We start from the raw sequence: 72,089 nt of genomic DNA on the forward strand, positions 1-72,089 counted from the left end.
ATCATGAGCTTGCTAGAATTTTTGTGGCTCACTTGCATAACTATGAAGTGACACTGGCTGGAGTAACTTTCACAATATCACCATCTATTATTTTAGAGGGCCAACAGAGATAACCAAATGATGAGGCACATGGCCTATCACTACAGGACACGGAACAAAATTTGCAACATGAGAATGAAGAGGATGAAAGCTAGGTTGAGGAGAGCCTTAGAGGGCAAGAAAGAGCAAGATAGACTCAAAATGTTGGCTGAAGCCTCTTTGGCCAACCAAAGCACTTGATGGTGGTGCTCTGTTCCAAATTTGGGCAAATTTTGAGAATTTTTTGTATTTTTGAAATTTTGAAATTCACAACATAGAAAATTTGTCCGGAAGTGGCACTGCGCTTTTTCAGAATGATGAGGACATGCACCCTGGAAATTTTTAGAAGTTTTGGAGTAGATATGGTTCACCAAAAGGTCCAAAAACTACCAAAAAATGACCTTTCTACCTCTTTTTGGACACACAGAATAAGTCTTAGGAGATTCAAGTTTTGAGGAGGAAAATGACCTCCAAATTCAAAAATTCTAGGTGTTCGAGAAACTATACTTGAAGACCTTTCCAATGAGCTATCGTGGGCTCAATTTTGCTAAGGGGAAGGCCTCCAAAATCAAGTGGAAAGCGGTGCTGCACTTAGGACCAGTGGCGCTGCGCTTGGGGCCATTTTGCTCAAGGAACTAAAATTCGCCTGTTTTGACTGTGATTTGACTTCTCTCTCCTCATGGATGATTTCACTGATGTAATTTATGACATGTCATGTAAATGTAATGGTAAAATAGTGTTAGAGGGTAGATTCATTAGTTAGAGGTGGTTTTGAGGCAAATGAATCAGCTTCCCCTCTTTTAGAGGCAAGTTGTTTGACTGCCTATATTCTGGTTCTTTGTTGGGAAATGGTTGAAACAGCCCCTATTCTCATGGATTCGACCCCTGAAGGTCAATATGAGTAGTTTATATGTCTATGTTATGTGTTTTTTTGGTCATTTTGTGGGGTTGGATTCAGCTGGATGCTCATGTACTGAACACTTATCATTTTGTAGCAGTTTTGGCAAGAAACTAATAAAGTTGCAACTATTTTTATGGGATTCTTGTGGTATGGCCTTTAGCATGTGTTTCTTCTTCTGTTAATATGTTCTCATGTTATTTATGTATGCCTCTTTCATATAATTTCTTCTAATTGGTTGTTTTCAAGTCAAATAGGTGGAATACATTAGGTTTTAATGCTATGCCTTGGGAAAGCACCAGTATTTCATGTTTTCATCTATTTAGGAAGGATTCTTGACTTGCTCATGCCCTTCTTATCTCCTCACTAGTCTATCCTTTCACCCCATCAAGCTTAAGGTGTTGAATATCATACCTACCTTACCCCATAGAATCCCCTGCAATTTTGACTTAGTTTCCCAGACCCAAATTGCCCGGCTCCTCATGATCTGGCAAAAATACCAACAAATTCAATCAAAACCCTTGAGCTACTATACCTAGCATAAAATATTGTTCTTGATCCAGTGATCTTGACCGAGATTCATAAGGAGAGGGCCCTCTCCCGGCCTGGTAGGGCTAGCTACCAGGTTAAGCTTGGTTTGTGGTTACCCTAGAATTGCCTCCATTCAGCCTGAGGTCAATCTAGGTGATAACAGTTGTAGCAACTTCTTAACACAGAAAAAACTTGCTCTATTTGGATCAACAACCCTGTCCATTGATCAAATAGGTGAACATGGCTCATCAGATCATGCATGCTTAATTAAATAACATAATGCAACTACAAAGGATGGAATCACGGCTCCTTTCCCTTCAGCCAATAATGTAACAATTAACATGCAATAAGTCTGCCAGTACTTATACAATAATTTAAACATGCAATAAAACACTAGATTTCAAATCATTTCACACTATCCATTAACATTGTTGAGCGCTCATTTATACCAGTGCAACCCAACATCATCATATTGAAATAACCCCTGCATTCAAAATGTCAATGTAAGACGATGCATCTCATGCATTTCACATCCTCATGTAGCTTGCAATTTACACATAGTAAACATGCACAATCTTGTAATTAGATAAAATATTATCATTGCAGTAAGAAAGATTCCATGCTAACAATTGCATGAACATAACCATTACATCCACATGTTGTTCCAACACCTTGTATATATTGACAACAATACATTGGTCACTCAAATAGACAATGAAATCATAACCATGCCATCAATATCAACATTTTCAGACCATCAATGTGAATAGGCACACACACACACACACATTTTTTATTTCATGAGAACATCAAAAATACTTATCTCAAATAATTGGTAACTGAGTGTGGGACTATGACTCTCCACCCAACCATAAGAAAATATAGCCAACTCTCACTTGCAGTTGTCACCCCCGAGCCGGATTACAAAGGTTGAGGGATCATTTTGCTTCAGGGATTAAACACATCCATTAGTTTAACCAAGGACTCTATAGATTCAACCACTTCAACCCACCAACTAAGTTGAAAAAAAAAAATGCACAGGGATTCTAGAGACCAATTGTCTCCACCCTTCAAAACACAACATTGTGGTTCCACCCAATCCAAGGATTCTAGAACTTACAGTAAAATCAAAATACAACAAGGAAACATCTAGAAATCCTCCGGGAATTTTTCAAGACTAATTCCTCCACCCCAACCCATAGGGATTTCCTTAAAATCACCATCTCCACCCTCCTATCCAACATGGAATAGAGAGGAAATTAATTCCTCACCTGGTGATTTCTTGTTGCTCCTTTTCCAACCAAAAATCTCATTCCTTTTCTATGTTCAACCTTCTCTTGGCATTCATTTCTTTTTCTCTTTCTTGTTTCTACCTGCGCTCTCTTCTTTCTCTTCTCTATCTTTATTATTTTCCTCTGCCTTTTTCTTCCTCTTGTTTCTCCCACTTTTTCCAACAATTTCCACTTCTTCTTCTCTCTGTTGTGTTATCCCCTTGGCTATTTGAATTCTCTGTTGAGCTGCCCTCTTTCCACCATTTAAATTTCTCTTTATCTTGCCTTCTCTCTCTTGGCAGTAACTCCTCCCAGCAAGACCTTATCAGCCAAAGAAAATATGATACCTGTCTAGTTGTTCCCCAAGTGATTTAAATGCATTTTTTGTTTTTTTAATGTAATAATTGGCTAGCATTTATTGCCAACCGGTAACCTGCCATTCTTCATTTTAAATTTTTTGCACATTAATATTATTTCTAGAAAATAATCACCCCAACAAGTAATCACCCCCTCACTCTGGAATTTGTGTCCCATTACTCAGCCAATTTTTTCTTTAAAAATTAAACATTGCAAAATGTAACTAATTAGGGTTGTCATAGCAGTAGCTAACAATTCCTTAATCAAACACACAATCTCACTTTTCTATTCCTATGGACACCTGGAAGGCCTAGTGTTAGGTGGTACACTTCCAGGTTACAAATGAACAATATGATCATGATCTCAAGTAGGTGGAAGACTTTTTGGCCAATTTAATGTCCTTAAATTGTCAATCGTAAATTATCGATCAGGGCAGGTATACTAATGAAGCACAAGTGCACTATATGTGCTAGAAGTTATTTTATGTCGTTATGTTCCTATTAGGATCTAAACTTAAGATTAGTATGGAGGTGGTAGTGTTAATTATATTAGTGTCTTGATACCTAAAGTTGTTAGCTAATTTTCTTAGGAATTATTCTCTATTGAATCAGTTTATGGATGCTATGAGAGTGATTCTAGACTTTACTTGTGTTAGACTATTTTTAATTTGTGTCTTGAATTTTTATGTTGCAACCAAATCTAATTTATTGTGCAGGAGAGATCTATTCTATCAAACTGTAAATGAATAATGTCTGAATTTAATTGATAAGGAGAAGACTCTCACTCTTTTACTTATTCAATTTCATCCAAATAAGACATTCTGAACAACAGCTATGCTATGAAATAAAACAGTTGAACTATACTAAAAAAAACAAATGAAAATGTCCACACCATACTAGATAAAAAGAAAATCAAATGGCAGAGTTAAGCTAGGTATAAACCAAAAGAAATTTCTTATGCATAAAATGATTCAATGGTGAACACGTCATAATGCATTTCTTCACACAAAACAGAATATCTATGATTAAGTAACGAAAGAAATCTAAGTGCAATCGGTTAAAGACTTGTACTGGTCGTAGGGGCCCTCCACAAATCAGTTGACAATCTCCAATCAACGCAGCGTATAGCAAACATAAAACCAAGTCTATTACTTGCAAACGAGTCTTAAAAAATTGTGCTCAAAAATTACAAAAATCTGCGTGCACCCAAAACACAGAGTTGCCATAGTTTTTATAATACTTCTCGACATAATAATATAAGCATTTCAAGCCTAAATTTCCTTATTTCGATCAAATTATATCGCTAAACAATCATATTTAGAAAACCAAATCGATAAGATTTCGTGAAAATTCGGATTTTATCCCAGTGATAATCTTGCAGTTGACTTTGGGGTTGACCGTGTTATCATGCGACCTTCTTGATGAATTGGTTTGAGGGAATAGGAAGGAATCCATGAGGGGACTATTCCTTATCCATCCGTATCTTTCTTCGCTGAGCTGGAGCTTCTGAACCCTGTGAACAATGGAGGCAGCTGCGGAAATCCGAATTAGTTGTAGAAACAGGCCAATTCTGTAGCTGAATGCATACTTTAACAAAACAATAAGGTATATAGACAAATATGAAGAAGAAGACATGTAAATTCTTACCTTTGACAAAACCTTGTGTCTATTGCATTATTTAGGTGATAGGTATAGGAAAAAGGGAAGAAATATAGGCAAAAAGGATGTCAAGGTAAGACAGTCCTTGGACTCTACATTCCCCCATGCTGGAGGTTTTGTATGTCCTCATACACTTCATCATTGTCAGTCACTTGTGCCTTCTGATCATCACCTCCAAGATTCACTTTCTTCTTCTTTCTGGCAACTACTGGCATCCTTGGTTTTCTCATGAGAATTTTATATTTTAAGTTGATAATTTCTCTTTGCATTGCCCTGTTTTCCTTCTTCAGCTTTTTGTTCTTTTTGTACCACAAACTCAAATGAAGGATGAGGTTGTCACTTTTTGCAATTTGGATCTCACTTTGTGCCTTCAATGCCTAATTTTCATTCTTGAAATATCTATTCAATGTCTCCAGCTCAAAAATCTCTTGCTTTAAAACATTTGATGTTGAAGGTTCTTGTGGTTCATTGAACTGATTTCTCCCTTCTCTGGGACTTTGAATTGTTTCTTTAGTTGTTGTCTCTTTCTTTCTAATGACTCTATGTAGTCATAAATCTCTTGTTGAACATGGTCAACACCTGAACTATGCATTGGGCTCCTTAGAGGTGAACTGCAAGGTGATGGTGACACTCTCGGTGATAATTTTGGTGATCCTCTTGGGGAACCTTCAGGGTTTTCAGTTGGCTCGTTTTCCTCGAGATCAATGTATTTCGTAGCTTTTGAGACTGCTTGTTGCACTATGCTCAACCTTGTACTCCTCCTTAGTCCTGAGATCTGTAATCCCTGTGCTTTCCTTCTTTTGGTTTTTGGCTTTTCTTCTTGAGGAAGGGTCCTAGTTTGTGGTAAATCCTTTGTTCTTTTGCTAGATTTATTTCTTCTAAGATTTCCCTTTTTCATTTTTTGCAAAATATCCACTATGGGTAGTTCATCTTCTGATAATTTTGGTTGAGTCTGGGGTTCTTGTTCTTTTATTACTTCCATTTTTCCCTTTCTTCCCCTAAGGGTCCTACTGCTACTGTCTTGTTCAGAAGATCTTTCTTCAAAATGGTTTCTCACCAGAAAACTTTCCCAGTTATCCCCTACACTCCGAAGGTGGAACTCAACCAAGATCTTTATCAAGCCATGATGATACATGGTTTTTTTTATACATTGAATTTTCTTTTGAACGTTCATGGACATTTTCTTGAGACTATGCAAGAGATAATAAGGAAGATTCATCTAGTGATCTTCAAGAAAATGCATCATTATCCTAACATGGTAAAAATACATATATCTGAACCGACCCTCACAAGTGACAAACTTTTGAAGTATAAGTAGTAAATTCCTCCATTTACTTTTAAGGGTAGTACTAGGAATACCTTTCTTGAAGATAGTGTTGTCGATATCTGGATTTTTCAAGAAGACCTTCTAATCTTCTCCATTGATTCCCCTATTTTTGAACCATTTCTCTCCGCTCCTAGGAAATTCAGTAGCTTCTGCGATCATGGACTCCGTTATGGTGATCTTAATGTCTCCTATTTCAGCCTCTATTCCATCAAATGAGTGGGCAAAAGTCTTTGTCACTTCCCTATGAAAACTGTCGAGTTTTTCTATGAACTGCAACCATTGTTTCTTTTGCAACAGCTCCCCAGTCTGAGGATATCCCTCCAAGAATTTCTTTCCTACTAGCTCAGTTTGGACAATGACACCCATTATGGAGGATGCTTTGCCTCAAAGACTCATTACCTTGACAAGAAAATGGTGTTCGTAGGGTTTTGTTTAGTGGTGGAGGGACAGAGTGGCTATGAGAGTTCGAAGAAATGTAAGAACAGGTGGGTTATAATGAGGGTTTTGGAGATGAATTTGACTTTTGGGGTGCATTTAAAATGATGATTCGGTGATTACTTCAGCGGATTCAAAATGAGTATGTGACAGGGTTTTTAAGTGGTGGATTATGGTTTTTTTGATAATCGACCATCACCCTTAAATTGTAATGATTTCGTTTAAATTTTCTTTTGGTGGTACTATGTATTCTTAGTCATATATGCAATATATTGATACCCTATTGCTAACTTAAAGTAGCACATACCTGTGATTCATTTTGCTAACCTTATTTGTTGTTCTGAGATCTCCTATAGGTACTTTGCTCTGTCAATTGTCCTTCAATTCAAATCACCAAGTGTCCCTATAGGCTTCAAAAATTTTATTGGACTTCAGAAACTTGTCTTAGCTACAGAAACTTGTCCGAGCTACAGAAAGTTGTTGATTATATAGCTAAGAAAAAAAACTTTAATAAGGAACTTTGTAATTTTCTTTTTGAAAAGAGAATTTTAAGTGCCAACAAAAATTGGTTTTCCCTTTAAATTTTTTGTATAAACATGCCAACAGAATGTTGGTTTTCATGCTTCTTCTTCTTCTTCTTCTTCTTCTTCTGCTTCTTCTTCTTCTTCTTTTTTTAAGTAAAACTGAGTAAAATTTCTAAGGTGGAAAAGAAGAATAATTCTTCTTGACCATCTTCAGTTCTGAATTATCTTGGAACATTTTAACAAATTCTTCTTTTGTCAATGGCTTCTGAAAAATTCCGAGTCGATGTCCATTAACTAAAAGAGGAATTTTGTCTTCATCAATAGTCCTTATTCTAACTGCACCATTGTCAAAGACACTTTCAACTATATAAGGTCCAAGCCAATGGGTTTGGAATTTTCCTTGAAAAATTTTGAACTTCGAACCAAAGAGTAATGCCCAATCTCCTGGATGAAATTTTCTTTCTTTAATGTACTTATCATGCCATTTGGATCTTTGTTTTTGAACTAGGCTAGCTCTCTGGAGGGCTTCTTGTATGATTTCATCAAGCTCATTAAGTTGTCTCATCATTTGCTTCTGTACTTCTAATAAGTCAAGTTCTAACTGGACTGTTGTATTATAGGTCTGGATCTAGAACTCTATCGGAAGTAAGACTTGCTTCCCGTAAACAAGTTCATAGGGAGTATGACCTATAGTATTTCTCCATGTAGTTCTATAGGCCCATAAAGCTTCTGGAAGCTCTTCTACCCAGTCCTTTCTGTGTAAATGTACAGTCTTGGTAAGGATTGCTTCAATCACCTTATTTGTGGACTCATCTTGTCCATTGGCTTGTGGATGGTATGGAGTGGATTTCCGATGTTTGATCTTGTACTGCTCCACAATTTTCTGCACCAATCTGGATTTAAACTGTGTTCCTTGATCTGTTAAAATTTCTCTTGGAACACCAAAACGAGTGAAAATATCCTCAAAAAGGAATGAAACTACCACATTTTCAGTAGCAAAAGGAAGTGCTTTAGCTTCTACCCATTTAGTGACATAATCAGTACATACCAGAATATACCTCTTTTTCTTTGAAGGTGGGTTGATTGATCCAACAAAATCTAGTGCCCACTTTTCAAATGGTTCGATGAGTACCTGTGGTTGTAGTGGAATTTCATTTGGAAGAGTGGGTTTTCCCATTCTCTAATAGCTATCGCATCTCTTAACATATTCCTTGGTGTCACTGAAAATGGAAGGCCAATAATATCCTAAAAGTAAGATTTTATAAGCAGTTTTCTGTCAGGAAAATGTCCTCCACATGGCTCATCATGGCAAGATTTAAGTATTTTTGGTATTTCATCCTCTAGAACACATCTTCTGATGATGAAATCTGGTCCTATCTTGTATAACTCTTCATTTATCCATGAATAAGATGTGCTATTGTGGACTTGTTGGAAATAATACTGAGAGGGGGGGTGAATCAGTATTATCAAATTCTTTTCAATATATCTTCCAGATTTATACTTTGATTTATTCTTCAGATATTGATCATTAGATTGTATGTCAGTACCATATAATAATGAGCAAGAACAAGAAAAACAGATAATCACACCAAAGAACACCAGATATAAGGTGGAAAACCAATGTGGGTGAAAACCACCTGCTGCAATATGTCTCTATCTTCTTTCAATTAGAAACTTCTTTTACAATGATTTTGTACTGGTGTAGTCCTTTACCAGTATGCAGGCTGCAACCTGCTGAGAGCTACAACCCTCTCTCGTTTTCCAATCTCTCTTGGAAGGGAGCTACAACCCCCTTAGCTCTTGTACTAGCTAATCTACTAGTACGTAGGTGTTGACCTACTTCTTTTCTTCCAAGGACCACTTTTCATAAATTTTCAAACTGGATCCATGAACATCAAATAATCATCAATTACATGTGAATCAACCAATCACCTTTTTCAATCAACCAATGAATCAACCAATAACTTCTCAGAATGCAGTAACCAGATCAGCAATACCAGTAATCTAAACCTAGAACTCTTCAGTAATAGATAAAAGATAGCCAACAAATATTTTAAGAAAAGTCAGCAACTTCACCAATAGAAACCTACGAATATCCACAGCTCTTCTGTGTCTAAACTGCGCAAATCCGCACTTGGTCCTTCTTCTGCTCTATGTCCCTCCGCACCTACTCCTTCTGCTGCACTGCGTACCTCTGCTCAGATCTGCACCTGCACTGTCTGCCTGACAGCGTACCTCCGCACCTACTCCTTCTTCTGCACTGCGTACCTCTGCTTAGATCTGCACCTGCACTGTCTGCCTGACAGCGTACCTCCGCACTTGGTCCTTCTGTTCCTCTGTGTACCTCCGCATTGCGCCTTCTATTGCGCTGTGTACCTCGTACCATGCCTTTTTCTTCGTTGCGGACCCCCGAACCTGCACCTTCTGCTGCGCTGCGGACCCCCGCACATACACTGTGGATCACCTACGGACCTCTGAATAGAGCCAAATTAACTGTCCTCCAATGTGCCACAGACATTCAGATCCACAGATCTGATCATGCGCCCGAGAGATCACAACCTATCAATAGATTCACCTTAAATTTCACCTTGATTTAGATCTATCTTTTAAAACCGATCACCCAAAATTTCAGATCTTAAGATATTCAAATTTCACAAGTGACTAGCCAAGTGATCTCCTTTCCTTTTTATAGGCAAGCCCTTATTCACACCATGGGACAAAACCATCGAAAACCAATACAAGGGATCCAAACCGGGGTTCAATAATTTAGATCCTATACCACGGGCCAAAACCATAGGATCATGAACGTCGGGCTAAATACCATGGGCCAGACATAAGAATTCCCACGTGTGCGCGCTTTCTCTGCATTGGAGTGAGTGGACTGGGGTCTGCACCTTCTGATCGGATAACATGCAGACATGACCGCACTTGGTGAACGGCGTGCCTGCGGGTCCATACTTTTTGAACGGTGTACCTGCGAACCCCTTATTTTTCATCATTTTGAGAGCTAGAACAGGGTTTTGCCACTTGAGTGAGTTGCCATCAAGTACAACACCTATGCCATAGCGCCAAACCTGAATCATAATGCCAACAATCTCCCCCTTTGGACTTGATGGTAACCCCAAGATCCTATGGCAACCCCAAGATCCTCAAAGTCATTCTCCCCCTTTGACATCAAGGGCAAAGGGCATACCAATATATTCTCTTCCTTTGTTGTCCATACTCCCCCTGAGTGCCTGCTGAAATTTTTGAATGAGCTCCCCCTGACTATAGACCAAATCTGCAAAAGAAAAATTCTTCAAGAAGAACCATAATCTACTATACACCATACATGACCTTGACAAGAGAGATAGAGACATATTAGCAGCAATATTCAGATCAGCATCCATGTTCTCCTTCTGAACTTTCTCCTCCAAGATCTTCTACCATAATGCCAACAATGCATTATTAGAAGAATATATGCTCCCCCTGAACCTGTGCCATTCAATCTTCGAGCAATCCATAACCCAGCAAATGTACGCGTATACCCCATATGAAACTCGTGTACAACCAACAATCTTTGAAACAGATGAGATTCAACAACAAGATGATGCATCAACTACCCCCAGCTTTTGCCTGAGGTATTCAAAAGTCTCCCTGGGCAATGGTTTGGTGAGTATATCAGCAACTTGTTCCTTAGAAGGAACATACTCTAGCTTGACCTTTTGTTCAAGCACTTGTTCCCGAAGAAAATGATATTTGATAGGTATATGCTTGGTCTTTGAATGCATGACTGGGTTCTTTGAAATGCTGATAGCACTTGTATTATCACATAATATGGAGATAGGTGGTGTACAAGTGATTTGAAAATCCTGCAAGGTCTGCATCATCCAAAGGAGTTGAGTGCAACAAGATGCAGCAGCTACATATTCTGCTTCAGTTGTAGATAAAGCAATCAAACTCTGTTTCTTGCTGAACCAAGATACTAATCTGGAACCCATAAATAATGCACCACCACTTGTGCTCTTCCTGTCATCCACGCTTCCGGCCCAATCTGCATCTGTATAAGCATGAAGTGTGAGATATGTATCTCCAGGATACAATAAGCCATAGTTTTGAGTTCCTTGAAGGTACTTGAAGATTCTCTTAACTGCCTGAAGATGAGTTTCCTTGGGATTTGCTTGAAATCTTCCAACTATTCCCACTGCATGCATGATGTTTGGTCGGGTACCTGTCAAATAAAGTAGACTTCCAATCATGGATCTATAGCTTGGTTGATGTACTGTTGTTGATTCATCATTTGCACTAAGGTTGCATCGTGTAACCATAGGGGTACATACTGGTTTTGAATCTTCCATGCCATACTTCTTCAAAATCTGCTTGAGGTACTTGGTTTGAGACAAAAAGATACCGCCTTCATTTTGTGGATTTGTAGACCAATAAAATATGTCAGCTCTCCAAGTAATGACATTTCGAATTCTTTCTGCATCACCAAGGCAAAGTTTTGACTCATAGTTTCTTCATTGCTGCCAAAGATAATATCATCTACATACACAACAAGTATTAGCAATTTGTCATTTTCATTTTTTATATAGAGATTGCTATCTGGCGATCCTTTTGAAAAGCCTTGATGATGAAGATATTTGTCCAAACAATAGTACCAAGCCCTTGGAGCCTGTTTAAGACCATAAAGAGCCTTTTTTAGTCTGCATACAAGATTTGGATCATTCCCAAGAATGAAACCATCTAGTTGCTCAATGTACACCTCTTCTTCTAAGTCTCCATTCAGAAAGGCTAATTTCACATCCATTTGAAATACTTTGAACTTCTGAAAGCTTGAGAGAGCAAGGAACATTCGGATGGCCTAAAGTCTAGCAACGGGAGAAAAAGTTTCTTCAAAGTCTATTCCTTCTTGTTGAGCATACCCTTTACAAACAAGTCTGGACTTGTTTCTAATTACTTCCCCATTTTCATTCAACTTATTTTTCAAGATCCATTTTGTCCCTATGACATTCTTATCTTTTGGTCTAGGAACCAACTCCCAAGTGTTGTTCTTTTCGATCTGCTCAAGTTCTTCATCCATTGCCTTGACCCATCATTCATCTTTGCATGCCTCTCTTACATTTTGTGGCTCAGTGGAGGAGAGTAATGCCAAATAGCTTGAAGTTTCTGCAATTGTTCTTCTTGTTTGTATGTCTGCCTCCTTTTGCCCCAAGATTTGAGATCTGGATGATTCTTTTGAACATACCTGGATGGAATATTCTCTTCTATCCTTATCTATTCTTCTGGTGCCTCTTGAGGTTCTTCTTCATCATCAGTCTGATTTGAAGGATGATCTTCATCCTCTTCGATATTTTCATAATTTACTTCCCTAGGAATGTTTCCTTCTTCATCAACCACTACATCAATATACAAAACATTTCCAGCCTTGACTTTCTCTTTCAACTGTACAGTGCCTTTTCCTTTTATGACTGCAGGGGTATCATTTCCAAAAGAAACTTTCTTTCCCTTTTCTAAAGCACTATATGATTGAAGTTTTTCTTTATCACCTGTCATATGCTTCGAACATCCACTATCGATGTAGCATTGATTTTCTTGTCCTTCTACATATAAAGCTATCCCACATCTTTCTGGTTGTGGTTCCTTCATTCTCCATGTTCTGGCATTTGAGGTTTGTTCCTTCTGAGTTGTCTTCTGAAACCTGCTCCTTCATTCAGACTCTTCATGACCGAAGTTATTACAAATAGAACATTCAATTTCACTTTCAAGGGCGGAAAAGTTTTTATAGGTTCTTTTCGTGATTCCAGTCATACTTCTTTGTTTTTGAGCTTCTCTAGTCATGATTGTCTTATAGGCAACACATTGAGCTGCTTTGAGACCAAATTTATGGCAAGAGAAACATTGGCCATTGAAGAAACTCTTGCGATTATCCAACCGATTGTAGTTTCTACTAACATCCATTCTTGAGGCAACTTGAGAAGATTTTAACTGTGGTTGGTTGTAGCTTTTGTTTGTCCTTAAGGTAGCTTGCCCCCTATTTTCTTGGTAGTATTTGTTCGTTCTTGAGGTAAATTGTCCCTGATTTACCTTATGATTTCTATTAGACCTTTGCTCGCTCCTCCTTGCTGCATCAAGATAACTTTTGGAGGTGGATGCTTCAGATGCTTCTCCATTATATCTCAGGCCTGTCTTGATTAGTGGAGAACACTGCACATTGATAATCTCATCCAGAGTTTCAGATCCTTTAACAAATTTAAGATTAAGAGCTTTTGTTTTCTCAATCTCTTTTCTAAGACTAACAATTTCACATTCCAAATTTTCTTGATGTTTTTCCCTTTCAGCCAGTTGACATTGCAGAGAATCAATAATCACATTTTTCTCTTCTAAACAAATTTTGAGATTAGAAATCTCTTCATAAAGACCTTCTTCATCTACAGCATATTTTGTCATGCGGAAAGAGTAAATTTTGTGGACAAAACCGACCTCCCTAGAAGCTAAGGCTTTCTAGTGACAAACAAGACAATCAAGCACTATCTTTCCCTAAATATGCATTTAAAATACAAGCAACCAGGTGTTTAAAGCATACCTTTAGTCCAACGCTGTTTGTAGCAGCCAAGCCTCTCCGATCCAGATGAGCTCCTCCTTCTCTTTGAAACCTGCATTCACTAACAAGAAAACGATTACATAGCACCTGAATAACTCATATAATAAAACATATTCATCATAAAGACCAAGGAGTATATGAAACAAATTATATATAACAACTTGTTGAGAAAAATGAACTTAATTGTATTAATTGGAAACAAAAGAAACCATTACAACCAGTGCCTTGGTGTTGTGCAGGTCCCTCCCAGGGTCCAGCAAGAGTTCTCCTTTACTTTGATCAGCTCACCCACTTCCAAATGAAGCTAAGAAAGGATGGGAATCTCTCCTCTCAAGCTCTATAAGGGAGTCCTAATTTCAGCAGCATCTACCCTTAGGAATGTTCAGCTTTAAATCTCCCCTCCCTCTGGCCCAATGCTTGTATTTATAATGCTTTAGAGGAAGTTAATCAGGTCCACCATCAATGGGATAAGCCCCTCTTTCAATGGGATAGCTCCCCTCTTGATGGGATAAGTTCCTCTTTCATAGGGATGCATGAACCATCTGGAGGCGCTCAATACACGTCAAACCATCTTCTAGAATGCTCTAGATTCGACCACAAGTAACTTTTTTGAAGTAAAACTTGCGCCTTTTGACCTTTACAGGAGTACGCACCCACCCCTTTACAGACAGAGCGTACAAGTATGCAGGTATTGTGAACTTGAGATGCGTACACGCAGGTAAGGTTAAGAGAAACTGCGTAACCAGAGTTAATTGACTTTTTAAGGACTTTCTCTCTTTCTTGGAGTTTGACATGAGGAGCAGAGGTATAAGGCTTGCCAAGGAGGACAGTATGACAGTTGATGGAGCCATACTGACTGCAAATAGTCATGGTGACAAATTTTAGTGTAACAGATTGCCCCCTAAAGTGCGAAGCCTGTAGTAGATTAGGGTTTCATATCATCTAGGAAGGGTGAAGTACTTTATCATTTGAAGGATTATCTTGTGGAGAGCCCAGTCTGAACCTGCAAATATTCAACACAAAATACATATATAAGATCATATCATCACTGAGGTAGGCATTCCCATACTCAGATTGAAAACTTTAACTAACAAACTAACTACTGCTCTGATATAGGAATGATTTCGCAGTACATCATAATCATAGACTCATGTAGACACAGTATGGACGCAGCCATCTGTTTATAATTAGTCTACTATATAATGAATACAAAACTCCTCGCAGCCTGGATGGTGGAAACTAGATCCAGGGTCTTCATTTCTACTTCCCGAAATAGTACGATTCTATCCATGCGAATAAATGAGTTGATGTCGAACATGGTAGAAACCACTTGATTACCAGTCGATGATGTAAACTGTTAACAAGTGTGAGAGAGACCACCAGTGATGTCAATGGTTCTCAAAGTACCCAGTACAATCCATGAGATGTGAATGAATGTGTTGATGTCGAACATATCACGGAATCCTTCGATCGAAAGTCAATGATGTAAATCATCGTCAAAGGCGAGAAACCTGCCATTGATGCATGCAGATTTCAAGGTACTGACGATTTCTAGGTCATCTTTCTAGATAATGTGCTGATGTCGATAGAAAGTAACCCGTTGCAGGCAAGCCCACAACACGAAATCATAGATCAAGTTGAAGAAATGTAGCTGTAAGGACTGACTCAGGGATGGTCAAAATCGATGACAGGTATTTTGCAGATGAATGGTTTATTTGCAGTGACCTCTTGAACACATAACGACACAACAGATGGCTTGGTGACAATTGACCCAACGTTAATACCCGGAACCGGCTGAAAATTTTCAATGTGGTTTGATCAACTGTTAGGCAAAGGATTTCCCAACCCAGGTGAATGAAAAAGTGTCATGTTCAAGAGTGGTGATAAGGTTTTTCTGAGACAAGGGATAACAAATAGGCTCATTTTTCTCTCTTTTCCCCCACCATTTCTAGCAAGTACCTCTTTATTTTTTACAAGCTTGAGGAGGATAACATATGCTTGATTATAAGCTCATCCTTCGGATGAGTCCAACTTAGTTTAGATTTGAACCCTAAGAAGGAGTGGTCCGTTCCTATTTGTAATCGAACAGGTCCTTTACTGTGAAATTTTAACGAGTCCAGTATAGGAGAAACTCGGCGTTTTTCAATTTTAGAGAGTCTGGAAAACTTAAGAAGACTCCAGGGTTGACCTTTTTCGTAAATTTGTGTCTCCCAAGCCCGAAAAAGTATAAAATAATACTTGAGAGAACCGCTTGATCTTTACGACCAAAGAGTACTTTCATGATTAGTGTCTTTGACCTGAAAAGTAAAAAGCGATCAAGGACATGTCATTTTATTTCCAATATCGAATTTGAAACGACAAAAATCCGGCAATCTTTTCATGTTTTTTACGGTCAGAAAAGGGCTATAAGAGGACCGTCTTTTAATTCCATTTTAATGAGTGTAAAAGAAACGCTCGGCAATATTTTCATGTCTTAGGAGTCAGAAAAGGGCTTAAAGATGACTCTGATGTTTTTGTTTGTAAAAAATGACAATTTTCCCTGAAAATCCTTTTATCCTGCACAAAAACCAACATATTACTCATACCTGTTTAAGATAGATAAAAATACTTTGAAAAATACCTTTTCATGGTGAAAAATAAACAAATTTACCATTTATTTACCCAAAAAACCTATAAAAAGGGCTTTTACCAATTCATTTTTACCGTTTTACTGTTGAGGAGAGGAAAAGGGCTTTTGGGAAGAAACTTCCCGTGGACATTGCGAAGAATCCGACCGTCGAAATCAAACGTCGTCTCTTTCAGGTATTCTACAACATCCTCCTCTTCATTTTCATCCATTTAGAATTTGTTTTTAGGCCCTAGATGTCATTTTTTGGAGGCTTTGGAGTTTCAAGATCCGCCTTTCGGGGTACGCAGGTGCCACACTAGGGACCTGCGTACCCTGACATTTTCTCAGTTGGGAAAATGCCGGGCGTACACACCTTGCCTTAAGGGAACCTGCGTACGCACGCTCTGTTCCTAAAGGCGGGGTGCGTACTCCGCGCAAAGGGTTTACAAACCCCAAATTCTCCAAATTGGACCAATAATTTTTTATTTCATGGATTCTAATGGATGTTTTCTGGTGTGTAGATTTCCCACCATGCTTGATTGGCGCGAGAGAGAGCACGAAGATGTTGATTTGGCCGCCATTAGTCATCAACCGTCCATTGATGCTTTGAAGGCATGCGGCCTTTACAAATACTGGGCCATACCTGGCATGAGGGCCCAGGTGCACTTTCTAGAGTGGCTGGTAGAGAGATGGAACGTTCAGGACTAGTGTTTTTACATTGGAGGGCACCAGCTCGAGATAGAGCCCTCAGATATCTACTTCCTCACTGGTTTTCCCAAGAGAGGTGAACACTTGACTCTGTTCGGGACTAGGCCGGGTGGCCAGTCCATCACTAGTCTCCGACTAGAGTGGTGTAGCACTCAGTCTCAGGAGAAGGGGATAGAGATCAAAACTATATCCCGACCTGAACTTATGGTGATTGCTTTTACAGTTACCAGACTTTGCGGGGCTACCGCTTTACACATTGCCACTGGATCCCAGATGCGGATGGCAATTGATTGCTATCGAGGCACCATTTTCAACTGGTGTGATGCTGTGTTGGCCAATTTAAAGGGCCAACTGACTAGAGTAAAAAATGGACAGCTAAAGACCTTTGGTTATGGTCCTTTAGTTGTGAGTTTTGCCTTAGAGAGGGTTCCGATGTTGATCCCACAGCAGCTCACTGTTGAGGCTGGGCTTCCCCGAGAGCCCAAATTGATGCGATGGGTTGCGGTTATGGCCCGTCATCCTGATGAGGGCACAGAGATTGTCCGATTTACTACGGAGTACTTTCACTGGTTAGAGGACTAGGTCTTTTCTATACAGGATTTTCCTTATGCCAGAGTTGATTTTCGTGGAGATCCGGACATGGTTCTTCCACCGGGAGAACAATGGGATGACACAGGTAATTCATTTTTCACAAGTTTTTAAATTATCTATTTTTTTGTTTTTTTATATCGTCTCAAAACTGACAGTAATAATTTTCAAAATGCAGATGTAGGCCCACGTCGTCCAGCCAATCTTCGGCCTTTCGAGAGGAGACTACCAGTTGCAGCGGCACCGGCCCCATGGGACGAGGCCACAAAGAACTTAGCTGAGTTGGAACAAGACCTAGAGCGTCTAACGGCAGATATACCAGAGACTACTATAGATGATATTCCTATCAGGCTTCAGCGCTATGTAGTCGCAATCCCAGGACCTTTTAGAAGGTTCTTGTGTAGGGTAGCCCGTGCAGTGGTGTCATATAGAAAGCATCACCAGTGATTGGATGGTCGTTTTTGTAGACACATATGACATTTTGGTTTTTTGTACTTATCATTTTTGCCGATCATAAGGTGTTTTTCAACCTATGATCGAAGACGATGTATTTTTTGACACACTCCTATCTATATATATCATTATTACGGGCTTATCTTGTTAAACATGTGTGATGAAATGTTTTTAAATTTACATGTATGATTATTGCAAATGTCTATTTAACATTCAAGAAGCAATTGCATCTGCTAATGTATTTAAAGACCTTGGAATATGCTAATATTCAATGTAATCAAATTCACATTCCAAGAGACGCACTCTCAAAAATAACCTTAATAACACTGGATTTCTAATGGCATACACTCTATTAAGCTGTAATACAACGAGTTCAGAATCTAACCTCACTATCAAACTCCGAATCCCAAATGAAATAGATTCAGACAATAACTCAATCACTCCACTGTACTCGGCAATGTTGTTTGTTGTTTGACCGAGGCTCACCCCATGCATAGAAACTAACTCGTCGGAGGGTGAATAGATAACCCAAGCTGCGGAAGAGATATTTTGTGTACTACGACAAGCACCATCAGCAAATCCAATGTATGTTTGGAGAGGCATCGACATCTGCAAACATCAAGGGTAAAACCAAGATAAGCAGAATAACGACGAAAAACACACTCTCTAAGCTAAGCACACTGTCTAAACTAACAAACACACTAGCTAGAAAGAAAAACTAACCTAACTAAAAATTCTCCATACCCATCATTTAAGCATAATACCTCTTTAGGTAAAGTCCATTTCTGGGTTTACCCAAAGAGTCCCCGTCAAAGTCTACCAACTCATAGGCCCCTTTTGCTAGCTTTCGCTTGAAAATATAGGGCCCATGCCACATAGGAATGAATTTTCCAGCACCTAATTTATCATTAGCTTGATCATATAATAGCACTAGGTCTCCTTCCGAAAAATTTCGAGGGGTCACATTTCGATCATACTGAGCTTTCATACGTTTTGCGTGAGTCTCGATCACCAATGCAGCATCACGTCGAGTCTCATCTAATTGAGCTAAGTATAATAAACGCTTCTCCTCTTCAGAAGTCGCTGGAAGTAATTCGATGGCCATTTGCAGTGACGGGATTTCGCATTCAATGGGAAGCACAGCTTCCAAACCATAAACTAGTTGGAAAGGAGTGAACCCTGTTGATGTTTTCACTGAGGTTCGGTATGCCCAAAGCGCTGAAAATAACATGTTGTGCCAATTCGATCGATGAATACCAATGATTCGTCGGATCATGATAACTAAAACTTTGTTGATGGACTCAACCAGACCATTCGCCTGTGGATAATAAGGAGTTGAACTATCGTGACGCAAACCAAGCTGGCCTGTAAGTTCTGTCATCATAATGTTTCAAAAATGGCGCCCATGGTCAGTGATTATCACTTGTGGGACACCAAACCTAGCAATTATGTGATTGAATACGAAAATTGCAGTTGTCTTGCCATCTGCCTCGAATGTAGGCATCGCCTTGGCCCACTTAGTAAAATAATCTACCGGAAGGATGATATACGCATGCCCCCCGGCCGAGTGAGGGTTACATGTAATAAAATCGATACCCCATTTGGCAAAAGGACCAACGACAATTATAGGGTGGAGAGGATCAGGTGGAGCGCGCATCTTGCGATCAAACACTTGACAGTTGTGGCATTTCCGGACCGCAGTAATACAGTCTTTAAACAAGGACGGCCAGAAGTAGCCAGCGCGCAATATCTTTTGGGCTGTGGTATACCCAGACATATGACCGCCACACGCTCCAGAGTGACAGTCATTCAGAACCCTTTCATCTTCCTCGTGAGTTAAACAACGTCGAAAACCAAGTCCGCCCCACGGCGATAAAGAGTATCTCCAATAATTTTGTACTGTTGGGACTGCAATCGAATCTTCCGACGTTCCGACTTTGAAACTTCGGGCCGAAAGGATTGGGTCTGGAGATAGACGATGATATCCCCATACCACGGATCTAAAGTGCTGATGAGAAACAAAGATTCGTCCGCAATGGGTTCCTCTGCCACAGTTTCCGTGTCAGCACGCGGGAAGTCACACATTAACTCTGCAAAAACTAAAGATTTCTTAGACTTAGATTTTTCAAACTCCAAGTCAAACTCTTGCAGGATAACGATCCATTTAGAGTACTTGCCCCCTAGCAATTGTTTAGTCAAAAAGTAGATCATAGGGTTGCAATCCGAAATAACTGTAGTTTTACGGAGTAGAATGTAGTGACGAAAACCTTGGACAGCTTGAACGGCTGCCAATGCCAATTTCTCCACATGTGAATATTTGAGTTCAGTTGGATTTAATGTCCGACTAAGGTAATATATCACATGTTCCATTCCGAATTCATCTTCCTGTACTAAGACCATTCCAATGGTGGAATGAGCGGCGGCAAGGTACAAAAAGTAATCCTGGTTGTAGTTGGGAGGATGCAGCAACGGTGCATGGGTCAACGCGTGCTTGAGTGCATCAAAAGATTTCTGAGCTATCTCATCCCAAGAGAATTGAGCGTTCTGTTTCAACAACCGGGTAAAACCCTTTGTAACCTCGGTGTAGTTAGGAATGAATCGTCGTAAAAAGTTTGCTTTCCCCTGCAAACTTTGGAGTTGGCGAAGATTCGAAGGAGGAGGCAATTTTATGATAGCTTCTACCTTCGAGGGATCGACGCGAATGCTGGCTTTTGAAACTACAAATCCTAGCAATCGTCCCACTTCTATACAGAAGACACATTTGTGTGGGTTCAACCGAATACGATAATGCCTACACCTCATGAAGATTGCTCGTAAATGGACAAGGTGATCAGCTCGATGTAATGAATGAGCGGGCAAATCATCGAGATACGGTTGCACAATGTGTTTGATGTCATGAAACGCATAAGACATCGCCCTTTGAAAAGTTTCTCCGGCATTCTTAAGCCCAAAAGGCAATTTGCAATAAGCAAATGTCCCCCATGGACAAATGAAAGCCGTTTTTGGTTGGTCGGCAAGTAGAATATTGATTTGGTTGTAACCGGAAAAACCGTCCATAAAGGAAAATATTTCACTGCCGGCACAATCATCAATTATTTGATCGATATAGGGTGTTGGGTAGTTGTCCTTTGGACAAGCTCTATTAATGTCCCTATAGTTGATGCATATTCTTATTGTTCCCTATTTTTTGTTAACCGGAACAATATTCGATACCCAATCCGTTAACGGGATCGGATAAATGAAACCTGCTTTCAACAGCTTCTCGACTTCTGCTTTAATTGCAGCCGCTTTTCGTGGGTGAATCTGACGCAAACATTGCCGGACGGGTTTAGCGTCCGGGTAAGTCTTGATCTCATGGACAACAATCGCGGGATCAATTCCTGGAATTTCCTCGTAGGACCAGGCAAACACGTCGTGGAATTCTTGAAATAGGGCCTTGTATGTCTAAATTTCGTCATCTGAACACGAGGCACCTATATGAATGTGCTCAACAATTCCGGGCTTGACTGAAATGTCAATGGGAATAGTGCGAGAGATGTTTCCCAAATTCAGCTCTGAATCAGGATGTTTCATTGGATTCTGAGCTTCTTTGACATATTCAGCTGTAAAGATTGATGAGAAATCATTTTCAAAACGATCATCCTCAGGTAAAAATGAAGATCTGTGATGGAGATCTTCCCATGGTAAATCATCTACACACAGGACTTCACGAAGTTGCTCGTCAGATGAAACAACTTCGGGAAATGCTATTAACTCCGAGGTTGATGTGAAAAGTGATTCCTCACGAACCACATTCATTTCGTCGATTTTGGTTGAACGCGGGTCGGTAAAAGACTGCACGGTTTCATAGGCAATTTCATATGGACTCAAAGGCATAGCATCACCAAATGAGTCTATCTCAGATTCAGAAGGAACGATCCAAGGATCGTCATAAACAATAGTGTCTGATGTAATCATATGAATGGATGCAAACGAAGACAATGCGTTGATTGGAGGAAAAGGAAAATTTCCTAGTAAATCGGCATCTTTAACTAATCCTACTCCAACATCCTTATAAGGGATAGTCGTTTTACCGACATGCTGAATACTCTCTGAAGAGGATGGGTCGGATGAAAAGTAAGCCAGCTGGTCTATGGTTACGATCTTGCCATTATGTGGAAACTTGATTACTCTGAAGACCGATGAAACGACCGCTGTCATAACGTAAGACCAACTTCGACCCAAGAAAAGGTTGTAGTCTAGAGGGGCATCAACCACCTCCACATCTAGACTAAAAGTTTTTCCTTCAACCCCTATAGGCAAATCCTGTAGAATGCCAAACAGATGAAACCCACGGCCATCAAAGGCCTTAAGAATTGTCGGGGATTGATTTAGTGAAGGATAACCAAGCGATCTCCAACACTGTATCGACATAATACACGTGGAAGCTCCCTCATCAATTACAGTCCGATGAATAGGCCTGTTTTTGACTATCACTGGGATCTGGAAAGCCATTTGATGAGGTAAACGCGGTGTACTATTTTCTAGATCAAATATTATTAGGTTCGGGTCCTAAACATCAACAGCTCCTATAGCCGACAAAAGTAATTTGCGTTGTGTTGGGCATGATTGCAGCACTTCCAAAGCCGACATTGCTGAGGGTGAAATAGCTAAGTCCTCAACAATGTTATAATTCTGGGCCGCTCTCGCATGTGGATTGAAAGCAGACTTTCGAAGTATACCCTTGGCGGGTGGTTTGATTACTAAGTCCGGGTTAGGTTTCTCGATCTGTAGTGGATCAGAACCGGGAGCTGAGGTTGATGGATTAGAATGAGAAGATTCTGCTTCTTTGCCATCAACAGGACTTTTACTACCATAATCTTGCGATCGAGTCGCAATCCTTACATGAGACATCATCAATATGGGTTCTTCACTGGCACTCGAGGAAGAACCTATCATCTTACTCTCCCGCTTTGGAAATGGGTCTTTCAAAACAGCAGGAGTTGGGGAACCTTTGACGATTTTCACAACCTCTGCCCAATGAGGGAAATCTCTTGTAAAATGATCCTCTTCACAAATAAGACAAGGATATCGAGGTTTGTGTTTTTCGTCATTAGTTTCCGACTTTTCAGTTTTCTCCTTTGGAGTTTTGTCTGCTTTATTCTTCTTCTTGCCTTTCTTTTTCCCACCGGATTTTGATTTAGCCGTAGATGACTCTATAGCGTGAATATCGGCGGAAACTTCAGCAAAAGAATCTCCTGTCGGGGAGTCTGGTAAGGTTATAATAGGAGAAGAATTCTTTGAAGACTTCTTCTTGCTTTTAGTATTCACCGTACCAATCATGCCATCAGCGGCATGAGACCCCGAAGGAGCAGCAGCGATTTGATTTGACTTAGGAAGATCTGGGATCTTTTCGTGTAACGTACCTGACTGAGTGTAAACTAAGTCAAGGTACTGCGCTTGAGCAATCACTTGCTCCTCAGTAACTACTCCGGCCTTAGCTACGTCTTCAGTAATCTTCGGTAACAATGATTTAACAAACCATTCAGCTAAGATTTGGTCCGGGATAAAAACTTTCACTAACCACCTTCGACGTCTCCATTCATGAATATGATCGGAAATATAAGTGGAGGTCGATTTCTTTAATGAAGTTAGTAACTCCGTGCCATTATCATATCTGACCGGAAACTGAAAATGAGTTAAAAATAAGGTAGCTAACTGGCTAAAATTATAAAAAGAGGCCCGTGGTAACTCAATGTACCACTTGGCCGCAAGACCAATGAGAGTACGCTGGAAACGATGTAAGCGGATCGAATCATCCGAGATGGAATTAGAGGCACACCAAAGGTGGTAAGTCATCACATGATTCGACGGGTCCTCTCCAGACTTACCTTCGAACTTGGGATTGTCACTGGGCAACTTATTTTGCATTGGCATCCAAAACGGAAGATAATTTATTGGATCGTTCGTTAGGCGCGACAAGTTTGGTAAATCCAAAGTTGCGATAAATGGTAACTGCCGATTAGGATCCCTAAAACTCTGGGTCACGAGACCAGTCCCAGGAGGAGGATATCCAGGATAACTAGGAATAGGAATCAGGAAAAGGTTTTCCGGGAGGATATTGTATCCTCCCAAAAAACCAGGATTAACCGGACCGTACTGGGGTTGTTGTGGTTGTTGATAAGTGTACCCAGGATACGGTTGATACTGGTAAAATGGCTGCTGGACAGCAGGCCCATATTGGTATTGTCCCTGGTACGGTTGATAAGTGAATTGTGGTTGACTTGTGACAACCGTACTCAAACCAGGTTGTCCTACAGGCATCTGAACCGTAGTTTGAATCGTAGATCCAGACGATGGTAAAGATATCTGAGGAGTAGATACAGAGACAGTAGAAACCGGAGCTGTCGATACTCCAGAAGTAAGTAGGGTAGATTGAGCAGATGTTACGGTAGTTGCAGCAGTCATTTGAGATGGAGTACTAGGTGCAATAGGCCCAGACTGAGAAACTACCGAAGGTACAGAAGTTTGAACATTAGACTGGACTGGTTGCTGGGGTGAACCAGAAACTAAGGGTTGTCCAGTTTGAGGTGACAACTGTACACTTGGCTGCAATACCTGTTGAATTTTCGATGGATCCCACACTATGTTCATTCCAGGGTATTGACCCATAACAGGTTGAGGATATTGAGATCCATAACTGGATTGAGGGTAGGATTGATAATTGAAAGGTACATTTCCCGTACCTTGAACATAAGATTGACCTTGGGGTGGTTGGTAACCTTGACTCGAGTACTGACCTTGGGGTAGATACCCTTGAGGTAAGTACTGATACTGGGGTTGAGCTTGAGGTATAAATTGATACTGAGGTTGACCTTGGGGTACATATTGAGGCTGGGGTTGACCTTGAGGAATGTACTGCACCACGGGTACATACTGTCCTTGAGGCTGCCCCCCAGACGCAATTTGTGTACCTTGAGGTTGCACCCCAGGAGTTAATTGAGGCTGCCCCCCAGGCGGTAACTGGCCACCTTGAGGTTGAGAACTGGGAATTGAACCTGACATCATGTAAATGTCTCCTACGCCCAACGGTTTATTACCATTGTTTCCAGTTAATAACCCATGTTCAATGGGTTGAGGAGATGCTCCCGCAAAAGTACCAGAAAGTGACTGATACCCAGAGGGAATAGAAGGACCGCCGTACAAAGAGGATTCAGGTGATTGAGTATACATGGATGACTGACCAGACATATTTACAGGAGTATAAATACCTCCAGGTGGATAAGGAGCTCGAGGTGGAGAAAAACTTAACCTTGAGTTTTCCAAATAATTAGTTAAAGAAAGATACCAAGTAGTACTTCTAGGTGGACTGTAAAAAATGGATTCACGCTCCCTTAGATCAATAGTAGGTTGATTTTCAGGGATAGGGACGCCTATTTCTTCTTCTGGAGCAAGTTTTTCAATAGCTATCAAACCAGAAGGAAGATTTTCGGTGATGACTCTTTCTATCCTAGGTGAATCAGGAGCACTAGAAGTTGGAGTAACAGGTTTAGATATCTTAGGTTCTTCACCTATATCACTAGTAGATGAAAAACTACCAGCAAGCTCGGAAACTGCAATAGCTTATGGATTATAACCTGTTTCTAGACTTTGGTAATCAGGATGAACTACCAACGAAGACTCTCCTTCTCCAGGTGAACCTACTTGTTATAGACATTTTTGTGCCTTACAGCTATAAGCATGAAATGTCCATAATTCAAGGGATCCAAAGTCCCTAAAGATGTTGTTACAGCTCCTAAAGGGACAAGGTCAACCAATGACAGCTTCTCCTAGAAGTTCTCCACCAAAAACCACTCAGAAATAGTCAATTCAGGATCAATTCAGAGGCTCCACTAGCTGCCTGCGTTGAAATGCAGAGGCTACACTGGCTGGGTGCACTGCAACGCAGGTAGAAGCACTACCAGGGTGTGCTGAGCGGGAAATGACAAATGGCAAGCTCATTAAACGAGGTGGAAAGACCCTGGAAGCTTCCAGAATCTTCTCCAATGACACTTGCCTCAATGAATTCGACTAGTGATGAGTAAGAGGTTCTCAACCTCCAAGTGGAAGCAAGAACTGACAGAGAGAAGCCACAAGTCAAAACATAAGATGACTCATCCTCTCTGCTTACATCTATATATGGATCTCTCACCCAGAGGTTCAGGAGGCTGGAATTTTGTACTTTGCAAAGAATTGTTGTTGGTTTGAGATTGAGATTAGTACATTGGGTGATTTATGCTTTGTTGGAGGAGAGGAAGGGATTCCTTTGCTGGGAGGTAGATGCTGGATCGGAACTCACTTGGTTGTATCTCCTCTTGGACTTTCTTACTTTATCAATAAACTACTTGAGTTTCTCCTACATGTTGTATACCAATGATGTTTTGTTATGCTTACATGTTTAGCTTAATCTAATCTTGAGCTTTTTATGAATGTATGTCTATATCTTTGTGTAGTTTCTCTCTCTTGTGATCTTGCAGGAATTCGGTGAAGCTAGGCCGGTGAAGGAGCAAGAAGCTGGGAGCTACTGAAGAGAGGAGTGATTTGGATCGAAAAACTAGTGGAAGACACAGGTTAGTTAGATCCTTCCTCATTTACATTTCATAAAGAAGAATACTCAATTAGTTTACCTTGTTTGTTGCTAAGGCACTATCACACCTTAGAGTGGGATAGGGGCATTCTGAATTGGATACTTTTCCCAACAACAAATTGGTGACTCCACTGGGGACAGTATCTTGTTAGTTTATTTGTGTTTCTATTGTTGTTCTTCTCATAAACTCAGGAGTGCTGAATCGAAATGCATTTGCCATTTTCAAATGCAAAGTAGAGATCTGCCACTCTAGTCCACTCATTGGGCCTGTTTTTATGATCTGAACAAACTGATCCACAAGTGCTCTAACAGCCCTTTGTGATAAATCTTAGTCCTCCTTTAAATCATCCTCCTAATTGTACCTAATTGATAGCTTTGACCCGGCCAAAAACTGTAGATTTAACTGCAAACCGTGACCCAGAACCCAGAAACAACTCTCGTTTCTGCTTCAGCGCAGACTCTGTGAAGAGGTTCTGCATTTCAACGCAGGTCCCGTGAAGGATACCTGCGCTGAAGTTCAGTTTCTCTGTGCTGAGGGTGCGTTGATCAGTCTTTGCCTTGTGCAGTTGTGGTTCCCTGCTTCCTTTTGCTCAGTTTTATCTCTGTTTTTTTGCAGCCTGTTATTAGTCAGTGTACCTATCTGAAACCCCTTTTCTTTGCCTCAATTCCACCTCAGTTGTATAAAGAAACTGTATTTGTTCTTTGTGTATTTGTTACATCATTTGCAGTTTCCCATTACAAAAGTAAACTAGTCATACTGTCGCCCTTAGATCTAGACCTGTCATAAGTGTCGTTTTGATCTTAGGAGTGATTTTGTTTGTTGTTCACAGTTGATTGAGCTTTTACTTTTGTCGTTTGGTTTGAATTTATGCATTTCTAGTGTCGAAACATGTAAATCATAAAGTGTCGTAATCATCTTTTTGATTTTGAAAAAGGAACTTGTTTATGTTTTCACTTGAAATCGAATTCAAATTTGTACAACAGCTTTCTTTTTAGGCATCAATATTAAGAAAGCGAAAACAAATACATGCATTTGTGCATTTGCATTTTGATAGTTTGCATGCTTTGATTTAGGGAAAAGTGCATTACAGTGTGCTCTATGCTCTTTGAGAAAAGATTGTGTCTTTCTTTTCCCCTTGTAGCTAGGATTTTCATTGTTGAAAAGATATAAAAGCTTGCTTATCATATTTAGACTGCATTTAGGAATTGTATCATACATCTCGTGGTGGTCCAAAAAGGCAAACTTCTAAGAAAGATCAACCTAAAATAAATTGAATGAACTTAACAACGCTTTGTAACTTAAAGCACAAGATAGAGGTCTAGGCTAGAGACATGTTCCGGCGTCGTAAAACCTGGTGACTATCGATCTCGCTGATGGTTGGGTGATTCCTCCTGAGGGACGATAGCGCCAGTACGGATTGTGCTCCCACGTACCATCGAGTATATATTGGGAGACCCCTATAGGCATAAAACCTTTATCCTTAGGAAGCCGTGTCGGCCGCCCTACTGATCGCAATGCACTGAACACAGCATTCAGGAAGATTGACTGCCCGTACCTTAAAAAGTATTCTGCGGTTTTGCGAAAAGTTTGGCACACCCTCTACCTAGAACTCCAGAGCAGTTCCTTTTGGCATTTTTCAGACTCTATAATGGAAAAAGTCCATCCGAGCATTTGTCACTTCGGGCTCGTTAAAACATCGAAGGAGACTAGAGTCATCTTTAGCTTTTTCTCGACTCTTTAAAATTGAAAAAGCAAGTTGTGTCTAAAGCGTCGTTAAAATTTATTTTAAACGGAACAATCACCCCTTTTTCCTGCGTTGATCTTTAGGTTGAGAAAATGGAACCCACCAACCAAGGAATTCCCCTTGGTGGAAATCCTAGTCCCTTCTCCTCTTGGGGAGATGTTGGTGTGCCCTATATGGCCACATTGTCGCTTCCAGGACTGACAATTGGCTTGCCGGTCTGGCTCTTCTCAACCAATGTCGTTCAGAACACCACTATTCCTGAACAGTCGAATCAACAGTTAGACCAATCCAGAATTGCCCTCCAACCTTCTACTTCCTCTAATTCTTCCTCTCCTCCTTCGTCTTCACTTGACGGAACTGGTAAAACAAAAAACCAAGTTCCTAAGGAGAAGAAGGAAAAGAAGAAGAAAGAGAAGAAGAAGAAGGAGCCAAAAGCGACTGGGGGCAAACAAGTGTCGTCTGACAAAAATCCACACACAGCACTGACTAGGCCTAAATCGCCATGTGTCATATGCAAGGGAGACCACTTCCATAGAGATTGTCCCTACATCCCTCGGATACTAAGGGACTGGTCTCCCCGTTTGCACAATCCGGTGGCATCAACCTCTGATAGCCATGTTGAATGCATACCGTCAACTAGCGAAAGTGAAGTCCTTGGACAAAAATGGAGAGCTAGATCTCCCTGTAGACTGTGCGAAGGCGACCATGCCATCCACCGTTGTCCCTTCTTATACGAAGCAAAGGAGTTTTGGATGATCATCCGGTTTCACCGTTACGACTTCCTCCTGGATATAAAAAACTCTTGCCGAGTCCTTTGTTAGTTGAAAATCCAGCTGGCCCGCTCAAGTGGTCAGCTGAAGTGCCGGTCATTGAAGATGAACCAGCTGAATCCATACCCGACGAAAGTCAAAAGGTCGAGGCGGCAGTTGACCCGGTCTTGCCTTCAGAGGATTTATCTTCGAATGATACAGTCACTGAAGAGGATAAAGATGACACCATCCAAATTCTCTTCATCAACACAGACTCTGATGAGCACGGGGGCAATCCCCCCATTCCTTTATCGCAGGAAGGAAGTTCGTCAGAGCGATACCCGGCCGTTTACTCGGTCCCACCACCAAGCAACCTAGTTGTCTCCTTCGACTGGAACCAACTAGGCAGACCCCGTTTGCCAGCAAGCATACCATTCAGAATTATCGTCCAAATATACAGAATGGTCATGGCTGGCACCATCATTGATGAGGGGGCATCTGTGAGTATCCTTTCCTCCACTGCTTGGAAAGCGCTTGGTTCGCCAGCGCTTTTGCCTGAAATGAGAAATCTGACAGGCTTTGATAAAGGAACCAGTCGACCTTTAGGGATCCTCCCCAATGTGCCTATCACATTGAAAGGGAAGACCGTTCAAATGAACGTGATGTTCGTTCAAGGACCCTTGGATTATAACCTACTCCTTGGACGAGACTATATATATTGCATGGGAGCCATCGTCTCCTCACTCTTTAGAGTAATGTGTTTTCCGCACGAAGGAAGAGTGGTCAAGCTCGTGGACCAGCTTTCATTTCCCGGATCACGCATCGCAAATAGTCATATACCATCCCTAAATGGTCTCTTCACGCAAGAAATGTCTCAACCCACGGTTCGTCCTCCCGATGAGCGCGAGTAATTCGGAGGGATATGACTGGAACCCAGGGGGCATGCGTCCTGGTCTGCTTCGGCAGGAAAACTTTGGGTATATGGTAGGTTTCCGCGGGAGAATATGACTAGTCTGTACCCCGTCCATCTTGGAAGAGGGGTTATTCTAGAATAAGATTCTTTTGTCAAAGTTATGTGTTTGGCGCTCGTTGTCACTCACCTTTGTCTATCTCGGTAGACATCGTCGAAGAAGTGTTTTGTTTGCTGCATTGATGAAACAATCTTTGGGTAACCTGAAAGAGGTAGGCCTCTCCCGGTAAAACAAATGTTTTATTGCACTAAGAAGGGGTAACCTTGAAATCGTACTTTATGCCTGGGGGCATGCAAACCTTTTTGAGTGCAAGCAAGGGGCGGCTATTTATTTTTTAAATTTTTAGGTCCTCCCTTTAAGCTTGTAGGTCTAACCCTTTAAACTCGTAGGATTAGTCGTTTCCGAACTTGCATAACGAAAGGATGCGGGGCATAGCTTTGGTAAGGCACAAGCTCCATAAAAAATGGCATCTTACATGAGACATTCTTATCATATGACTGGATTAATCGAGCAATTTTAGCACATAGTTCATGCTCGTTAAAAAATAAACATAAGATCGAGCAGTTTTAGCACATAGTTCATGCTCGTTAAAAAATAAACATAAGACTGAGCAGTGTTTTTCCGAGTTTAAGCTCGTTAAAAAATGAACTATCTTCCGGTAAATAACCACAGTGAATGTAACATTATCAGCCATTAAAGCCTTGGTCGTGTTTGCACCGTCACCTCCACTTTTCATTTGGCCGATCATTCACCTCCATTTGATTGTTTACCCATTTTGAGGAACAGCTGCGAAGAGTGATTTCACTAGCCATCCTTGTAACACTGCCGTGATTGGAAAATTCCAACCCTTACTTGGAATCAGCTGTTAACCCGTTTTATCACTCGTTCCTCAAAAGATGAGTCTTCTTTAAGCTCTTTTCATCTGACTCGTAAAATATGAAAAGATTGCCGAGTTTTGGCCTTCCAGCTCGTTAAAGCGACCGAAAGTGCTATCCCTCCTCTAGATTTTAATCTTTTTGGACCTGAGGGATTATTGCACAAAAAGATCGAGTGCTTGTCTTGTTCAGCTCGTTAAAACTATCGAAAATTCATCCCTTCTGTATTGTTTTATACTTTTTCGAACTTAAGGGATTAGATGATGAAAAAGGACTTTCGGAGTTGACTTTACGTACCTTTTCAGACTCTCTAAAAATGAAAAGGACCGAGTTATCTTTGTCGTTAGACTCGTTAAAAACATTAAATAGCGACAAACTTGCCTTTAGACAAGAACGAGTTTCACTATCGCTAGGCTCGTTAAAACATAGCGATGGGTTTTCCTGAAGGGCAAATTATAGAACAAGCATATGTTATCCTCCTCAAGCTTGACAAAAATAAAGAGGTACTGGTCAGCAATGACTGGGGAAAAATTGGGAAGGAACTCAAAGAATTTTATTGGTAGCAAGTCGCTCTTGAACATGACAATTCCACTCCGTGCCTGAGTCGGGTTGGGTTGTTTCATTCACCGGTCACATCGCCATGGTCTCGCCATACCATCCACATTTGGGGTAAATGCTACCGATCCATCACATAAGTGTCGCCGATATGTTCAAGAGAAGTCATCCAGAGAAGTCAACCGTGTCCCATCCACTACCATACATTATCCTTCATTCTTTCATGACCGCCACCCTGAACCATATATCATCATATTGTTTTCACCTCCATCAAAATCATTTGCTCCATTCCGTGTCACTGATGTGGGATACATTAAGGCCCTCCTTTGACGGATCGCTTCTTGTCGACATCAGCTCATTATCCAAGAAGTTGATCTAGGGACACCCCCTTCAGTACTTTGAAGCTTGCATGCCTCAATGGCAAGTTTCTCACTTCCGGCGATAGGTATACCTCAATGACCTTCGACCGAAAGATTTTGCGTGGTGTTCGACGCCAAGTACTTTATTCACACCACGTGAATTGTACTGCAGTACCTTGAGGGTCATTATCATTATCGGTGATTCCTCTCGCGCTTGTTAACGGTTTACATCATTGACCGGTAATCAAGCGATGTCTTTCCATGTTCGACTTCAGAACATTTCTCACATGGATCGACTTGTACTTAGAGTGAAGATCAAACGAGTTTGAAGACCCCGAATCTAGTTTCATCCATCCGGGATGCGATATATATTCAAGAAAAATAAAGACATTGACATGTACAGCATTGCAGCACAGACAATCATCCTACCAAAGGATGATGATTTCAGCAAGATCATCAGTCTATCATCAGACAATTGTCTGTCCTATGTACATAAAAATGAATTTATAAAGCTGAGCATGGGAATGCCCGTCTCAGCTAGATCATGAAAACAGTATGAAAAATAATGTATTGTATTGTATCTTATTACAGGTCTCCTCCCAGCATTGAATGAACTTTGGATCCTCCTAATAAAGCATTTCACCCGATAAACGGCCTCATACTTTATGGGGCAACTGTTATAGACATTTTTGTGCCTTACATCTATAAGCATGAAATGTCCATAATTCAAGGGATCCAAAGTCCCTAAAGATGTTGTTACAGCTCCTAAAGGGACAAGGTCAACCAATGACAGCTTCTCCCAGAAGTTCTCCACCAAAAACCACTCAGAAATAGTCAATTCAGGATCAATTCAGAGGCTCCACTAGCTGCCTGCGTTGAAATGCAGAGGCTACACTGGCTGGGTGCACTGCAATGCAGGTAGAAGCACTACCAGGGTGCGCTGAGCAGGAAATGAAAAATGGCAAGCTCATTCAACGAGGTGGAAAGACCCTGGAAGCTTCCAGAATCTTCTCCAATGACACTTGCCTCAATGAATTCGACTAGTGATGAGTAAGAGATTCTCAACCTCCAAGTGGAAGCAAGAACTAACAGAGAGAAGCCACAAGTCAAAACATAAGTTGACTCATCCTCTCTGCTTACATCTATATATGGATCTCTCACCCAGAGGTTCAGGAGGCTGGAATTTTGTACTTTGCAGAGAATTGCTATTGGTTTGAGATTGAGATTAGTACATTGGGTGATTTATGCTTTGTTGGAGGAGAGGAAGGGATTCCTTTGCTGGGAGGTAGATGCTGGATCGGAACTCACTTGGTTGTATCTCCTCTTGGACTTTCTTACTTTATCAATAAACTACTTGAGTTTCTCCTACATGCTGTATACCAATGATGTTTTGTTATGCTTACATGTTTAGCTTAATCTGATCTTGAGCTTTTTATGAATGTATGTCTATATCTTTGTGTAGTTTCTCTCTCTTGTGATCTTGCAGGAATTCGATGAAGCTGGGCCGATGAAGGAGCAAGAAGCTGGGAGCTACTGAAGAGAGGAGTGATTTGGATCGACAAACTAGCGGAAGACACAGGTTAGTTAGATCCTTTTTCCTCATTTACATTTCATAAATATGAATACTCAATTAGTTTACCTTGTTTGTTGCTAAGGCACTATCACACCTTAGAGTGGGATAGGGGCATTCCAAATTGGATACTTTTCCCAACAACACTACTTTACTGCCACTAGGAGTTACAAGGACTTTCAAACCTTCGTAATGACCCGGGACGTCTTCAGGAGGTTGGCCCCGAAGTCTACGGGACTTCCTCAACAAATCGGCCACGGTTACAATCTCAGGAGACTGGCCCCGAAGTCTACGGGACTGTCTCAGTAATTTAGCCACAGTTAAAAACTTTTAACTACTGCACACGCAAACAAAGTAAAATCTCAAAGCAAACCGCCTAAAGTCTCTAAACAACCAAACAAATTCGAATCACACGCCTAAAGAATCTAGGGCGTCAAACCATACACAAACAGTAACCTTCTGGACCGAAAACACTAGTTGGTGATGAAATCCAACATCGCAGAATCCAGTAAAGAAGTGGCGGGTGGAACAGTTACCCTGGCAACCTGCTTAATGAATAGACTGGCACAAGTTCCTCCACTTTAACCGTCTTGAGTGAAGTGAACCCCCCAAAAAATCCAAGTGAGTCTAGCCGACGTCTGCTCCAGGTACAGTGGGATCTTCCCTCCACCGTCACCTTGGGTAGAACCCTAAAGATAATGGTCACTAAGGTCACCAATAGCAACAAATATACCTGGGGGAACAGTCTACGATCCGATAGCACGCAAGGGCAGAGTATCAAGCTCAATCCCCTTGTCGGCTCCTTGACAATAATCTAAGGTTTACCGACAAGTGACCCCAGGCTCCTCGACAATGGTCAATCCGAGGTTTACCGTTTGTAGTACGTGCGTATCTGGCGTCGTTCCCAATGAAGGAGGATTGATCCCCTCACTGGTTCGGACACGATCTCATGCTTCTCCTTTAAGAGGAGCTTTCCCAGAGCATAAATGTAACAGTTGGATTTATCCTACCACAAGATGAGCTACTTGTTTGGTTTTGCCGTCTTGGAGAGTTAATTACTCTCCTACTCCAAGACACTAGCCTGATCTATATTGGTGTTTCAGAGCCCTAGTAAATAAAAAGTTACTAAGTAAATTTTACTTTAAGCGTTAATTTTTATGGCTTTTCTTTAGGACAAAAGGTAGTGGAGATGAAACTGATGGTGTGTAGACTCGACTCAAATCCACTAAAAAGATGCACCTAGGATGATTTATACTATTTTTCTTTTTCAATGAATTCCCTAGCTAAGAGAGTTGGAGAATGAAAAATTTATAAAGACAACTTTCTTGGCAATGAAAATCAAAGAAACAATCTCTTCATCTTTTCCAAAGCACACAACACATGACCACTAATTATTTCACGAAAAATTCCTTTCTCTTTTCAAAGACTTCAAATGCTACTAAAACAAACTTTTCTTCAAAAGAGATTTTTGTATTTTTTCTTATATTAACAAAGCATGTAAAACTACTTAACAAAAATCAACTTTTAAGATCTATGAAAATCTAAGAGAAATTTACCTAGAAGCAAATCTAATGAGAAATTTACCTAAAAGCAAATCTAATGAGGTAAAAGCCTACAAAATATAATTCCAGGATGTTTTACTCAGTTACAATTCAACCAAGGACTAGTTCATGCAGAATCATAAACCAGTCAAAAACAAAAATAAAAATATTTTGTTCTTTTTCTTAAGAATGAAATTCACAGCTTTAACCAACAAGCTCTCTCGAAATTCCGCAAAGAGACAACACAAAGGAAGGTTTCTCACAAAGGTGGATTTTATGAAAGGTCTGACTCCTAAGAAGACTGAAAAGACCAGGGATATCCAAGGTCTTTACAACTCCTAAAGCCAAAGTGACTACAAGACCAATGCAAAAATCAAACCTAGGGCTAGAACTTCTATGAACTTCACTAAAACCCTTGATGCTAATGAAACAAGCTTAGATGAAGACCTCTGATAGGTAACCAGTGGATCTGGGCAACAAAAAACAAATTATAAACAAAATCTAAGAGGCAAAAAGGAAAAAAAATGGAATTTTCTCAACTTTTGACAGGGTACGCAGGCAGCTTGTTTGCACAGGTGCGGCCACGCTCTGTGTACAAAGCTGCAGTGCGTACAGGTACGCACTGTGCTTAACGTAGAGGGTGTGTACTGCTCTCAAAATCAAGAAAAATAAAAACTAACTTAACCCTAAGCTATTCCACCCAAATTCACAGTCAATCACTCAAAAACCAGAAAGAAATCGACTTTTCTCAAATCAAAGTATCAATCAAAAGAGAAATCAATCAAATCCATGGATTCCCCAGTGGAGTCGCCATTTTTTCATGCAGAAATAGTCAATTTTGCGGACAAAACCGACCTCCCTAGAAGCTAAGGCTTTCTAGTGACAAACAAGACAATCAAGCACTATCTTTCCCTAAATATGCATTTAAAATACAAGCAACCAGGTGTTTAAAGCATACCTTTAGTCCAACGCTGTTTGTAGCAGCCAAGCCTCTCCGATCCAGATGAGCTCCTCCTTCTCTTTGAAACCTGCATTCACTAACAAGCAAACGATTACATAGCACCTGAATAACTCATATAATAAAACATATTCATCATAAAGACCAAGGAGTATATGAAACAAATTATATATAACAACTTGTTGAGAAAAATGAACTTAATTGTATTAATTGGAAACAAAAGAAACCATTACAACCAGTGCCTTGGTGTTGTGCAGGTCCCTCCCAGGGTCCAGCAAGAGTTCTCCTTTACTTTGATCAGCTCACCCACTTCCAAATGAAGCTAAGAAAGGATGGGAATATCTCCTCTCAAGCTCTATAAGGGAGTCCTAATTTCAGCAGCATCTACCCTTAGGAATGTTCAGCTTTCAACCTCCCCTCCCTCTGGCCCAATGCCTGTATTTATAATGCTTTGGAGGAAGTTAATCAGGTCCACCATCAATGGGATAAGCCCCTCTTTCAATGGGATAGCTCCCCTCTTGATGGGATAAGTTCCTCTTTCATAGGGATGCATGAACCATCTGGAGGCGCTCAATACACGTCAAACCATCTTCTAGAATGCTCTAGATTCAACCACAAGTAACTTTTTTGAAGTAAAACTCGCGCCTTTTGACCTTTACAGGAGTACGCACCCACCCCTTTACAGACAGATCGTACAAGTACGCAGGTATTGTGAACTTGAGATGCGTACACACAGGTAAGGTTAAGAGAAACTGTGTAACCAGAGTTAATTGACTTTTTAAGGACTTTCTCTCTTTCTTGGAGTTTGACATGAGGAGCAGAGGTATAAGGCTTGCCAAGGAGGACAGTATGATAGTTGATGGAGTCATACTGACTGCAAATAGTCATGGTGACAAATTTTAGTGTAACAGAGAACACTGCACATTGATAATCTCATCCAGAGTTTCAGATCCTTTAACAAATTTAAGATTGAGAGCTTTTGTTTTCTCAATCTCTTTTCTAAGACTAACAATTTCACATTCCAAATTTTCTTGATGTTTTTCCCTTTCAGCCAGTTGACATTGCAGAGAATCAATAATCACATTTTTCTCTTCTAAACAAATTTTGAGATTAGAAATCTCTTCATAAAGACCTTCTTCATCTACAACATCCATATAATCATCATCTTCAAAAGCCATTAAAAGTTTATAATTATTACCTCATTCATCTTCGTCACTATTTGAAAGTCCATCACTATCTTCATGAGTGTAATAGATTTTCTTATTTGCATTTTGTTTCTTGTTCCATCTAACAGGTTCCTTCCCCTTGTCGATCTTATCCTTATGAGGACATTTGGCAGCATAGTGACCAACTCTTCCACAAGCAAAGAATTTGAAAGGTAACTTACCTCGGAATCGTCCAACACCTCGTTGAAGGTTTTTGACAAAATTTGATTCTTCTTCTTCTTCTGACATGTGTCCTGACTCATAGTAATCTCCTTTGCCTGAAGCCTTGAAAGCAGCTTATCTCCTGTCTGATGATCCTCCTTTCCTCATTTCATAAGCAGTCAGAATCTTGTGCAGTTGTGACATGGTAAGGTTTCGTAGATTCTCTTTTTCTTCTATTGCAGAAACTTTAGATTCAAACCTAGGGGACAAAGATCTTAGAACCTTTTCAACCACAACAGCCTCTTTTATTTCTTCACCCAAATTTTTCATACAATTAACAATCTCATCTACACGAAGGAAATGGTTAGCCACACTTTCATCATTATTCATTCTGAGATTTTCATATTGAATTCTGAGGGTTTGAAGTTTTGCTCGTTTTACCTGATCATCTCCTTCATAGCTCAGAACAATCTTGTCCCATATTTCTTTTGCGGATTTATACTGCATAACCTTCACAAATTCTAATTGAGATAGACATCCTAGTAGAGTATTGACAGCCTTTGCATTTGTTTCATATTTCTTCTTCTCAGCCGGATCTGTAGGAGTTGCTGATGGAAAAGTGTACCCTGTGTCTATGATGTCCCAGACTTTTGTACCAAGAGATTGAAGATAGGCAGTAACTCTTACCTTCCAATATATGAAGTTTTTCCCGTCAAAAATTGGTGGCCTGATAGATGCTTCTCTCTCGTAGTTGCCCATGATGATGGATCTTCCTTCAAGTGATCAAGCTTCTTTAGAAGGACGTGCTCTAAAACCAATTGTTGGAAATAATACTAAGAGGGGGGGGTGAATCAGTATTATCAAATTCTTTTCAATATATCTTGCAGATTTATACTTTGATTTATTCATTAGATATTGATCATTAGATTGTATGTCAGTACCATATAATAATGAGCAAGAACAAGAAAAATATATAATCACACCAAAGAACACCAGATATAAGGTGGAAACCCAATGTGGGTGAAAACCGCCTGCTACAATATGTCTCTATCTTCTTTTAATTAGAAACTTCTTTTACAATAATTTTGTATTGGTGCAATCCTTTACCAGTACGCAGACTGCAACCTGTTGAGAGCTACAACCCTCTCTCGTTTTCCAGTCTCTCCTGGAAGGGAGCTACGACCCCCTTAGCTCTTGTACTAGCTAATCTACTAGTACATAGGTGCTGACCTACTTCTTTTCTTCCAAGGACCAATTTTCATAAATTTTCAAATTGGATCCATGAACATCAAATAATCATCAAGTACATGTGAATCAACCAATCTCCTTTTTCAATCAACCAATAACTTCTCAGAATGCAGTAACCAGATCAGCAATACCAGTAATCTAAACCCAGAACTCTTCAGCAATAGATAAAAGACAGCCAACAAATATTTCAAGAAAAGTCTGCAACTTCACCAATAGAAACCTGCGAATATCCACAGCTCTTTTGTGTCTAAACTGCGCAGATCCTGGTCCTTCTTCTCCTCTGTGTACCTCCGCACCTACTCCTTCTCCTGCACTGCGTACCTCTACTCAGATCCGCACCTGCACTGTCTGCCTGACAGCGTACCTCCTGTTGTGGGGAAAATTGCCTATGCAGGACGATCCTATCCACCTAAGGTGTGACAGTGCCTTAGCAACAAACAGAGACAGCTATTCTAGTATTCTTCCTTTATGAATTAAGAATGAAGAGAGAGATAGATGGACTAACCGGTGTCTTCCGTTTGTCCCTCGATCCGGCTTCTCTTCTCTTGGAGAGTTCCCAGCTACTTGCCTTCTCGCTCGCCCAGCTTCAAGAGGTTTCTACAAGATCACAAGAAGAGAACACTACACAAGACATGGATTCATATTCATAACTAGTTCAGGATTAGAAACAAACTAAATATACTAATGCAATCATACATCAAAAATACATCAGCATATAGGAGAAACCAAGATAGCTTTATTGATGAATAACAAGGTTCAGGAAGAGATACAACCCAGAGGGCTCCAATCCAGCATCTCCTTCCCAGCAAATGGAATTCCTATCTTCACCCCCTTCAAAGCATTAAGCACCCAATGATTCCAATCTCAAACCAACAGCAATTCTTTGCAATAACAAAATTCCAGCCTCTAGATCTCATGGAGGAGAGATCCATATAGATGTTTGGAGAGAGGATGAGTCAGCTTGAGATCTGACTAGTGTCCTCTCCCTCTGTCAGTTCTTGATTCCACTTGGAGGTTCTTGCTTCCACTTGGAGATTTGGAACCTCTTACTCATCACCAGTCGAATTCCCTGAGGCAAGTGTCATTTTGGAAGCTTCCTGGGTTTTGACACCTTAAAAAATGAACTTGCCACATGTCCACTCTCGTTCAGCACAGGTAGCCAGTGTTCCCTTTGAAATTCAACGCAGGTAGCCAGTGTTGGCTTTGACATTCAGCGCAAACAGCTAGTGTAGCCACTGAAATGATCCTGAATTGACTTGTTTTTGAGCATTTTCTGGTGGAGAACTTCTGTGAATTGTTGTGGTTTGTTAGCCTTGTTCCTCTAGGGGTAGGAACAACATGTTTAGGGACTTTGGATCCCTTAGATTATGGACATTTCATGCTCAATGCTGTAAGGCACAAAAATGTCTATAACAATTTCCCCCTAAAGTATGAGGTTGTTTATCGGGTGAAATGCTTTATTAGGGGGATCCGAAGTTCATCCAATGCTGGGAGGAGACCTGTAATAAGATACATTACAATACATTATTTTTCATACTGCTTTCATGATCTAGCTGAGGCGGGCATTCCCATGCTCAGCTTTATAAATTCATTTTTTCTGTACATAGAACAGACAATCGTCTGATGGTAGACTGATAATTTTGATGAAATTATCATCCTTTGAGTAGGATGATTATCTGCTGCAATGATGTACATGTCAATGTCTTTATTTTTCCTGAATATATATCGCAGCCCGGATGGATGAAACTAGATCCGGGGTCTTCAAACTCGTTCGATCTTCACTCTAAGTACAAGTCGATCCGTGTGAGAAATGTTCTGAAGTCGAACATGGAAAGACATCGCTTGATTACCAGTCAATGACGTAAACCGTTAACAAGCGCGAGAGGAATCACCGATAATGATAATGACCCTCAAGGTACTGCAGTACAATTCACGTGGTGTGAATAAAGGACTTGGCGTCGAACACCACGTAAAATCTTTCGGTCGAAGGTCATTGATGTATACCTGTCGTCGGAAGTGAGAAACTTGCCATTGAGGCATGCAAGCTTCAAAGTACTGAAGGGGTTGTTCGTAGATCAACTTCTTGGATAATGAGCTGATGTCGACAAGAAGCGATCCGTCAAAGGAGGGCCTTAATGAATCCCACTTCAGTGACATGGAATGGAGCTAATGATTTTAATGGAGGTGAAAACGATCTGTGACATATGATTCAGGGTGGCGGTCATGAAAGGATGAAGGATAATGTATGGTAGTGGATGGGACACGGTTGACTTTTCTGAATGACTTCTCTTGAACATATGGCGACACTGATGCGATGGATTGGTAGCATTACCCCAAATATGGATGGTATGGCGAGACCATGGATGTGACCGGTGAATGAAACAACCCAACCCGATTGTGGTACGGAGGAAAAGTGTCATGTTCAAGAGCGACTTGCTACCATCAAAGTTTTAGTTTCTCCCAATTTTTCCCCAGTCATTGCTGACCAGTACCTCTTTATTTTTGTCAAGCTTGAGGAGGATAACATATGCTTGTTCTATAACCTGCCCTTCGGGCAAGCCCATCGCTATGTTTTAACGAGCCTAGCGATAGTGAAACTCGTTCTCGTCTAAAGACAAGTTTGTCGCTATTTAATGATTTTAACGAGTCTAACGACAAGGATAACTCGGTCCTTTTCATTTTAGAGAGTCTAAAAAGGTACATAAAGTTAACTCCAAAAGTCCTTTTTCGTCATCTAATCCCTTAAGTCCGAAAAAGTATAAAACAATACAGAAGGGATGAGTTTTCGATAGTTTTAACGAGCCGAATAAAACAAGCGCTCGATCTTTTTGTGCAATAATCCCTCAGGTCCAAAAAGATTAAAATCTAGAGGAGGGATAGCTCTTCCTGTCCCTTTAACGAGCTGGAAGGCCAAGGACTCGGCAATCTTTTCATATTTTACGAGTTAGTTGAAAAGAGCTTAAAGAAGACTCATCTTTTGAGGAACGAGTGATAAACAGGGTTAGCAGCTGATTCCAGGTACAGGTTGGAATTTTCCAATCACGGCAGTGTCACAAGGATGGCTAGGTGTAATCACTCTTCGCAGCTGTTCCTCAAAATGGGTAAACAAACATATGGAGGTGAACGATCGGCCAAATGAAAAGTGGAGGTGACGGTGCAAACACGACCAAGGCTTTAATGGCTGATAAGGTTACATTCACAGTGGTTATTTACCAGGTAGTGGTTCAATTTTTATTTTAAAATGAGCTTAAACGCTGGTGGAAACACTTGCTCATTGCTTATGTTTATTTTTTAATGAGCATGAAGTCCGCGTTAAAACTGCTCGGATCTTGCATTTATTTTTTAACGAGCATGAACTGTGTGCTAAAACTGCTCGAAATACCAGTCATATGATAAGAGTTTCTCATTGAGATTCTATTTTTTATGGAGCTTCATCTCACGAAGCTTTGCCCCGGATCCTTTCGTTATGCAAGTTCGGAAACGACTAATCCTACGAGTTTAAAGGGTTAGACCTATAGGTTTAAAGGGAGGACCTAAAAATTTAAAAAATAAATAGTCGCCCCTTGCTTGCACTCCAAAAGGTTTGCATGCCCCTAGGCATAAATTACGATTTCAAGGTTACCTCTACTTCATTTCCGTCAAAACATTCGTTTCACCGAGAGAGGCCTACCTCTTTCAGGTTACCCAAAGATTGTCTCGTTAATCTTTCAAACAAAACACTTCCCCGGCAATGTCTACCGAAATAGACAAAGGTGAGCGACGTAGCCCGCCAACTCACATAACTTTGACAAAAGAATCTTATTCTAGAACAACCCCTCTTCCTAGACGGACGGGGTACGGACTAGTCATATTCTCCCGCGGAAACCTACCCTATACCCAAAGTTTTCCTGCCGAAGCAGACCAGGACGCATGCCCCCTGGGTTCCAATCATATCCTCCCGGATTACTCGCGCTCATCAGGAGGACAGACCATGGGTTGAGACACTTCTTGCGTGAAGAGACCATTTAGGGATGGTACATGACTATTTGCGATGCGTGATCCGGGAAATGAAAGTTGGTCCACGAGCTTGACCACTCTTCCTTCATGCGGAAAACACATTACTCTAAAGAGTGAGGAGACGAGGGCCCCCATGCAATATATATAGTCTCGTCCAAGGAGTAGGTTATAATCCAAGGGTCCTTGAATGACCATCACGTTCATTTGAACGGTCTTCCCTTTCAATGTTATGGGCACATTGGGGAGGATGCCTAAAGGTCGACTAGTTCCTTTATCAAAGCCTGATAGATTTCTCATTTCAGGCAAAAGCGCTGGCGAACCAAGCGCTTTCCAAGCAATAGAGGAAAGGATACTCACAGATGCCCCCTCATCAATGATAGTGCCAGCCATTACCATTCTGTATATTTGAACGATAATTCTGAATGGTATGCTTGCTGGCAACCGGGGTCTGCCTAGTTGGTTCCAGTCGAACGAAACAACTAGGTTGCTTGGTGGTGGGACCGAATACACAGCCGGGTATGACTCTGACGAAGTTCCTTCCTGTGATAAAGGAATGGGCAAATTGCCCCCTTGTTCGTCGGAGTCTGTGTTGATGAAGAGAATTTGGACGGTGTCGTCTTTATTCTCCTCTGTGATGGTATCATTCGAAGATAGAGCCTCTGAAGGCAAAACAGGGTCAACTTCCGCCTCAACCTTTTGACTTTCGTCAGGCATGGATCCAGATGATTCATCTTCAATGATAGGTGCTTCGGCTGACCACCTGGGCGGGCCAGCCGGGTTCTCAACTAGTGAAGGACTTGGCAGGAGTTTTTGATATCCAGGAGGAGGTTGCGCTCGTAAAATCGTGCGATCTTCCAGAACTCTTTTAGCCTCATCTAAGAAGGGACAACGGTGGATGGTGTGATCGCCTTCACATAGTTTGCAGGGAAATCTAGATTTCCCTCTCTGTCCTGGGACTTCACTTTCACTAGTCGACGATGAGCTGTCAACATGGCTATCAGAGGCCGACGCTACCAAATTGTGCAAACGGGGAGACCAGTCCCTTAGTATCCGAGGGATGCAGGGACAATCTCTGTGGAAGTGGTCTCCCTTTCATATGACACATGGTGATTTAGGCCTGGTCAGTGCTGTGTGTGGATTTTTGTCAGACGACACTTGTTTGCCCCCAGTCGCTTTTGGCTCCTTCTTCTTCTTCTCTTTCTTCTTCTTTTCCTTCTTCTCCTTAGGAACTTGGTTTTTTGTTTTACCAGTTCCGTCAAGCGAAGAGGAAGGAGGAGAGGAAGAGTTAGATGAGGTAGAAGGCTGGTTGGCAACTCTGGTCTGGTCTAACTGTTGACTCGACTGTTCAGGAATGGTGGTGTTCTGGACGACATTGGTTGAAAAGAGCCAGACTGGTAGGCCAATTGTCAGTCCTGGAAGCGACAATGTGGCCATATGAGGTGCACCAACATCTCCCCAAGAGGAGAAGGGACTAGGATTTCCACCAAGGGGAATTCCTTGGTTGGTGTGCTCCATTTTTTCAACCTAAAGATCAACGCAGGAATAGGGGTGATTGTTCCGTTTAAAATAAATTTTAACGACACTTTAGACACAACTTGCTTTTTCAGTTTTAAAGAGTCGAGAAAAAGCTAAAGATGACTCTAGTCTCCTTCGATGTTTTAACGAGCCTGAAGTGACAAATGCTCGGATGGACTTTTTCTGTTATAGAGTCTGAAAAAGGCCAAAAGGAACTGCTCTGGAGTTCTAGGCAGAGGGTGTGCCAAACTTTTCGCAAAACCGCAGAATACTTTTTAGGGTACGGGCGGTCGATCTTCCTGAATGTTGTGTTCAATGCATTGCGATCAGTAGGGCGGCCGACACGGCTTCCTAAGGATAAAGGTTTTATGCCTATAGGGGTCTCCCAATATATACGCAACGGTACATGGGAGCACAATCCGTACTGGCACTATCGTCCCTCAGGAGGAATCACCCACCATCCACGAGATCGACAGTCACCAGGCTTTACGACGCCGGAACACATCTCTAGCCTAGACCTCTATGTTGTGCGTTATGTTGCAAAGCGTTGTTAAGTTCATTCAATTTATTTTAGGTTGATCTTTTTAGAAGTTTGCCTTTCAAGGTTCACCACGAGATGTATGATACAATTCCTAAATGCAGTCTAAAGATGATAAGCAAGCTTTATATCTTTTCAACTTTGAAAATCCTAGCTACTAAGGGAAAAGAAAGACACCATCTTTTCTCAAAGAGCAATCAGCACACTCTAATGCACTTTTCCTAAATCAAACATGCAAACTATCAAGATGCAAATGCACAATGCAGGTGTTTGTTTTCCGCTTTCTTAGTATTGATGCCTACAAAGAAAGCTTTTTGTACAACTTTGAATTTGCTTTTAAATGATAAATACAAACAAGTTTACTTTTTCGAAATCAGAGAGGGTAGAAGAGATTACAACACTTAACGATTTTCGAAATGAATACTTGTTTTGACACTTAAAAGAGACAAACTCAAACCAATAAGCAAGAGTAAATGTATAATCAACTGCAAACAGCCAATGAACTCTCTTCTAAGATCACAGTCAATAGATCTGAATCAAGGGCTACAGGATGATTATTTCACTCATGCAAAGGAAAACTGTAAATGATGTCACAAACACATAAAAACACTCACAGTCTTTTTGTACAAAAGGAGGCGGAATTTAAGCAGAGAAAAGGATTTATTAGACGGGTACCTATGCTGGTTACAGGCTGCAAAAATCAGAGATCAAAATAAGGCAAAACAGAGCAGAGAACCCCAGCTGCACAAGGGCAAACTGGTTCAGCGTAACCTCAACACAGGGGTTTTGACATTCAGCGCAGGTAGCCTTCACGGGACCTGCGTTGAAATGCAGAATCCCTTCACTGGGTCTGCGCTGAAGGAGAAACTCTCGTTTCTCACTGGTTCTGGGTCACATATTGCTATTTAATCTACTGTTTCAGGCCAAATCAAAGCAACAAGCAAGGTGTAATCAAAGGGATGCTTTGAGGGGGTACTAAGATCTATCACAAAGGATCATCAAATCATTTGTGAGTCCATTGTTCAGATCATAGACAAGTCCAGTGATTGGATCAAAGCAGCAACTGTCTACTTTGCATCTGGGAATAGCAGATGCAGTTCGATTGTTGTTGTCGAGTCTATGAAACAAACAATGATAGAAACACAAATAAAATGACTAAACAGATCTCCCCAGTGGAGTCGCCAATTTGTTGTGGGGAAAAATGCCTATGCAGGATGATCCTATCCACCTAAGGTGTGACAGTGCCTTAGCAACAAACAGAGACAGCTATTCTAGTATTCTTCCCTTATGAATTAAGAATGAAGAGAGAGATAGATGGACTAACCGGTGTCTTCCATTTGTCCCTCGATCTGGCTTATCTTCTCTTAGAGAGTTCCCAGCTACTTGCCTTCTCGCTCGCCCAGCTTCAAGAGGTTTCTGCAAGATCAAAAGAAGAGAACACTACACAAGACATGGATTCATATTCATAACTAGTTCAGGATTAGAAACAAACTAAATATACTAATGCAATCATACATCAAAAATACATCAGCATATAGGAGAAACCAAGATAGCTTTATTGATGAATAACAAGGTTCAGGAAGAGATACAACCCAGAGGGCTCCAATCCAGCATCTCCTTCCCAGCAAATGGAATTCCTATCTTCACCCCCTTCAAAGCATTAAGCACCCAATGATTCCAATCTCAAACCAACAGCAATTCTTTGCAATAACAAAATTCCAGCCTCTAGATCTCATGGCGGAGAGATCCATATATAGATGTTTGGAGAGAGGATGAGTCAGCTTGAGATCTGACTAGTGTCCTCTCCCTCTGTCAGTTCTTGATTCCACTTGGAGGTTCTTGCTTCCACTTGGAGATTTGGAACCTCTTACTCATCACCAGTCGAATTCCCTGAGGCAAGTGTCATTTTGGAAGCTTCTTGGGTTTTGACACCTTGAGAAATGAACTTGCCACATGTCCACTCTCGTTAAGCGCAGACCAGTCTTCCCTTTGACATTCAACGCAGGTAGCCAGTGTTGGCTTTGACATTCAGCGCAAACAGCTAGTGTAGCCACTGAAATGATCCTGAATTGACTTGTTTTTGAGCAGTTTCTGGTGGAGAACTTCTATGAATTGCTGTGGTTTGTTAGCCTTGTTCCTCTAGGGGTAGGAACAACATGTTTAGGGACTTTGGATCCCTTAGATTATGGACATTTCATGCTCAATGCTGTAAGGTTCAAAAATGTCTATAACACCTCCGCACCTACTCCTTCTTCTGCACTGCGTACCTCTACTCAGATCCGCACCTGCATTGTCTGCCTGACAGCGTACCTCTGCACCTGGTCGTTCTGTTCCTTTGCGTACCTCCGCACTGTGCCTTCTGCTACGCTGTGTACCTCGCACCACCTCTTCTGCTTCGCTGCGGACCCCTGCACCTGTGCCTTTTGCTGCACTGCGGACCCCAGCACCTGTGTTGTGGATCACCTGCGGACCTCTGAATAGAGCCAAATTAACATTCCACCAATGTGCCACAGACAGTCGGATCCACAAATCTGATCATGCGCCCAAGAGATCACGGCCTATCAATAGATTCGCCTTAAATTTCACCTTGATTTAGATCTAGCTTTTAAAACCAATCACCCAAAATTTCAAATCTTAAGATATTCAAATTTCACAAGTGACTAGCCAAGTGATCTCCTTTCCTTTTTATAGGCAAGCCCTTATTCACACCATGGGACAAAACCATCGAAAACCAATACAAGGGATCCAAACCGGGGTTCAATAATTTAGATCCTATACCACGGGCCAAAACCATAGGATCATGAACGTCGAGCTAAATACCATGGGCCAGCCATAAGAATTCCCACGTGTGCGCGCTTTCTCTGCGTTGGAGTGAGTGGACTGGGGTCCGCACCTTCTGATCGAATAACCTGCGGACATGATCGCACTTGGTGAACGGCGTGCCTGCGGGTCCGCACTTTTTGAACAGTGTACCTGCGAACCCCTTATTTTTCATCATTTTGAGAGCCAAAATAGGGTTTTGCCACTTAAGTGAGTTGCCATCAAGTACAACACCTGTTCCATAGCGCCAAACCTGAATCATAATGCCAACAGGACTATTCTCCTCTTTTCTCTAGGAGACAAATGAAATGGCGTTTTTCTTGTAGTTAAATAGTTAGCAATATTTGCATACCAAGGTGATTTAGTAGATACTGCAAAAAGGTATTCGTCGGGAAATTTATCCTCTACATGTTGATCACTATTATCATTTTGGATTCTAGATAAAAAGTTGGCAATTGTGTTCTGTTTTCTGGGCCTATCTAGAATGGTTATGTTGAATTCTTGTAACAGTAAGATCCATCTGGTTATTCTTCCATTAGTGACTCGTTTATTCATTAGGTATCTAATGGAAGAATGGTCTGTGTGAACAAACGTTTCGTAGCCATTTATGTAATGTCTGAACTTGTTAATGGCATGAACTACAGCTAAAAACTCCTTTTCAGTTACAATATAATTTAACTCTGCAGGAGTTAAATCTTTACTAGTATAATAGATTGCATAAGGAGTAAGATCTTTTTGTCCTAACACAGCTCCTAAGGTTGAATCTGAAGCATCTATTGAGATATGGAAAGGCAATTTCCAATTAGGTCCTTTTAAGATAGGTGCTTCAGAAATTAACTTTTTCAAAGTTTCAAAGGTAGCTTGACATTCAGAATCCCAATTGAATTCACAGTCCTTAGTAAGCAATTTAAAGAGTGGGGATGCAATTTTTGTGAAATTTTCTATGAATCTTCTATAATATCTAGTAAAACCAAGAAATATTCTAACATCTCGTTGAAAATTTAGCACTGATAACTTAGAAATGACTTCAACTTTAGATAAGTCTACCTTAATTCCATCTCCTAAAATATGGTGACCTAAAACAATTCCTTCATTAAACATCATGAAACATTTTTCATGGCATAATGAGAGATTTGTTTCTTTACATTTTATTAATATTTTTTCTAGATTTTCCAGTGCTTCATTGAAATAATCCCCATAAACAGTGAAATCATCCTTGTACACTTCCACATAATCGTGAATAAGATCAGAGAAAATTCTGAGGACTGCTCTTTGGAATGTTGCTGGAGCATTGCATAATCCAAAGGGAAGTACTCTGTAAGCATAAGTTCCCCATAGACAAGTGAATGTGGTTTTATCTTGATCTTAGGGCTACCTGAAGCTGGTTATATCCACTGAACACGTCCAAGAAGGAAAAATACTTTTTTCCTACTAATGTGTCTAAGTCATGATCTATGAAAGGTAGTGGAAAGTGGTATTTTAATGTTGCTTTATTTAATTCCCTGTAATTGATGCATACTCTCCATTTTCCATTTTTCTTTGGAACGATTACTAGGGGTGAAACCCACTGACTGTCGGATATCAGATAGATGAAATTTACATTTAACAACTTTTGCAATTCCTCCTTAAAAATTTCTTTTAAATTTGGGTTCATTCTTCGTTGAGGCTGTCTAACCGGTCTTGCATTTTGTTCAATGTAGATATGATGTATGCAAGTTTTAGGATCAATCCCTCTCATATCAGTGTATTCCCATGCAAAAGCAGAAGAATGTTTCTGTAAAACTTCTATCAATTGATTCTTTTGTAATTCTTCCAAGTTTTCATTAACATTCAAGGTTTTACCTGGAAAGATTTCTATCAAAGAATTCCCAAATTTTTCCATGGAGAGCAATGATACCTGTTTAGATGAGAGATACTCATTTCGACTACGATCATAATGTGAGGAAGATTCATTATTTTCCAGTAGGTTTAGAATTTGGTCTTCCTCTCTTACTTGTTCAGTAGTAAAAATAGGTTGTATATCTTCTTCATCTTCTATCCATTCTTCATTTTCTGTGTCTATTATTGTTCTTGCAGGAGGGTATAATGTAAATTTCTTTGTAGAATTTCCATCTGAGATAAACATGTCACCTGATCTACAACTGATGAAAGCATCAACTGTGGCTAACCAAGGCCTTCCTAGAATTAATGGATGTCCTCCTAAATTATTCTTGGGTGTTAAGACCATGAAATCAACAGGATATTCCCAAGAATCTAAGGATACACAAACATCTTCCAACACACCATCAGGTTTAATCACAGACCTATCTGCTAATTGTAATAAGGTTGGTGTGTATTGAAGGTTAGGAAGCTAAGTGTGTCCATAACTTGTGTACTCATTATGTTTATGATTGCTCCTAGATCAATCAATGTGTTTGGTATTTCAATTCCATTTATGTGAATTTTTACAATGGGGCTTCCTAGATCTAGATATTTTTGAATTGTCATCTCCCCCATCATAATGTCTGCAATTTTTCCGACTAATTGAATTTTTTTTATGTCTTTTCTTTTTCTTCCTGATCTTTGTGTACTTAGTTCCTTAATTGTTTTTGCAAAGATTGGTATTTCTTTTATGGCTTGTAATAAAGGAATCTTGATATAGACATTCCTCAATTCATCCATCATATTGTAATCAGGCAAGATAATTTGTTTTTCTACTCCTTCATCAATTTTCAACCATTCAAGGAAAGGTGGTCTAATTGATACCGAGGGTTGTTCTATGATGGGAGTATTTATTGGAACATTTTTTGTTTGTTTATTCTCTTTTTGAGGGAGAGAGGTCTCTCCTTCTTCTGATTGGTTTTTGTGTTTTTGAAGATTTGGTCTTGTTTCTTGTATGACAATAGGGGGTTTTCTTTGTAACACTCTTCCAGACCTTAATTGGACATTATTTAGATCTAGTGGAGTTATTACATAAGTTTGAGGATTCTGCCCTTCCATGTTGTACACAAGTTGTTGTGGTATTTTATTATTAGGATTTGGAAGTGGTTGAGCGGGTAGTTGATTTGGTTTTTGTGGAAATGGTAGGGAGAGTTGTGGGTTTTGATTCTGAACTTGAATTTGTGGTAATTGATTAGCTTGGGGGATTTGATTAGATTGGGGTAGAAATTGTGGTGGAAGATAGGATGGTGAATATTGTTGATATTGAGCATAAGCCCCATAAGGATTTTTCCATCCTTGATTCCACAATTGTGACTGTGGCTGAGCCCAAGGCTGCCAAGATGGATTCCAATTATTTTGTGAAGACTGAGCAAATTGTTGTGGTCTGAACCCTTGTGGTTGATTCGGTTGGGGGTTTTTCCATGGTCTCTTGGCTATAAAGTAAAGAGGGTCTACTTGTTCTGATATTCCTTCATCATTAAATATAGCCTTGAGACCTGGTAAAGAAGGACATTCCTTCGTATCATGATTATATGCACATATGACACAAGTTTCTATGGCTTTTGAATCTAAGGGACACTCTCTTAGAGTGTGTTTCTTTTGACATTTAGGACAGAAAATAGATAATGCAGCATTTTCATAATTTTGCTTGTTTTGTATTTTAAGGGTGTCTATCTGCTCACTTAGGCTCCCTAAAATATTTGTCTTAAAGGTATCAAGCAAACTTCCTAATTCTGCCCTGCTGACTGTCCCAGCTGCAGATTTATTAATTCTTGACAAGAGAGGGTCTCTAGGACTCCTTCCAACTCGTGCTTTACCCCTTGAGATATGTACACATAAATCACAAATATCTGCAAATGGTAGTTGAGAAATATCTCCTTTCCTAGTTAGGTTAAGGAGATTGATCCATTCATCTTTAATAGCTTTGAGCAAGAGGGCTTTTAAAGTTTCCTCATCCAAATTGTCCATTTTTTCTCTTTTAACATTGTAGACAAATCTTTCTACTAAATCTTCAAGATTTTCATCTTCTTTTGTGTCATTTTGAAGACTTCATCTTTAAGGTTACTAGGCATACAATAATCTCTATATTTTCCTAAGAAATCCTCTTTCATTTGTCCCCATGTTGTTATAGAATGCACTCCTAGACTCATGAACCATTTTAATGTTGAGTCCTTTAATGTAGCAGGGAACAATTTTAGTTTTTGAGCATCATGCAGATAGTCATATGACCGGCATAATACCTCAAATTCGAAAAGAAATGTCTCTTGGTCTTCATTTATTTTTCTGTGGAAATTAGGAAGAATTGAGTGTGATATATTTTTCATTGTGAGGGTTGTATCTTCATCAAGAATAGGAAATCCAAAAGGAACTTGGTTTCCTCTACCTCTACCCCTTCCTCTGTTCCTATCTCCACCTCCTCCTCTACCTCCACCTCTACCTCCTCTAGTCCTATTTTCGTCACCATTGACATTGTGTACCTCTCCTTCCCCTTCTTCAGCCATGATAGATTCCTCAAAACTAATATAGTGTTCTTCTAATTCTTCTTATTCTTCTATAAATGGTTGTTCAAAATAAGTTTCATGCTCCTCTTCCTCACTAGGAACTTCTAATTCTTTTCCCAAGATTCGTTCACTAGTGGAGGATAGAAAAATTACTCCTATAGTTGGGGATGTATGATTTTCTTCAATTGCAACTTTAGTAGATGAAGTGGGTGAAGTTCTGGATTGGATTTCTGATCTTGAGACTTCAAGAAGTCTTTGTCGACCTGTAAACGGGATTCAGGTTTGAGTAGGTGGTGTGGAATCTTGAAATCATGGTGAAGTGAGTGGATTTGTGGGAATTAAACTTCTTCCTCACCCTACAAATCTACCTCTAGAGTCTCTATCCCTACGCATATCATGTTTTGAATTAATGATGATATTTTTCTTAACTTCTATTTGTACTTCCCCGGCAACAGTGCCAAAATGTTTGACCAATTTAATGTCCTTAAATTGTCAATCATAAATTATCGACCAGGGTAGGTATACTAATGAAGCACAAGTGCACTATATGTGCTAGAAGTTATTTTATGTTGTTATGTTCCTATTAGGATCTAAACTTAAGATTAGTATGGAGGTGGTAGTGTTAATTATATTAGTGTCTTGATCCCTAAAGTTGTTAGCTAATTTTCTTAGGAATTATTCTCTATTGAATTAGTTTATGGATGATATGAGAGTGATTTTAGACTTTACTCATGTTAGACTGTTTTGGATTTTTGTCTTGAATTTTTATGCTTCAACCAAATCTAATTTATTATGTGCAGGAGAGATCTGTTCTATCAAACTGCAAATGAATAATGTCTTAATTTAATTGATAAGGAGAAGAAAACTCTCACTCTTTTACTTATTCAATTTCATCCAAACAAGACATTCTGAACAGCAGCTATGTTATGAAATAAAACAGTTGAACTATACTAAAAAAAAAAACAAATGAAAATGGCCACACGATACCAAATAAAAAGCAAATCAAATGACAAAGTTAAGCTAGGTATAAAGCAAAATAAATTTCTTATGCATACAACGATTCAATGGTGAACTCATCATACTACATTTCTTCACACAAAACAGAGCATCTATGATTAAGTAATGAAATAAATCTAAGTGCAACCGCTTAAAGACTTGTACTGGTCATAGGGGTCCTCCACGAATCAGTCGACAATCTCCATTCAACGTAGCGTATAGCAAACATAAAACCAAGTCTATTACTTGCAAATGAGTCTTAACAAACTGTGCTCAAAATTTACATAAATCGGCGTGCACCCAAAACAGAGAGCGGCCATTGTTTTTATAATACTTCTGGCATAACAGTATGAGCATTTCAAGCCTAAATATCCTTATTTCGATCAAACTATATCGCTAAACAATCAATTTTCTATTCGCAAAATCAAATCGATAAGATTTCATGAAAATTCAAATTCTATCCTGGCGATAATCTTGCAGTTGACTTTGGGGTTGAATGTGTTATCATGCAACCTTCTTGATGAATTGATTTGAGGGAATAGGAAGGAATCCATGAGGGGACTATTCCTTATCCATCCGTATCTTTCTTCATTGAGCTAGAGCTTCTAAACCCTGTGAACAATGGAGGCAGCTAGGGAAATCTGGATTAGTTGCAGAAACGGGCCAATTCAAGTAGCCGAATGCATACTTTAACAAAACAATCATGTATATAGACAAATATGAATAAGAAGACATGTAAATGCTTACCTTTGACAAAATCTTATGTCTATTGCATTTTTTAGGTGATACGTATAGGAAAAAGGGAAGAAATATAGGAAAAAAGGATGTCAAGGTAAGACAGTCCTTGGACTCTACAAAGACCCTCAGGCATATCTCCAAATGCCTTGGAATGATTGTAGATAACCTTTTGGAGTGAAACAAAGGATATAGGTGTTTGAAAATCTAGTGAGCACAGTTGTTGTCGTTAAATCATGGTGCCCATTTTGAGTAAATTTTTCATGTTGTTAGAGCATACCACTTTGGAAGGTTTCCCTTAGATACCTCTAAGCTCAATTTCATCGAATATTTGGACACCTAATACAAAATTAACACCACCCATTTGGACTGGAAACATGGGACTATCCAATAAATACTCCCCCATATTCAACGTAATAATATGGCACTTTCTTTAACAATTTATGGTACCTCCATTTGCAATCATTATTTGAAATTTTGGTGTTGGAAATACAAATCAATTAGGACGTTTTGCTAATTTCTAATTAATGAAGTTACGGGTACTACTTAAATAAATCAACATTGTTACCCTTTTATTTTTTATGTATCCTTCTATCTTCAGGGTTTGTGGAGTATTGATACCAACCAATGTATGACACGATATTTTTGAAGTATTTTCTTCTAGCTTTAGATCTTGTGATGATTCCAATTATTGATAGTCTTCCTCTTCAGAGTCTATGTATTATAATTTCTTCTCATTGCATTTGCTATCAAAATTGAAACCTTGTCCCTTTTATCTTCTTTTAACTCTTTACCGAGTTGTCAACCATGTCGGTTGGGTGAGGTTAGGAGAGGGAGCATAGTGTTCTCTATAGTTGTCAATGACCACTCTTCTAGTAGCCATATTTTAATTTCAACTTCTAGTAGCCATATTGTTACTTTCAACTTTCCTTGTTAGACTAAAACCATGCTCTAGGGATTTAAGTTTAAAGAGACACACCTCGTGTTGGATGTTCTACTTTAAATTTCCCATAAAGAAGTCTAATAAATTATCCTTTGGAATGCTCTTTACCCTAAGAATAAACTTTTGAAATTGTTGCACCTAGTCTGTAATTAGACCTTTTTGCAAAAAAATTAAAGTAACTAAAGAATGTATTACTCTTAATATTACCGCAATGTGCTATCAATTCCTCTATACAAATTGACCAAATACAATAGAATCCTTATTCCTTTCACAAAGCCATTGTTATCATACAAGTCGATATTGTTCTCAATACAATGATGCAATAGTTACCTTTTGTAAGGTTAAGGCTTGTGTAGATCAACATATCTCTCTATCTGGAATATCCATGTTATTAGATCTTGACCATCAAACTTCATCATATCAATCTTGGAATGAAGTAGTTTCTTAGTATCAATTTGAATCTTTGATGTTGTGGATCTTACAATCAGATAAACAGTCATGATTATGTGATTTAATGGTTGTGCTCTCCAATTGTAATAAAATGCTTCTCATTTGTGATTGAGTTCCAACATAATTATTCTTTTTATTTTCATTGTTTCCTTAGATCTATGTATCCTTTTTTGGAAGTCGCTATAAGAGAACCATTTCTATGTGTTGGAAAATCAAGGTATTTGAACATTATTATTGATTTTCCTTTCAAGCAATTATCAAAAACATGAAGATTACAAAACATAAAGAACACGAGATATAGGTTCCATGCCAAGGTAAAACTCCACAACTTGGGGAAAACCCGAACAATCCTCTTCATATAGAATCATATTAAAATGATACCTCCAAGACCCAAAGACCAAGACTCCTCCAAGAACCAAGTTAGCCTTCCAGTCACTTTTTTCAATCAAGTCAACATTCACCAAGAGAAAGATGGTCAATTTGCTCCAAGTCAAGATTTTGGTCCTGCAACTATAGGTTTGTAATTCATCCTTCAATATTCAGCCATGTAGCAACTGCAGGAACCCTCGCCTTTTCACACATGTGAGCAAAGCAAGTTAATAATTCAAGTTTCTTCCTTCTTCCTAAAGATTCGCTTCTCTTTTGGGCCTTTGCTTTGAATTTCTTCTTCTATTAGCCATAGATCAAACTTTCTTGCCACTTTCTCCGAATGAGTATGGAGTCTAACCTATATATAGTCATTCAGGAAATCGAAAAGGTGCCCAAAAGGGTCAACTTATCATGGTACAGATGACTTGTGCTTGGAGGACAAAATTACATTTCTTAACTAAAAAATGATAATTTTCTTTGTTACAAATAGTCCAAATGGGACTCTAAGACATGACAAAAAATATTCTTGACTCAATAAGCCCTGGAAGCATTAAGAACATGCTTTGACCAAGGATTTGAGCATGAAACCCATGCTTGAATAAATAACATTATTTTTCTCTTTTATATAACATATACAATATTACGGTTACAAAAATCATTATGAAGATCGAATCTAGTTACATTATCCAACACTCCTTCTTAACTAGGGAGGTATTCATAATGACTCAACAAGTCCATCTCAAGTTGAAATATTCTCATAAGAAGGGATCCATATTGATAAGCATAAAAATATCATCATATTCAACATTGTCACATTACCAAGGCCTTGGCAGGTACACTATATCTCTGACAAGATCAGAGCATAATTTTGGGAGGTGTTCCATGGGACACCACACCGCCTCACCGAGGTACATACTCCACCTAGGATACCTAGAGCATATGTTTCATTAGATCATTTCCCTCGAGGAAATGTTTGTCCATTAAACTATTCTTATACAAGTCCATGTACTTGACTTAGGATCTCCATCCTAATCCAATGTAGTACATGACTCAATAATTTATGTCCAAGATGCTTATCCAATCCACCATTCTCCTTATCCATGTCCATGTACTTGACTTAGGATATCAGTCCTAATCTGTCATAGTACCTTACATAAGGAGAATCGTGCTAATACAAATCATCATTCTCCCTATCTGTGATGCATGCACTAGAATTACGACTGTTAGTCCTATCTTAGTACATGACGTAGGGAGAACCAATGTCCAACCTTACTCCCTCTTAACCTGAGAGGAGAAATCCATGCTCACTCCCTCTCAAACAGGGAGAATTGATCAACAAGAATCAACTTGTATCATAAGTACTCATACTTCCCTTACATTAGCTACCAATTATAATTGTAGCTTCCTTAACCATCCCTCTTATTACTGAGATTCATCATCTTGCAACTCCTAGGGCTCCAAATTTGCCTCATAACATATAATTATCATGTACTCGAGGTCTTCACCTACAATATACTCAATTGTCTCCACAACTACTTCATGCATTGCTTTCTACCTCAAAGATAGTCAATCACACAGTTTCTTCAACATATTGATTATCACTAGGTTATCCAATCAATCGTTTTGAACGCAACTTGGTTGTCCTATCCAATTAGTCTCTATCAGACAACACAACTCTCAATAAATTTTCCCTCTAGCTACTATTCTCATTGTCTAAAAATTCCAGCTCTTAGGGTCTTCAAATAAACCTTCTATCAATCCTGCCACTAGGATGATTTTAGGGTTTATGTGCACAACCCTCAAATTTATAGTCCTTAGGTCACCAATCAAACTACCTTCCAATATCTCCAATATTGATATCATAAGGTCTTCCAAGCACAACCCACTTTATATTGAATTTCTATTGCTTTACTGTCCTTACGAATCTGTCCAGTTCTAGCACTTCACTGTACAGAAAGCTTCTTCAAACCTTCCTTTTAAACATCCTTCAAACTTTGAAAGACTGCTTCTTATGGTTTCTTCAAAATACAATCAATGTACATCCCACTTTATGTGACAAGCTTTCCACTTGTCCACAACACTTATACCTTACCAATCAAACACTTACAATCCTGTAATTATTGTACATATGCTGCTTCTTTATCTATCCAAAACCACATCTTTCTTCCTTCACTATGCAAGCCCTACCTTGTTACCCATTTTCATTCACCATAGTACATTCTTTGAGGTTTAATATGGGCCACTTGAAGATTTGGATTTCCTCAAAACAATGTGGTCATACCTCTCTTCATTTAGGATCTCGACCTCCCATTCTACATTTTGTTCACAGAGTTTACGACAACTCTTGAAGGGCAGTGTATCATTTAAATGATCCCTAAACTAGGGCACAATCAGAGACATCTTCTTGTTGCCTTCCTAATAGACTTAAGATGCTCAACAACAACTATCCTAAACTAGGAAAACACATCCTTTAGCAAGAAATCAACTTGAAGACATCAAATACATACCTTTTACACCTTTCTAGGTCTGTGCATCTGTTGTAGAAACTTGTCCTGGTTAGGGCTTCTTACCAGTCCACTTCAACCCTACTAATCTGCTCCAAAAGTCCCTCTTCTAGTTGTTTACCTTCAAGCCACCTTCCTTCACTGGTTCCTAGGCTACTTTCCAAACCCTATTTAGGCATTTCGACCCTCTTTAAATTGACTACATGGGTTATCCTTTTTCCCAACAATCAGAGATGTAATCGCCCCTACTACAAAGGTATAACCCACACAAAAATTGCACAAGAAACAACCCAGAACTTATACTTTCCTACTTGGCCTTGCTCCTGATCAAATCGGTCCTCAAGGCGGTCATAAGAAGCACCAAAACAAACCCTTCTCACCTTTGTTTGAGCTCCTCCTGGTCTGCAACCTATTTTAGATGTCTTCCTTATGAAATGTCGCACACAGATGTACCAGATTATAGCCTCCTTAGCAGGCCATTTTGACCTTTTGGCTTGGTCCTCACATGGACTACATCTCAATTTTATAAAGAATGTGTATATCACCAAAGGTGATCCACATGGTCTTGCTCATATAGAGCAACTTGGATCATTCTAATTAGAGTAGCATTGTTTCGTATGCATTGTTTTTTTAAAAACACAACACATATGTCGTAACTTTGCATCATATATTAGGAGAACGTTTGCATTGACCTCAACGAACTTAAGAGTATAGGATAAGCGAACCATTGTAGTCTTAGATTCCATTCATAAGTACAAAGATGATCTTGAATGCCACAAAGTGTGAACCATACATTATTTCCTTTTGTAATTCGTCACTGCTCCATGTTTTTCATCACAAAATATGCATCACATAACCTTTGGATATGACCTTTGGATGATCAAAATCATAGAACCTTTCATCAAAGTAAAAGACTAGTCAATTTGAGGAGAACATACTTCATTGTTTTGAATCAGAATTTCAAACCAGAAGATAATTCATACAATAGTAATTTAAGCAACTCTTTCATTATATTTAGATTCTCGAATCAAGATTTCAGATAAACTCATCTTCATTTCATAGGGATCTCATATTACCTTTTATGTCCGTAACTTAAGAACAAATACTTTTATATCAGCCCATAGTTAGACTTGTATCGGACTTTAGATCCTTCTTGTAGTAGATCTTCTTATATTTCCAACAACTTGTGATCTTTGGCCTTCTTCAGCAACCTTAGCTCTGATGCCATGTTGGAAAATCAAAGTATTAGAAGATTATTATTGATTTTCCTTTCATGATAATTACTTGCGATATTTATTGACATTTTATTATTTTGTTTTTTCTTATTCATCAAGAAATTATGAAAAACATGAAAATCACAAAACATAAAGAACACAAGGTATAGGCTCCACGCAAGGGAAAAACCCCACAACTTGGGGAAAACCCAAACAATCCTCTTCTTATAGAATTAGATCAAAATGAGACCTTCAAGACCCAAATACCAAGGCCTCCTCCAAGCACCAGGTCAGCCCTCTGATAACTTTCTTCAATCAAGTCAACATTCCCCAAGAGAAAGATGATAAATTTGCTCCAAGTCAAGATTTTAGTCTGTTAGCACTCAGATTTTCCTTGAAGTTGTTGGAAAAGGAAATGGGTCCAAGGTAACCACAAACCAACTTTTAGATACAGAATCTAACCAATCTGTATCTAGAGAGGGCTCTCTCTTTATGATTTAGCTTGGTTTTGAAAGATATTAGGCTAGTTGTGAAGTTTAGGAGTTTTGTTTGAGTTTGGGTGGTGAGATTCAATAGCAGAGGGGTAGGATTGAATAGTTTAGGCCATTGGGCTAATGGAGTCAAAGAATATGGCTTAACTAGATTTGGTTTCTTAACAAAAGATGGTTTCACAGGGCAAGATGGTCAAACAAGGAACAAATAAAGACTTAGAATAGATGGAATGGGCTCAAAATGGGTGAAGGGCAGTTAATAATCCTTCAGCCTATTTGAAGATGGAACTTGAATGATTACTAATAAAGAGCAGCTAAGTATTCTTTAATAAATAATCAAAATGAAAGAACTAGAAAACAAGAGTAATTAAGATTTCACTGTTTATACTAATTCAGAAGAAAACATAGAGAATAATAACGATTGAAAACAGAGTGCAATAAAGCATATTTTGAATTACTCTTTTTCGTTTATCATTCAGATATGGAATATAGATGATATAATAAACAAGGAAAAATTTTAAAACATAAGGTATAGAGGACTTATTGATCCGGTGTTTGTTTCAAGAAAACTGTGGAAAGTCCTTTGCATCAATTATTTATCCAGCAAGCCATACAAAAGTTGGTCCAATAGCACTTTACTCCAAAATAATTAGTATTACAGCAATGTCTAAGAATCCACCCTCAAAACTCCAATTGAGGGAGTATTTATACAAAAAAATATACAATGAAATATCTCATAACAAAGTGAGATATAAATTGGGATGACTAATCATATCTTTCAAGAAAATAGGGCCAGAAGACCTCGTAGATGATAGATAAGGCAACCGAATGGTTTGTTGTCCCTATTCTCGAGAATGTGCTGGAGTTAGGCCCTATGATTTGGCCTCTTGCTGTCCTTGGTGTAATTATGTGTTGGCTGCTATGTTTTGACCTTCCTACTGATACACTTTACCTGCATCTGATACTCTTTACCTGTTGATCTCTTTTCATCCTCTTCACCTTTATTGACTGTAATAAAAATCAAAATTTACCTTTTACTAGAATAATATACAAAATTTCAAGCATTTCTTCCCACCATTTTGGCTGTGGTATTCTGGTTTTCTGAAGCTTTCTGAGGGTTTCATCTGTTTCTGTATACCTGAAAAATGTAGGCTGAATTGGGAACAAATGCTTCAGTTCATGCTTGACATAGAATAAGTTCTCTAGGCTGCCATAAAGAACTCTTCCTGTAGGCAATGCTTTTATTCCTGATGCACTTGTTGATGATCCTGCTTGGTTGCCTGCATACTTATTCAATTTCTCTACATAATATTTATGCCTCATTAATCTGTCATTAATCACTAAAGGACTAGGTAGTCCTTTACCCTGCAAAATATCAAACTTCTCCATAAAAGCATTAATCTCTGCCTGCATGTCATGACATCTTCTTTCTAAATTCTGCATCAAAGTTTTCTTGGTTAATACCCTTTTGATTTCCAAAATGGTTTTTGTTCTGTTGTTAATGCCTAATTCTTCCAACTGTTCTTTGGACTTCTTCTTGGGTTGCCTTCACAAGATCAATCTGCTCAAAAATTACTTGGATGGATGGCCAAACATCATTTATGGATTGAGTGATGTTGGCCCAAAGAATTTTCTTGATTTCTGACAGAGGCTTGTCAAAAGTAAGATCTTTCTCCAATGATTTCACTTTGTTTTCTAACACTTTAATCTCTCTTGTCTTTTCTGCAACATTTATCTTTGAGAGATCATAGCTTTGTTCCATTTTGGCATATTGCTCCTTTACCTTATTTAGTTCTGAAACTTGTAGTTTCAGGTCCTCCATTGATTTTATTAGCTCTTCTGTGCTCAAATTAGCAGTATTGCCCTGTGCTACTCCTGTTGTTCCTATTTTTGTTGTACCTGTAACTGCCTCTGTTGTGACTGCTGGAATATTTGGTGCCAATGCTACTCCTAGAGTTGATGGGACTGCTGTTGATACTACTGGTATCACATTGGGAGGCTGGGAGGTCGACTCTCCCTGCTTGTCCTTCAATGCTTTTTCAAGTGCTTGTTCAGTATCATTTAGTTGTTCATTAAGCTTTAAGAGTAAATCCATCAACTCTTCTTCAGATTTTTGCTTTATAACCTCATCAGTCTGTGGATGCCTTGAAGGTGGCAGTTTTAGTTGCTTCCTTAGGGCAGCAATATCTTCATCTTTCTTTTTGATCAAGGCTTCTATAGCCTTTGCATCTTTCAGATCATGGCCCAATCCAATAATTATTTCTTCTAAGGATTTTATTATGTTACCTTTGGCTTGAGAGGAGGCCTTCTCCAAGTGTAGTTGAGCAATAGTATTATCCAAAGAATTATGTAACCTTTGGGCCATAATTGCTTTATTAGTCAAGGTTGAATAAATCATTTCTCCCATTTGCTTATGCAACTCAATTTGATCTAAAGAATGAATATCCTTTGCCATGACTTCAAAATTTGTTCTGAGATAATCTGCTGCTGATTTAGGTTGTTGCACCTTGGGATTGAAATAACTCATTATCATCTTGCCTTCTTTGATGTCATAGGCTGACATCAATCTCTGTTGATTTGTAGGAGCTATCTTCAAATATTGGTTATAAACCTACAGCCTCAATGGATCATTCCTGGATTTTATTTCTGTGAATGTTTTCTTAATGTCTGAGGCATCTATTCCTGGTGGCTTAAAAGAAGATATCTCTGCACTTTGCCGCCTTTCTAGCTCCTGCCTCTGAGAGCTAGGGGATGTTCCTCCTGTTAGGAAAGTTTGTTGGCTTTCCACTCTTTCTTCCCTCTGACTATCTGTATTTTCTTCAGCAAATTCTTCCTCTGAAAGGGGATTTAATCTTTGTCTCTTTGTTGCAGGCTATCATGATGGTTCACTGGCAAGAGTAGTTATTTCCCTGTCTCCCTTTTTGTTTCTTTCCTCATTTAGAGGAGTTTGTAGAATTGGAGGCTCTCCCATATGATCTGAGTGGGAGGAGTCTGTATTTGAGCCTGTTCTCTGGAAGTTTCAGGCTGCTGATGAGCCCCAAATTTGGTAACATTTTGGGCTCATTTGGCCTAACTACCCTTGCTCAACCCTTCATTTTTCATGACTGATGCATCATTTTCTTAGTATATTTATGTCATTTGTACGAATGAGGGCAGTCACTATTCCTAGGTGGCTAACACGTGTTTATTTCAGGTTTTTTGACAATTAATGGAGCAAAACCACGCAGATGTGGGCTAGGAGACAGCCAAGATGGGATTGAGATTTTGTAGGAAGGTTGTCCACAGCATTGAATGGCCTTCCTCGTGATCTTCACCCCCAACTCCGAGCTCCAACAGCCACCACCACCGAGTTAGAAGGCAGCCAAACGGATTTTGAGGAAGCAGCAGTTCACTCCTAGTTTGGTCAGCCAAATCCCACTGATTTAGGAGGCCAGCTTGGGACCTCGTAATGTATAAATGATGAGGCTGTAGCCTTCGAAAAGGATTTTTGGAAACCTTGTTGCACATTCTGGATTACGAGCTGTTAGCTCTGCTTTGCTCTTTTGTAAGCCATTTTTGGCATGTTATTTGACTTATGATTATTATCTTTTAATGGAAAGCAGGCAGATTTGAGTTCAGTTCTGAGTTCTTAAAGGAGCCATAGCTCTCGGGGTTGGGCCCAACCTGAGAGCCTAAGGCCTCCTTCCTTTGTATTGTTATCTTTCTTTCAGCATCGTGTTTTTGTTCTTTTCCTTTACATGCATTTGGAAACGTAGTTTGCTGAGCTAGATTCCTTGGTGTGGTTAAGTAGGTTAGTTTTATGAGACAGAGTTGCTTCAACAGTTTTAGAATAGAGTAAAGAGATTGGAGGTAATAAGAGTTCCAAAAAAGGGGTTGATTGCACACTCATTTTCACCTCTGTTTAGGGGCTGGAATTGCAGACAGTGCCACCCACCAAAAACATTGTTTTACATGTTCATGCAATCGTTGATGCAATATTTTCTTTTGTAGAAGTGTCCATGCGTTCAGATCTTGTGGAAAAATTCTTTGCTTTAGCACCATGCATGATTTTCCTTAGAAATAACGTTGTTGTTCTTTGGTTTCATTAAACAGTTAGAATAGGTTAATGATATTTCGGTTATGTGCAGGACGTGGATGATTTGTTTCGTTTACACTGTGCAGTACTACTCCCTCACTCTCTTATCCTTCTAAGCCGTGCCCAGACCAACTACTCATCTCCCAATTAGACCCCTATCTCTCAACCATTCTATCACCCTCGTTATTCTACCTTTTTCGACCTTCCATTCCTACTACCCTCTTTAAGACAACCTAGTTTAGCACACCCCCTCTTCATCTCATCCCTCTGTCACTGAGTCACTACAAACTCCTCCCTTACCTCCCTATCCATCCATGCAGCCTCTTCCACTCACCCATCACCCAAAAATCCGAGTATAGGACATCCTGTAGGAATTACTGAACTTCCTGTAGAAATTCTGAACATCCTGTAGAACCCCTGCAGACTTCCTGTAGAAGCTCATACACTCGGTTGCTTGGCATCCAAACTTTGTGAAACTCTCTGAAAGGATGTTAGGGACCCCTTAGACCCTCTCTGAGCCTTCCTGACCTCTTCCAAGCATTTCTCCCCTTGACCTACCCCTGCACAGTAAAGACCCAGTTAGAAGCACATGCATAATAATTCCAACAACTTGAACAAAAATACAAAAATATGTTCTCTTCAGATAAAAGTAGTCTAGACACATGCATCTCACCTTCATAGAAGTAATGGCATCACTTTCAATAGTTTGCATTCTCACCGTTGCATCAGTAGAACTAGCTGGTAGAATTAGGGTTTGCTAGGGTTTTCATGTCTTGTTGGCTTTCAGTTCATTTCTGCAAAGTAGGTTAATTTCCTTTGAGTTAGCTTTCATTCATCGGTTAAAAAGATTCTTCTAAGAGCTCATAGAAGTTGGCTTGAGCCCCTAGCAGACTTGTGCCAACTGACCAAGTGACAGCTGCGGCAAGAGCTAGTACTTGTGCATACAGCACCGTCGCTTCCAAGTTTGTTACGAACTACCGGGTTGATAAAATTAGAGAAGGAAGCTCCAGGAGTTGTAGCATTATTGCTACAATACTGGAGCCCACCATATTTTTGGCGTCGTTGCCGGGGAAGCGTCAGAGTATTAGTGATTGTTTCTTTTATTCTATTTTCCTACTCTCGCCTTCTGCTAAGTAGTTTATTTCGTTTCCATTCTATAAAAGTAGCATATACATTTCCTGCTTTCATAGATTAACATTTTAATTCCGCAATTTCATTTTTGCAAGCGTAGATTAGCATTTCAATTCTGCAAGCGTAGACTAGCATTTCAATTCCTGCAATTTCATTTGAGCAAAATAGATTAGTCCTTTCCTGCTTTCATTTCAATTCTGCATTTTCATTTCAGCAAGATAGTTAGTTGTAGTTCAATCTGTTTCAGTTTTTGCAGGTACCAGAGAAAAAAACAAAAGCAATCAAAAGTCTTTCCATTTCATGCCTCGTAGGAATCGAGATAAAATAAGCAAATTCCTACCCAACACCCCCACCACATCACTGAGTCACCCTTCTCTCTTCTTTGGTGACAGTGATCCAGAAGAACCTATAGGTGAACCTCCTGAGATATACGAAGATCCTATAGCAGAAGAAGAGTTAGAGAACACTCCATCTGAAGCCATGGCTGACCATAGGGGAGAAGATGAGAGAATAGAAGGTGCCTTCCCCATCCGAGAGACCAATGGAGACATGAAAATGAAGAACATAAGCCCTTCTGCTTTACCTCACTTCCATGGACTGACTACTGAGGACCCTGATACCTTCCTGTTTGAGTTTGTTGTCCTTTGTCGAACCTATGACTATACTGAAGATGAGCAGAAACTGAAACTCTTCCCCTCAACCCTTAAGGATGCAGCATTACGCTGGTTCATGGGCTTACCTGGGAACAGTATCACTACTTGGGCTCAGATGCAGCAAGCTTTCAATACCAAATATCTGGACTACTGTAGGTCCAAGGAAACCAAGGGAGAAATCTTTCGGATGACCATGGGGAATGATGAGTCCTTAGAGGATTACGAGGAAAGGTTCCAACTTAGCTATAAATGGGCCAGGTGCACACTTGACCCTGAATCCCTCAAGTTGGTTCTGCTCCGAGGAGTCCCTGAAGACATCTTAGATACCCTTCACATGCTAGTTGGAGGAGATATTTACCAACTACCTTATGAGGACATAAAGACTGTGTTTAGAAACCACTCTAGGGCAGCCCGGAAAAGAGGTAGAGGAAACCTCCTCTCAGCTGGTATTTCTTTCTCCAAACATGAGTTTGCAAATCAATTAGAGGACCTCAAAAGTGAGGTGAGATAGACCATTGCCATGCAACCTGATACATTCTGAATCCAGCAGAAGAAAGAAGAAGCTGAGAGGGCCTTGGCTATATTCTGCCCTAGGTGTATGAGGAAACATCCCAAGAACGAATGCCCATTACATTCGGTTGAAGTATGTTTTGTTTGTGAGGAGGACCACTCCACAAACCAATGTCCAACCTTACCTGGGCTTAAAGCCATGTATCAAGGGACAGAAGCACCCACTGAACCTCTCTATTTCCTCAACCAAAGGAGGCCACAAGGACCTAGACCTTACCAACAGGGGATGCAAGGGACACCCCAAGCTTATTACAACCCCAACCAATCTACTCCTATGCCTTCCTGGGGACCCCCTGTTCATTCTTCCTGGTCTATACCTCCTCCATGGTCTTACCCACCTCAGTACCATACTCAGCCCACTACTCATTCGTTCCACTCACATGCCCAGCCACAGCCTCAGTGGAATGCACCTCAATCGGGGTGGAGGCCCCAATACAATACTCTTCCCGCCATTTTGCCTCCACCACCAGCTCAACCACAACCATTACCTCCTGCTCCTCCAAGGCAACCTCAAATGCCTGCTCAACTGAACCCGAACCCCAACAACAGATAGGCCCAGCAGGTATATACTGGGGAAACATCATGCCCTACCTATGCTGTGGAGATCCAGGAGATCAATCTGCGATCTGGAAAGACTCTTCCGGATCGCCAACCTCCTCCCCCAGAGGACGAGGAAGATAAACAGGAAAGTGAACCAAAGGCCATTCCACCCTTTCCTGAGAGACTAACAGCCACCACACAACCCAACCCAGAGGAGGATGAGCTTCTGGGAGAGCTCAAACAGTTTTGTGTGAAAATACCACTTCTCCAAGCCATCAAAGATGTACCGATATACAACAAACTGGTTAAGGAAAAGTGTTTTAGACACCCAGGCAGGCGAAAGAGAGATGCTTCGACCATCAATGTCATAGGACAACTCTCTGATCTTATGTTGGTACAAGTCATCTTCCCAAAGTATTTGGATCCTGGGAGTCCTGTAGTTGATGTCCACATCAATGGCACCATCATACCTCACACATTGATTGATCTAGGGGCTGCCATTAATGTGATGACCAGGGATACCATGCTCAAACTTAACCTTCAGGGTTCCTTGAGAAAGACCTCGATAGTCCTACAACTAGCAGATCGCTCCACCGTGACTCCTGAAGGGATTGTAGAGGATGTCTTGGTCTCTGTTGACTCTTGGGAATACCCTGCAGATTTCTTGGTTCTGCAACCAAAGGCAAAGCTTACTGGATACCCTCCCATTTTTGGGAAGGCCTTGGTTAGCCACTGCCGATGCTTACATAAGCTGTCGTGCAGGAAACATGACTATCAAAAATGGTCCTATGTCCAAGCAGCTAGTCCTGTACCCTCCTGTCGAACCCTCATTAGAGAATGACTTACCACTTTGGTTGGAGGAAGGAGAAGAGGATGAGGTGTACTCAACACCTTTATGCACCCTAGACACCACTAGGGGAGACCCCCAAACCGAGGATGATTTGATTGAGACCTTGATCCAGAATCCACCTCCCAGTGCACTGTCCTTAGAGGAATTGGTGGAGGATGCTCAAGCCAGCACCTTAGTGGACCTTTGTGTGACCAACCCTATCACTCCCAGAGTCAAAAGTGTGGAGTTCAGCCCTGAGAGAATGTTAAAGACCAGCTCCTCCCTATCTCCTTCCCAGGAAAAGGAGCTGTGTAGTCTGTTGGCCAGTCATCTAGATGCTTTTGCTTGGAGCTATAAGGAGATGAAAGGAGTCCATCCTTCGGTCTGTACCCATCACATCTACATCAAAGAGGATTGTAAACCAGTTAGGCAACCCCAGAGGAGAATGAATCCAGCCCTTAAGGACATCATCAAGGAAGAATTGCAGAAACTATTGGATGCTGAATTCATTTACCCCATCTCAGATAGTGAATGGGTGTCCCCCCTGGTGTTGGTTCCCAAGAAAAATGGGAAGTGGAGAATCTGTGTGGACTACCGAGAACTGAACAAAGCTACCAAGAAAGACCATTTTCCTCTACCTTTCATAGATCAAGTGTTGGATGGACTGGCAGGAAAGAAGTTTTTCTCTTTCCTGGATGGGTTTAGCGGGTACAACCAGATCCAGATCAGCCCGGAAGACCAAGATAAGACCACCTTCACTTGTCCTTGGGGTACCTTTGCTTACCGATTTCTTCCCTTTGGACTATGCAATGCTCCTGCCACCTTCCAGAGAGCCGTCTTGAGCATCTTTTCTGAGCTGGTCCATGATTCGGTGGAAATCTATATGGATGACTTCACTCCTTATGGGTCCAACTTCCAGGAAGCATTGTCTAATCTGGGAAAAGTCCTAACCAAGTGCATTGAGATGAACCTGTCCCTTAGTCCTGAAAAGTGTGAATTCTTGATGACTGAAGGGACCGTGCTAGGCCATACCATTTCTTGCCAAGGGTTACAAGTGGATCCTAACAAAATTGCTCTTATCAAGAAGGTTCCACCTCCTCAGAAGGTAAGAGATGTTCGAAGTTTCGTAGGATTAGCAGGGTATTATCGGAGATTCATTAAAGACTTCAGCAAGCTAGCCTCGCCATTATTTGGCCTCTTGGAAAAAGATGTTGAGTTTCAGTGGACTGACGATTGTCAGAAGGCTCTGAATGAATTAAAAAACAAGTTGGTGTCTACCCCAATCTTGAGAGGTCCAAACTGGGCCCTACCTTTCCACATCCACACTGATGCTTCGAACAAAGCCATAGGGGCAGCCTTAGGACAAGTTGAACAAAAACTTCCATATGCCATCTACTTTTTCAGCAAAAACTTATCGTGGTCCATGCACTGAACAAGTTCCGACATTATATCACTGGCTATCAAACGTTTGTACATACTCATCATGCTGCAATTAGATATTTAATGAATAAACTAGATGTGAATGCTCATATTATTAGATGGTTACTTTTGTTGCAGCAGTTTGATTTGACTATCGTTGACAAACCAGGTAAAGAAAATGTTGTTGCTGACTTTTTGTCTAGATTGGATTTATCTGCAGATGAGGATGGAACAGTGGATGACCAGATGCCCGATGAACATCTTTTTGCTATTTCAGTACTCTCTTCATGGTTTACTGATATAGCAAACTACCTTGTTTCAGCACAGTTCCCTCCGCACCTATCCTCAAGAGAGAAGAGCAGAATCGTCAGAAAGAGTGCCTCATTCACTTGGATCGGGGGCAACTTGTTCAAGCTTGGCCCTGATCAGATCTTAAGGTGTTGTGTAAGGGAGGAGGAAGTCTTTGATATCCTCCTCACCTGTCATGATGGGCCTTGTGGAGGACATTTTGCAGCAAAGAGGACTGCCTTCAAAATCCTACAGGCAGGCTACTATTGGCCCACGCTTCATCAAGATGTCAGAAGGTATATCAGCCAATGTGGCTGATGCCAAAGGATGGGGAAACTGACTCCAAGGGATGAAATGCCTCTCCAACCTCAAGTGACTCTTGAGCCATTTGAGAAGTGGGGTATGGACTTTGTGGGTCCAATCAATCCTCCTTCGAGGCAAAGATCTTACATCATTGTGTGCACAGACTATCTGACAAAGTGGGCAGAAACCAAGGCAATCAAAGCAGCGACAGAAGAAAAGGTGGCCGAGTTCTTAAGAGAAAACATTTTCTACAAGTTTGGCTACCCAAGAGAGCTAGTCACCGATCAAGGAAGTCAGTTCACCTCCAACTTAATTGAAGACCTACTCGCTCATCACAAAATCAAGCATAGGACTTCCACCCCCTATCATCCTCAAGCAAATGGGCAGGTGGAAGTCACCAATACAGCATTGGAAGGGATCTTGACTAAGGTGGTGAGGAGCAGCAGGAAAGATTGGGCAGATCGCCTGGTTGAGGCCACATGGGCTTACAACACCACTTGGAAGACCACAACCGGCTTCACACCTTATGAGCTGGTCTATGGGAAGAGAGCTTTGCTGTCAATTGAATTCGAGTACAACACCTTGAGGATGGCAGCTCAGCTGGACCTAGATCTCAGCCATGCCCAACAAGAAAGGTTATTGCAGCTGAATGGATTGGACGAGCACCGAATGCAGGCCCTTCTTCACTCAGAAGTGGTTCAACTTCAGAGGAAGGTGTGGCATGACCAACACCTCAATGACAAGCAATTTCAGCCGGGAGATTGGGCGCTGTTGTATGATTCCAGGCATAAAGATTTCAAGGGAAAGCTGAGAACCAGATGGTTGGGACCATATGCAGTGGAAAAATGTAATGACAATGGATCTGTACTTATTCGGACCATTGATGAGTAGGCCATCCCTATGCTTGTCAATGGGCATCGGTTGAACATCTACAGAAAGCCTCTGTCAAGGCAAGAATTCATCAAAACTGTGGAAAAATGAGTGCTGGTCATAGAGAAGGGTTATACCTCTGTTTTGGGCATACCCTGAGTTCAAAAAAAAAAAACAAAAAAAAAAAAAAAAAATATCCTTGGGTGAAAACCTTTCTGAGGCGCTCAAGGTAGATGGTAAGGGTGAAAACCTCATTGAGGCGCCCCTGCTGTCTTTCAAAAAAAAAAAAAAGGAGAGAAAAATAAAGATCCTTGGGTGAAAACCTCTCTGAGGCACTCAAGGCAGATGGTAAGGGTGAAAACCTCATTGAGGCGCCCCTGTTGTCTTTAAAAAAAAAAAAAAACAGGTAAGCAAGTTCACAATGTGGCAATGTATGCAGGTTGCAGGTATTCCATGCAGGAAAAGAGGCCCACAATTCAAAGACAAGGGTCCCTACTATGTTACCAGGTGACCTCACCATCACTCCCTCCAGAAACACTCATCTCTTCCAAGATCTGGGCACAATTTGATCACAGATTAGCCTCCTACAGGAAGCTACAGGACGTTCTACAGGAAGTCCTGTATTTCTACAGGAAACTTCCTGTAGAAGCTTGGGACGGCCCAGAACTGACTGTGTGAGGAGATCTAACGCCCGAGGTCAGGCATGGAGGCATGCAAGCTACTCTTTTCGCCATCACGCACTGCTGTCACCTCCTTCTACCACCCCAGTTGCCATGCAATGGAAAACACCTGCACAGTCAAATCAGAACACTGAATTATCAGAGGAAGCGATTCTCAATGGAAAAAAGATGTAGAGATACCATGCAATACTCATCACAGTTATTCAAGGGCCCTACGATCATGATCGTAATGCCACCAGTTTCACCGTTCAGCATGCACCCGAGGAGGAAAAACTGCTACAGGACATCCTACAGGAATCCCGTAGCAGTTCAGCCAGCTGGAGTGTACACTATCAAAACGCCTGCAGAACATAGAGCGGGCACATGCACCATCCGCAGCTAGGTAATAAGCTCCGTAGCCAGCAGCAGTCTGCGAGGAAGAACCCCCGTGCCTGTGCATGACGCAGCAACCAGCAAATCCATTCACCATCGTCCTGAAACCTGGAAATCATGTCGCGGCCGCACAGGTAAGTGCCTCACCCTTCTTTCGTTCGAATTACATGAATAATACTATGAAATGTTTGCAAGTGTGGGAATGAACGGGTTGAGCAGTCGAATGGCCATTCCACTGGCCACGACGACCAGTCAGATGGTCTAGTCGGATTTGGTAAGTGGCGGTCGTGGCAAGCAAATCGAGTAAAAGACACGTGAGAAGTGTCCAGTCAGGGAGAAGCGGCATTTTAACAGAAATGACGGCGGCGGATCTGCGGAGAATGATGCGGCAGTCAGGGAAACTTGCAGTGGAATGATTAGGTGACGTCGTCCAACGGTCCGGCAGGGACAGCTCACCCCCGCGCCACGAATTCCGTCGGGATTCAAATCCATCGGCTAGATCGCCACCCCACGCATTTATCATCAGCCGTTTTGAAGTCGAGTGAGCGTCCGAATTTATCTGAAGCTCGTTACTCCAAGTCTTTGGCTTGTTCAAGCGTCTGGTAGTGGCACAGAAGGAGCAGAACCACCGCAGTGCTCTCCAGAACCCGTGCTCTGTTTCTATAGGAAAGCTACGCTACAGGAAGCTCACTACCACGAGGAAAATCGGTCTCTTCACGCCAAAGGTGGCGAATTGGAAAAGGTAAGCCTGAACCTGTTCCTCCCATGCAATTGGTTTCGAGGGTGGCGGAGTCGACGTTCTCAA

This window comes from Pinus tabuliformis, chromosome 4_2 (assembly GCF_031772625.1).
Source record: "Pinus tabuliformis cultivar Carrire ecotype Pingquan chromosome 4_2, CPIR1, whole genome shotgun sequence".
NCBI lineage: Eukaryota > Viridiplantae > Streptophyta > Pinopsida > Pinales > Pinaceae > Pinus > Pinus tabuliformis.